This window comes from Pinus tabuliformis, chromosome 1_2, assembly GCF_031772625.1.
Source record: "Pinus tabuliformis cultivar Carrire ecotype Pingquan chromosome 1_2, CPIR1, whole genome shotgun sequence".
Taxonomy (NCBI): domain Eukaryota; kingdom Viridiplantae; phylum Streptophyta; class Pinopsida; order Pinales; family Pinaceae; genus Pinus; species Pinus tabuliformis.
The window spans coordinates 234,747,154-234,808,101 of NC_142298.1; the positions used below are offsets into that span (position 1 = coordinate 234,747,154).

A 60,948-nucleotide genomic window follows, 5' to 3' on the forward strand; every position below is an offset into this window, starting at 1 on the left:
TATATGCATTAAATAAAAGAAACCATAATATAACAAAAGAATAATATATTAAAGGTGTATTCTTACAATGTTGATCTAAGAAAAAATTGTTCATCACAATCTAACTAATTTTATAATATCTTTCGCTTGTGAGTTTGTTTATTTTCATAGCAAAGGTTCCATTAGGGCATGAATTTGAATGTAACTAGAATCTCAAAAATATTTTGTTTATATTTATTTTGTCTCACTCACTTGGTTAATAATGGGTTCTTGCAAAATTAAATATATCATGAAGTTCATAGATCAAATAAATCTTCTATAGATAAGGGTGAAAAAACATATCACACGTTGATATCTCACCATGTCTTTAAGAATATCGAGATCTATTTTTTGATCATAGAAATAGAGGAAATCAAGCATACATAGAAGGAGATTTTTCTAAAACTAAGGGAAATCAATGCAAATGGGAAGTTGGTTCTAATAGAGTAACCCTTGGGGGTGTAGATATGCAACAAAAAATTCTAAAAAAAAAATCATAACAATTTTGAGTAGGACAAGGAGAAACCCATAAGTCCATCATTCAATCTCAATGTCAAATTGGAAATTATGAACTAAATCATAATCTACTTTATCAAAATTAAGTATTGGGTTAGTTGTCATTGTAGGCATGAATCCTCCCCTTTTGTTCAAGATTAAGAGTTAAGAGTAAACTAGAGAGAGAGAGAGAGAGAGAGAGAATTACCATGTATCTAGATAATGATACAATGAACTTATGTTGCATGAGTTTATGGAATGAGGGAATGTTGGAAACATGGATACGAGTGTGCTACAAAATTTAGAGGAAATGTCAAATTAAGGAGCAACAATAGAGAGAGAGAGAGAGAGAGAGAGAGAGAGAATTACCATGTATCGAGATAATGATACATTTTAAAATATTATTTTGGTAAGATTGGAGGCTAATATGTTAATATAGTTTATTAGACTCTACTATGTTAATATACTAAATTTTATTTTCAATATTAGGAAACATGTATTAAAATTTCTAAAATTAAAACCTTATTAATTTGTGGTAATAATTATATAGATATATTTAACCACATACTGAAACTTCAATATCCATAAATATTGTTTACAAAATACATATATAAAATGTTACATAGAAAACTTAGAACATCTTTGTAAATTTGAATAATTGTTGTGGTTCGAATTGGAAAAGGATCTAAATAATACTACTCTAGTAATATGAAAATAGAATGAAAATGAATGATGTGGTTGGTCAATAACAACAACACAGTGGAATCTTAATTGCCTGCCAAATATATTAGCAATGTTGTAATTTCAACATAAAAAATTTAACTTGGTTAAAAATAAAATAAATAAGAGGTGCAAATCTCTCGATAATTAAAAAAATTATAATTATAATTTTTACTATAAAATTATAAAGTTAAATTGAACTCTAAAATTACCATGATTTACAACCCCGTGGTATTGCATTGCCCATGATATTTGTTATGGTGAAGTGCTTAAGGAAATCCATTATGGAATGCAAGAGTACCAACTTATCCATCTTAACTCTAAACTTCATCCTTCTCGGCTCTCGATAGATCTAGATTAATGATGGATCTAGGCTGGTTTATTATATTTTCACATAGATTTATTAAAATTTCATGTTTAGTCCTTGCAAAGAGACAAACATGCATACATTAAAAATTATTTATATTGACAACTTTAAAGTGACTATTTTAAAGTTTGTTTACTTAAATAATTTTGAAACAAGATTATATATATATATATATATATATATATATATATATATATATATGAGAATTTGTATTAATAAAAATATCTGCCCGAACAAGCAACAAGTACATCTGAAATGAAAGGACCTAAACATGAATCTAAAATGAAAGGACCTAAAAATCATTCTCGACCCGAAGAAAAAAACGGTGGAAGGGAGAGCAAAGATCCAGTACTAGACCTTCTAAAGCTTGCACCTACTCTTCTTAAGAACATAAGTATATTAATGCAAATTACTTTCACAAGATGATGCAAAAGCAAAATATATCTAAGATTTGAGAGAAATCGATCCATTGCTAGACCCACGATAGACAAGACCGTTCTTGGCACCAAATTTCAGGGTTTTCTTGCTTCGATATTTCCTACTTCCTATTAAAGAAGGGGAAGAACATATAATATTTTTAACACATCTAAATATGAAGGAGAAGAAGAGGGGGGTTTTGTCTCCTCCTAATCCTCCATTCCAACTTATTCTTCTTTCTTTTCTATAAGACGTATTTTTTAGTATATTTTCATGAAGACTTTTCCTCAACAGATGAATTAATATTCTTTGGAGACACTTGATTTGGGATTGACTGATCAACTTGAGCCTCATCACCCATAACTTTTGCCTCTGGGGACTTCAAAACTTCATATCTATTATTGGAGGGAGGATGTTGATGAGATTCAGGCTTGCTAGCATGCGACCTCTTAGTCAAATGATTTTTTTTGTTTCTTTATAATTGGTTTGAATGGTCCATGCTCATCCTTACTATGAGAAGATGATGAACGATTAGAAGAAAGCTCAGAAGTTGGAGCTATAGGATAATATTTTGTAAATTTTCCATATTCATGACAAAAATTGCATTTAAAGGGAACCTGTTCATAATCCAGGGTCTGAAGATGGGACCAACCATTCAAGTTAAGTTGAATCACCTTGAGAAGGCCTTTTGAAAAAATAATTTCAATGCAAATTCTAGCATAAGAGAAGTTATTCTCCTTGGCCTTAGAACTAGAAAATAATCAACCCAATTTATCTTCTATTTCATTGAAAATACCTTCACCCCAATAAACAAGGGGAATATATGGTAATCTAATCCACATTATTCTAGAAGAAATTTTCATCATGGGATTAAAATCCAAAGACTAGTGGGTAAGAAACATTTCTCTAGTGCCCATAAAATAAGGTCCAGATCTATGGATCTAATCCCTCTCCTCCTTGTTTTAAAAAACAAATGCATAATAATTGTTTCCACAATAAAAAAATACTAATAAACTCGTGATTTACCAAATTAACAGAGGTCCATTCTAAAGCATATTTATAGCTAGGCCAAATGCCATTGAACTTACCAATCAAACCTCTTTCCTTCTACATTCTTCTTCACAGAGGAGGAAAACCCTAAATCAAGAGAGGGAATTGACACTGCCTTTTTAACAAATTTTCTTGGGAGACCCATTGAACAAGAAATGATCTCAACCACTCAAGAACTAGAGAAATGCCACTATACCATAGTTAGGCAATAGGAAAAACCTCAATGAGTTGTGAACACATGGAATAGGAAAAGAACATTCAAGCTAATAACAAACTAAGCTAAGTAAAAACCAAGACAAACTCTTCAATGACAAAAACTCTAGATCTACCATGAAGACAGAAAAAATATGGGCTCAGCCACAAATAAAACCCAAGATCTACAACAAAATGATCAACACATGGGGAGGAACAACAACTATGAAACCTAGCTGCTCACTCCCACAACATCTTCAACTTCATTCAAATATTTAGCTCAAAATATTTTCCTTTATGTGTATTTGTTTCTTCTTATAATAACATTTTGAATAAATACAATAAAAATATTTATAATAAACAAATATTTGTAATAATTTAATAAAAATATTTACATTTTGATTTAGTAAATATAAAAATTATTTTTTTAACAAACTTCCATTTGTTTGGACTTGAAGTTTTCAAAACCATTCCCAATAAATTAATTAACTACATTTCCATTTTTAAACTCCCAAACACATGAAAATGAAGAGAATAAATCTAAAATATGTCCAAAAGAGTTCATGCACCACCATAAAATAAACATATTACTTAGGTTATTTGAAAACAATTACTTAAAAGCTATATGTTATTCCTTTTTTACCAAACAAGTAATGAAATTTTTTCCCAAGGAAAAGTTATAATTTCCATTATGAATGAAAATTACATGTTGTAGTATCATGTCAAAAAAACATCCCAAAACTCATCAGTTGACTAATGCTTATCATTAAGAGCATAAATCTATCTAAGTATAGTCAGTTGTAAAAAAAAAACGTCTTAAAATAGTTATGAAATAAATACATCAATGATAATATAACCAAATATATGAAGAGTGAAATCATACATATGTTCACTATAGCAAAGAGACTGAAGAGTGGATCTTGGTTGAGAGGTGCCATCTCATGTGTAACTGTAAGCAAAAAACAAAAATGTTGTAACCACCCTCCTCCCATATTTACTCAAGTTAACCGGCCTACAAGGGTAAACATGTGACGAAGAGTTACTATGATATGATTCAACCTCACAGATCACCTTAAGGAAGTGGAATAGACAAACCATAACCTTACTGACTTCCCTCGGGTGCTATAGGACCCCCAAGGGATAAACCGCCCTTCTAGGTGCCCGGACCTTGAACTAACTTTACTTTTCACTGACCTGAACTCCCATTTGCATGCACAAGTTTGCATGCATGTGACTAAAAGCCTCCAATCGCATGCACAAGCTTGCAAGGGAGTGATTGCAGTCTCAATTTCACAATTTTGTGCCTACTACCGTGAAATTTGTGCCACCTTTTCAGGGCTAGACTCCAGGTCGCTGCCCAAAACTTAATGAAACTTTCCAAAACAATGAAAGACATAAGGACAAAGCCTTCATTACAAAACTTAGATAAGAACTTGACCTAGGCAAGGCCTAACCATGACAAAAAATTTGTCAAACACATCATGAATATGTAATCTACAAGTCATAATTACACATTTGAACATAGGGATCTCATGATATGAGAATCATTAAGAAGGTTTGGTGCCCTCTCACAATAGCTGCATTATCATCTATTAGGCCATACATTCATTAATCATTCATTTACTTATCAAAACATGATGAGAGCCATGACTAAAGTCTTTCATAAAACCATGCTTATAACCAGCATATAACAAAATAATAACAATGATAAAACAACCATCAAAGCCACATCCTAACAAGTATAAATACTCACACAATACAAGAGGATATTAACTTTTATTAACATATGTAAAAGCCAACCAAGTCAGGGAATTCCATGTACCACCCAACCATAGATTGGACTGAACCAAATCTTTCTTTCAGCCAATCACCCCTGTGCCATATTCCAAGCATGAATGTGGGACTCACAACAATACCGACCATGTTTCTTAGGCTTTATCGCATATCCTGCCAGAATCGATTAAGTATTTTTAGGCCCAAAGCAAGCACCTATACAACCAATTTTTACCGTATATCCCGCCATATACCAGTCAATGATTCCTAGGCCCAAACAAGAAACATACACTATCAGGCTTTACCACAACCCCACCATTACCGATCTAGGGATCACTAGGCCCTAAACAAGTATGGATTCCTTCAGATCTCTACACCTAATCCATGAGGAATTGTCTATCTCCACCCTCATGCTTTACCGTATATCCCGCCATTTATCAGTCAAGGATTCCTAGGCCCAACGAGGGTATACACAAACAAGCTTTATTGCAATCCCACCTTACCACTCTAGGGATTCCTAGGCCTTGTGATTTTTATTGAGACCACCTCACTCAGTTTTGAAACCATCCAAAAAGCTAGCTCAACCAAGTAAAAGAACCTCATCACACCATGGCTATCCAGAAATGGAAAGGTAAGGCTGAAACCACTGCCACACTTGGAAAAACCCATGCCAATGACAAAAAGAGAACCAAAACTCTTCCTTGTCCTTCCTTTGGTTTCCTTTCTCCAATGCGAGAGTGCTCCAAGAAATGCTCTAAGTGTAAGAGAGAGAATGGAGAGAGAGATCCCCCTAAAAACTGTCTAAAGGCCATGAATTGATCCTCAAAAGCCTTTTTATTATTGAGGCCTCTAATTTGTTCATTTTCCTTCTCATGCAAATATGTGACCTTTCACCTTCTTTTTCTCCCAATTTCCTTTATTTTCATAAATAAATGTCAATTAATGCCTCTTTTCCTTTTCAAATTCCTTTACCATGGCCTTTGTTAATTTCCCCTTAGCCATAATAAACCAAATGAACACGCGCTAGGATGTTTTGCCCAAAATTCAACTTGGAATACATGTCCCATGACCTTGGTCCTATTTTGCCTTTATGAACTTTATTACATGGATTTTTAACTCGGGGTTGTTACAGACCTCTCCCCCTTAGGGGAACACAGTCCTTCGTGTTCAATTATACCTACAACCAAAAAAACCACTGAAAACCAAAACATACTTCCCATGGAGCTTTATAACTCAGCTCGTTGCAGTATTTACAATGACCACCTGCTAAAACCATGACAATCATATGAGTCCTGATTCATATCGTTTATTGAAGCTTTATAACACAACTAATTACGATATTTACAATAACAACCACATGTACACTCATGCACATTTTCTTCAACTAGCAAATAATCATACTGTCTATGGAGCTTTATAAATCCAGCTTGATAAATATTTACATTAATATACACATATACACATATGCACATTTTCTCTGACCAACAAATAAAAGGATATGATGTCTGCATCCACAACAAGGGAATCCAGAGGCTCACACCTCCACCCTTAAAAGTAGTGCTAGGATTCACCTCCTTCCCATGAAATCCATAATCCACTACCAAAGTCAACCTGCATCCAATATCCAATGTTATGATCCTACTCCACTTGTTCTCTTAGTGAACAGTTACCGGCTCATTATTCCAAGGCACACTCCCAATGTTCTTCTGATTCCATCTGGCAATGCTAATGACCAAAGAAATCCACCCCCTGACTTCCCTTCTATGCTACATAGTCCCTCGAGTAATCCAGTCACCCCTTTCTATGTAGTCACTCACCTTCCAAGTTCCCCGACATCCCCTTTCTCGGACAATCCATCCCTTGGCAAGGTTTCTTCACATCGGAAGGTCCAAAAACAAGGCATATCCTTGCCTCAAAACAATCATACCGCTCATAGCATGGTCATGGAAATCAATGGACACTATTGGGTACCAGTGTCCCACAATGGCCCTGCCCATGAATGCTTTACCAACACATTGTTGCATGTTCCAATTCCTTTTGTTGTTGCTACTAATTCTCTAGCACTGAATCCAACCACCCCAAACTGAGCATTTCCATGCTTTCCTATACCAAGCACATAATTTCCATTAGATTAAAATAAATTCAAATAAATTCAAATCATACCTCATTGGTAGCTTGTCAATAAAGTACACCTACAATTTTGTTTACTTCCTGTCACAACAAGTCAAACTAGCTCTTTGATCAAATCATCATGTATATGAATATTGCATCCAGTTCACTCAAAACACAACCATCATAAATCAAAATCATAGATCACATGCATAGTTAAAACTGAAATAAAATATTGATATTATCCTTTAATCGATTCTTTGCTTCTGCCTTTGCTCTTTTCGTACACATACCAGATCAGTTGCGACGCATGGAAAGCACCCAATTCCTTTGCTTCTCTTCAATCACATACACATACACATAATGTACATCACACACATACACCCACACACGACATACAACACTGTGAAATACATACACCTACACCCCATATACATCACGACACATACACCTACACCTGGTGTATAACAGAACACAATACATACACCTACACTCATTATACAACACAATACAATGCATGCGCATACACTAGGTGTACAACACAATACATACACCTACACCTAGTGTACAACAAAACACAATACATACACCTGCACCCAGTGTACAACATAATACATATACTTATATAGAGTATAACACAACGAATACACGTCACAATACAATGACTACACAATGCACATAACACAAAACCCCATGTACACAACACAACATGTACTACATGTACACAACACCACCTGCACAACGTGTACACAACACCACATGGAAACAACACCACTTTCACAATGTGTACACAATACCACCTACACAACATGTACATAGCACCATGCACACACAACACCACATGTACAACATGTACATAACACCGCATACACACAACACCTCATGTACAACATGTACATAACACCACATGGACAACGTGTACACAACACCACTTGCACAACGTGTACACAACACCACATGTACACAACACAACTTACACACGTGTACACACCATCACATGTACATAACACCACTTGCACAATGTGTACACAAAACCACATGTATACAACACCACTTGCACATCGTGTACATAGCACCATGCGTACACAGGACCACATGTACACAACACTGCGCACACACAACACCTCATGTACAACATGTACATAGCACCACATGTACACAACACCGCGTGTACAACATGTACTCAACACCATGTACAACATGTACACTGCACCACATGTACACAACACCGCATATTGTTATAGACATATTTGGGCACTGCAACTCCAATCACATATGTCCATAAACCAAGGGCTTCTAAGTCCCTAAAAGTGTTGTTTCATACCCTAAAGGAGCAAGGTCAGCTGATTACATCATCTCCCAGACGTTCTCAATGAAAAACCACTCAGAAGTGGTCAAAGCAGGACCATACAGACTGCCTAGTGCTAAGGGTGCGATGCATCTCACCTGCCACATGCAAAAAGTGCAATGCATACTGGAAAGCCCTTCTGTAGGGTGCGAGGAGCGAGAGCAGACAAATGGCACAAGCAGTTTGCTAGGTGGAGACCCTTAGAATCTTCTAGAAGCTGCTCATTTGACACTTGCCTCCCTGAATTCACCCAAGGATGAGTAAAAGATCATGAAATCTCCAAGTGGAACCAAGAACTATCAGAGAGATGACACTAATCAAAATCCCAAAAGCTGACTCACCCCCCTGCAAATATCTATATATGGATCCCTCATCCCAGAGATCCAGAGGTTGGAATTTGGTAATTTGCAAAGAAGTGTTGTTGGTTTCTCTTTGAAGACATTGTTGGGTGATCTTGTTTTGTATGAGGTGAAGAGGGCTTTCAAGCTGGGAGGATGGCGCTGGGTCAGACCAAGTGGTTGTAATCCTCTCTTCTACTACTTTTATCAATAAAGCTATTTGAGTTTTCCTCCATATTCTTGCGTATCTCTGAATGTTACGTTGATATATGCATTTGTATGGTCAATATATATCTAATCCTATATTGTTTACAGTGATAGATCTCTATGCTTTGATGGATTATGTTGCTATGATTCTACAGGTGTTCTTTGAAACGGGACAAGTAAGGAAGCAGTGGCGAGATTTTGTCAAAGGGGAAAGGAAACAAGCAAGGAGCCAAGCGAAATACTGAGGTTGGTACTCTCTACTTCTTTCTCATCTATCTCTCGTAAAGGAAAATACAAGTAACTTTAGTTTGTTTGTTTCTAAGATAGCTACCTATCTTAGTGGGACTAGCAGTTCTAAATAGACACTAGTTTTCCCGGTAACAAAATGGCGACTCCACTGGGGAGCGATTATTTTGATTGCTTGTCTCTATTTTTTTTATTCATAAACCACAGACGGAGCCTGAAGTTAAGCCAGCTAGCCTTCAAACTGCATTTGCTATGCAAGTGCAAAGTAGATCAACGCTGCTTCAGTCAATCTCTGGGTTTGTTTATGAACTGAACAATTGACTTGCAAACATCCTAAGTGCCCTAGAGGTAGCTCAAGTAACCTCATTAGATCAGCCCCTATACTTTGTATTTACTGACTATCATTAGCTCGGCCTAAATCCCTAAACTAAGTTGCAAACTGTGACCAAAAACCAAGTTAAAGTCTCGTCCCTGGACCATCGCACCTTCTCTTCTTGGCAATCTAGATGCATTGCACCTCTCGTGTGCAGTAGGTGAGATGCATTCTTGTTTCCTTGTGTTACAGGTGCAATGATCAGATAAGACTGTTTCTGCCTCCAGATTTTGGTTTTTTCTTCATTGTCTTCAGCTTTATTCAGGAGTTTTGTTGTTTGTGATCAATAGACCACTGTTGAAACCCCCTTCCTTTTTATCATCCAGCCTCCATTGTACAAAGATTTGTGAATTTTTTTATGTATTCTTCACCATTCACAGTTCTCATTTACAAAATAGTAGCTTAATCGAACTGTCATCTTTTGATTTGAAAGTGTCGCAAGTGTCGTTTTCAGTCAAGGAAAAGAATCCCTCTCTTTTTGATAGTCGATTACACTGTTACTCTTGTATTCGATCTAAATTAATAGTATTTCAAGTGTCGAAAGCAGTTTTCAATTCAAAATCGCAAAGTGTCGTCTTGTCTCCTTTTCGTTTTTTTGAAAATAAAATCGTTAGTATTGTCACTTTGAAAGAAGATATAATTCAGATTTGTACTTAGCATTCTTTTTGTCATTCACACATTAAGAAAGCGGAAAACAAATACATGCATGTGCATTTGCATTTAGGTTGCTTGTTGATTTTGATTTAGGACAGTGCATCTAGTGTGTGCTCTTTGCTCTATGTTGAAAGGATTTCGTTTCTCTTTCCTTAGTAGCTAGGATTTTCATTGCAAAAAGAAGAGTAAACGACTGTTTATCATCTTAGATTGCATATTTAGGAGTTGTATATCTACATCATGCGGTGAACCTTAAAGGCAAACTTCTTAAGAAAGATCAACTGTAAAATAAATTCAATGAACATAAAAATGCTTTGGAACCTAACGCACAACATCTAGAAGTCTAGGCTAGAGACGTATTCCGGCGTCGTAAAGCCTGGTAACTGTCGCTTTCATCGTAGGTTGGGTGATTCCTCCTCTTTGAGACGACAAGTGCCAGTACGGACTTGTACTCCCACGTACCGTTGAGTATATATTGGGAGACCACAATAGGCTATATCATTTATCCTTAGGAAGCCGTGTCTGCCACCCTATCGATCACAATGCACTGAACACAGCATTCGGGAAGATTGACTGCCGTACCATAAAAAGTATTCTGCAGTTTTGCGATTGGTTTGGTAATCCCTCTGTCTAGATTTCCAGAGTAGTCCCTTTTGTTCCTTTTTAGACTCCTTAAAGGAAAATGCCCATCTGAGCACTTGTCACTTCAGGCTCATTAAAAATCGAAGGCGACTAGAGTCATCTTTAGCTTTTTCTCGACTCTTAAAAAATGAAAAGGCAAGTTGTGTCAAAGCATCTAAAATTTATTTTAATCGGAATAACGTCACTGTTCCCTCGTTGATCTTAGGTTGAGAAAATGGAGTCCACCAACCAAGGATTTCCCCTTGGGGGAAATCCTAGTCCTTTCTCCTCTTGGGGAGATGTTGGTGCACCTCATATGGCCACATTGTCCCTTCCAAGACTGACAATTGGCCTGCCAGTATGGCTTTTCTCGACCTCTGTCGTTCAAAGCACCGTGATTCCTGAGCAATCAAATCAGCAACTGGATGATACGAGAGTTACCCCCCAACCTTCTACTTCGTTTGTTTCTCCCTCTCCTTCTTCCTCTTCGCTTGGTGAAGATGGTAAAACTAAAAACCAAGTAAATGAGAAGAAGAAGAAAGGGAAGGAGAAGAAGAAGAAGAAGGAGCCAACGACAAAGAGGGGCAACAGTACATCGTCTAGCGAAAATCCACACACAGCACCGTCCAAACCTAAATCTCCATGTGTCATTTTCAAAGGAGACCATTATCATCGAGATTGTCCTTGCATCCCACAGATCTTAAGGGACTGGTCTCCCCGCTTGCACAATCCGGTGTCATCAACCTATGACGATCATGTTGAGAGTACACCGTCAACTAGTGAAAACAAAGTCACCGGGTAGAAAGGAAAATCTAAATTTCCTTGCAAATTGTGTGAAGGTGATCATGCCCTCCACCATTGTCCCTTCTTGGATGAAGATAAAAGAGTCTTGGATAACCGTCCTGCATCACCGCAGCGACTCCCTCCTGGATACAAGAAACTCTTGCCAAGTCCATTGCTAGTTGAAAATCCGACTGACGCACCTTTGTTGTCGATTGAAGCACCTATCATTGAAGATGAACCCTCTGAGTCCAGATCGGACCAAAGTCAACAGGTCGAGACGGCAATCGACCCCATATTGTCTTCAGAGGATTTACCTTCAAATGATACAATCACCAAAGAGAATGAGAACGACATCGTTCAAATTCTTTTCATAAACACAGACTCCGATGAACATGGGGGCAATCTACCCGTTCCTTTACCACGGGAAGGAAGTTCATCAAAGATGTATCCGACCGTTTATTTGGTCCCACCTCCAAGCAACCTAGTGGTCTCCTTCGATTAGAATCTACTAGGAAAACGCCGTTTACCATCTAATGTACCATTCCGAATAATAGTGCAAACTTACAGAATGGTCATGGTTGGTACCATCATAGATGAAGGGCTTCTGTGAGTATCCTTTCCTCAACTACTTGGAAAGCGCTTGGCTCGCCATCGCTTTTGGCTGAGATGCGAAATCTGACAGGCTTCGACAAAGGAACCAGTCGACCGTTACCAAATTTTCTTATAACTTTGAGAAGGAAAACCGTTTATCTGAACGTAATGGTAGTCCAAGGACCTTTATATTACAATCTACTCCTTGGACGTGACTACATTTATAGCATGGGAGTTATTGTTTCCTCACTCTTTCGAGTGATGTTTTTTCCTCATGAAGGAAGAGTGGTCCAGCTCGTAGACTAGCTTTCATTCACTGGTTCACACATAGCTAATAGTCAAATGCCATCCTTAACAGGTCTTTTTTCACATGGAATGTCTCATCAATCTCCAGTCCATCCACCTGATGAACGCGAGTGATTCAGTGGTTGTGACTGAAACCCAAGGGCATGCACCCTGGTCTGCTTCGGCATAAAAACTTCAGGTATAGGGTAGGTTTCTGTGGAGGATATATGACTAGTCTGACACACCCATCCGTTTAGGAAAATGGGATTAGACCAGAATAAGATACCTCTGTCAGAAGGTATGCCTTTCCCGACAGAACAAATGTTTTGTCTGCAAATTGAAGGGTAACCTGGGAAACTCTACTTCGCTATACCTGGGGGCATGCAAACCTTTTTGCGTGAAAGTGAAAAGCAACCATTTATTTTCCTAGTTTGTAGATTCTTAACCCTTTAAACTTGTAGGATTGGTTGTTCCTAGCTTACATAATAAAAGGAGTCGGAGCATAATTTCGAATGGTACAAGCTCCCTAAAAAATGAACCTATTGATGAGACATCCTTATTATACGACTGGCACGAGTAGTTTTACGCAAAGTTCAAGCTCGTTAAAAATTAAACCTAGCAATGAGCATATGTTCCACCAGAGTTTAAGCTCATTAAAAATGAACCCACCTCCGGTAAATAACCATTGTGAATGCATTATCATCAACTTTTAAGGCTTGGCTGTGTTCTTACTATCACCTCCACTCTATTTTAGCCGATCATACGCCTCCATTTGATTGTTTACCCCTTTTGAGGAACAACTACGATGAGTGATTCTGTTAGCCATCTTCTTAACACTATCATGATCAGAAAGTTCCAACCCTCACCTAGAACCAGGTGCTACCCGAAATATCACTCGTTCCTCAAAAACGAGTCTCCTTTAAGCTCTTTTCATTTGACTCGTAAAAAATGAAAAGATTGCCGAGCAATTGGCCTCTCCAGCTTGTTAAAGTGATTGGAAGTTCCATCCCTCCTCTAGATTTTAATCTTTTTGAACCTGAGGGATTATTACCCAAAAAAATCGAGCGTTTTTCTTGTTCGGCTCGTTAAAACTATCGAAAAGTCATCCATTTCACATTGTTTTATACTTTTTCGGACATAAGGGATTATAATATGAAAAAGGAATATTGGAGTTTCCTTTCCGTCTCTTTTCAAACTCTCTAAAATTGAAAAGGACCGAGTTATCCTTGTCATTAAACTCGTTAAAACAATAGCGACAAACTTGTCCATTCAGACAAGAGAGAGTTTCACTGTCGCTAGGCTCATTAAAACATAGCGACAGGTTTGCCCAAAGGGCAATTTATAGAACAAGCATATGTTTTTTGTGGGGAAAAATGCCTAGGACGATCCTATCCACCTAAGGTGTGACAGTGCCTTAACAACAAACAGAGACAGCTATTCTAGTATTCTTCCTTTATGAATTAAGAATGAAGAGAGATAGATGGACTAACCGATGTCTTCCGTTTGTCCCTCGATCCGGTCTCTCTTCTCTTTGTGAGTTCCCAGCTACTTGCCTTCTCGCTCGCCCAACTTCAAGAGGTTTATGCAAGATCACAAGAAGAGAACACTACACAAGACATGGATTCATATTCATAACTAGTTCAGGATTAGAAATAAACTAAACATACTAATGCAATCATACATCAAGAATACATCAGTATATAGGAGAAACCAAGATAGCTTTATTGATGAATAACAAGGTTCAGGAAGAGATACAACCCAGAGGGCTCCAATCCAGCATCTCCTTCCCAACAAATGGAATTCCTATCTTCACCCCCTTCAAAGCATTAAGCACCCAATGATTCCAATCTCAAACCAACAGCAATTCTTTGCAATAACAAAATTCCCGCCTCTAGATCTCATGGAGGATAGATCCATATATAGATGTTTGGAGAGACGATGAGTCAGCTTGAGATCTGACTAGTGTCCTCTCCCTCTGTCAGTTCTTGATTCCACTTGGAGGTTCTTGCTTCCACTTGGAGATTTGGAACCTCTTACTCATCACCAGTCGAATTCCTTGAGGCAAGTGTCATTGAGGAAGATTTTGGAAGCTTCTTGGGTTTTGACGCCTCGTGGAATGAACTTGCCACATGTCAACTCTCGCTCAGCGCAGGTAGCCAGTGTTGCCTTTGACATTCAGCGCAGGTAGCCAGTGTTGGCTTTGACATTCAGCGCTGACAGCTAGTGGAGCCACTGAATTGATCCTGAATTGACTTGTTTTTGAGCAGTTTCTGGTGGAGAACTTCTGTGAATTGTTGTGGTTTGTTAGCCTTGTTCCTCTAGGGGTAGGAACAACATGTTTAGGGACTTTGGATCCCTTAGATTATGGACATTTCATGCTCAATGTTGTAAGGCACAAAAATGTCTATAACAGTTGCCCCCTAAAGTATGAGGCCGTTTATCGGGTGAAATGCTTTATCAGGGGGATCCGAAGTTCATCCAATGCTGGGAGGAGACCTGTAATAAGATACAATACAATACATTATTTTTCATACTGCTTTCATGATCTAGCTGAGGCGGGCATTCCCATGCTCAGCTTTATAAATTCATTTTTCTGTACATAGAACAGACAATCGTCTGGTGGTAGACTGATAATTTTGATGAAATTATCATCCTTTGGGGTAGGATGATTATCTGTTGCAATGATGTACATGTCAATGTCTTTATCTTTCCTGAATATATATTGCAGCCCGGATGGATGAAACTAGATCCGGGGTCTTCAAACTCGTTCGATCTTCACTCTAAGTACAAGTCGATCCATGTGAGAAATGTTCTGAAGTCGAACATGGAAAGACATCGCTTGATTACCGGTCAATGAGGTAAATCGTTAACAAGCGCGAGAGGAATCACCGATAATGATAATGACCCTCAAGGTACTGCAGTACAATTCACGTGGTGTGAATAAAGGACTTGGCGTCGAACATCACGCAAAATCTTTCGGTCGAAGGTCATTGATGTATACCTGTCGCCGGAAGTGAGAAACTTGCCATTGAGGCATGCAAGCTTCAAAGTACTGAAGGGGTTGTTCCTAGATCAACTTCTTGGATAATGAGCTGATGTCGACAAGAAGCGATCCATCAAAAGAGGGCCTTAATGAATCCCACATCAGTGACACGGAACGAAGCTAATGATTTTGATGGAGGTGAAAACGATCTGTGACATATGATTCAGGGTGGCGGTCATGAAAGGATGAAAGGTAATGTACGGCAGTGGATGGGACACGGTTGACTTTTCTGAACGACTTCTCTTGAACATATGGCGACACTGATGCGATGGATCGGTAGCATTACCCCAAATATGGATGGTATGGCGAGACCATGGATGTGACCGATGAATGAAACAACCCAACCCGATTGTGGTACGGAGGAAAAGTGTCATGTTCAAGAGCAACTTGCTACCATCAAAGTTTTCTTGAGTTTCTCCCAATTTTTCCCCAGTCATTGCTGACCAGTACCTCTTTATTTTTTTCAAGCTTGAGGAGGATAACATATGCTTGTTCTATAACCTGCCCTTCGGGCAAGCCCATCGCTATGTTTTAACGAGCCTAGCGATAGTGAAACTCGTTCTCGTCTAAAGACAAGTTTGTCGCTATTTAATGATTTTAACGAGTCTAACGACAAGGATAACTCGGTCCTTTTCATTTTTAAAGAGTCTGAAAAGATACATAAAGTTAACTCCAAAAGTCCTTTTTCGTCATCTAATCCCTTAGGTCCGAAAAAGTATAAAACAATACAGAAGGGATGAGTTTTCGATAGTTTTAACGAGCCGAATAAAACAAGCGCTCGATCTTTTTGCAATAATCCCTCAGGTCCAAAAAGATTAAAATCTAGAGGAGGGATAGCACTTCCGGTCGCTTTAACGAGCTGGAAGGCCAAAACTCGGCAATCTTTTCATATTTTACGAGTCAGATGAAAAGAGCTTAAAGAAGACTCGTCTTTTGAGGAACGAGTGATAAAACGGGTTAGCAGCTAATTCCAGGTACAGGTTGGAATTTTCCAATCACGGCAGCGTCACAAGGATGGCTAGTGAAATCACTCTTCGCAGCTGTTCCTCAAAATGGGTAAACAAACATATGGAGGTGAACGATCGGCCAATGGAAAAGTGGAGGTGACGGTGCAAACACGACCAAGGCTTTAATGGCTGATGATATTACATTCACTGTGGTTATTTACCAGGATAGTTCATTTTTTAACGAGCTTAAACGCGGGTGGAAACATTTGCTCGATCTTATGTTTATTTTTTAACGAGCATGAACTATGCGCTAAAACTGCTCGGATCTTGCGTTTATTTTTTAACGAGCATGAACTTTGTGCTAAAACTGCTCGATAAGTTTGCATGCCCCCAGCATAATAACACAAATCGAGGTGCATGCCCCCCAAGCTTCATTGCATTCAACTCGGTGGTTGGAATGAAGGTTTACCTTTGAGATTTGGAAAGAAGATTGTTTCATTTTTTAATGAGGTTGACACAGTAAAAGAACTATCCTCATGACTCCTTGTTTCATTTTTTAATGAGGTTGACACGAGATTAGAACCGTCCTCGGAGCCCACTGTATTTACAGTATTTCTATTAGGGCGATGATCCACGCTGACAAAATGTTTAGGAATATTCCGAATCCATTAGATATAGAAGATTTCATATTGTAGGTTTCCACTGTGGCCACTTCCGCCAGATTACTTGCAGGCGGTAGGGCAAAAGTACCCATTAAGGCAGGGTCTTTTAGGAGACCTACTCCAATATTTTGAAGCGAATGATTGCTTCCATGGATCATTGGAATGCTTCCCGTAACTTGCAAACTGTCGGGGAGGAAAGTTTGTTGGTCGACGACTGTAATTCCTCCTTGAAAGGGAAATGCAATCTTCCTGAAGTAGGTCGACACAACTGCGGCCATGGCATATATCCAGGGCCTTCCCAGTAGGATGTTGTAATCGAGGTTTCCATCAATTACTTCAACATCAATTGCTACTGTTTTTCCCCCTAGTTCAACTTGCAAGTTATTTAAAATCCCGTATGGAGTGTATGATCGTCCATCAAATGCTTTTAACGTCGTTGACGATCTCGACAAGGGTGGTGAGCCTAAATTCTTCCAGCAACTCATCGACATAATACACGTAGATGCCCCCTCATCAATAATTGTTCGATGAACAGTTTTGTTGAGGGTTTTCACTTGAATAAGGAAAGCTAGTTGAGCTGGTAACTGAGGGTCATATCCTTTATGATCAAAGGCCACAAGATTGGAGTCCATTGGGTCAATTTCACCTATTGTTGATAATAAAGCTTGCTCTTGGGAGAGGCAATTTTGCGGTACCTCAAGCGTCGACATAGCGGACAGCGATTGGGCCAGGTCCTCTATTATATTATAATTCTGTGCTATTTTTGCACGAGGATTAAATGTCGACTTGTACACTACTCCCTTTGGTGACTTTATCATTTGTTCAGGAATGGTGGGTGGCACAACTTTGGTCAAAGTTGTTGTCGAACTACTAGGTTGTTCATTAGCCTTGTTATTCGACACCTGTGGATTCCCATAATCTTTATTCCTTGCCAAAGCATCATTTTGCTGCTTTGAGATAGACAACATAAGCACTTGGGATCGGGAAGCATTTTGACTAGCAACCAGTTTGGTTCTCGGGTTTGGAAACGGATCAGTCAATACTGCTGAGGTTTTTGAACTCTTAAATAGTTTCTTAACTTCAGGTATATGTGGACAATCTCTTGTCCAATGATCCTCATCGCATATATGACACCCCGCAGGGGGTTTCCTTTTTCTCCCTTTCTTTTTATTCTTGCCCCCTGGTTGCTTCAGTTGTTTGCCCTTGTCGATCGACGCGGCATTTACTTCCGAGGCAAGAAGTTCCTCATTTTCATTTTGACTAGAAATCTTACGGGCCTTTTTAGATGTAGCCTTTGTCGATTTCGTCTCTGTTGTGCCAATCACGCCATTACTAGCATGAGAGTCATTGTTTGATTTAGGAGGAGGAGGAATTGAGAATTCCGGTCTAGGGGCGTCAGGTATTTTGTCGTAAAGCGTGCCAGACTGAGTATAGACCAAGTCCAGATATTGTGCACGAGCGATAACTTGCTCTTCCGTTACAACTCCCCCCTTTGCCACATCTTCCGTGATGGTAGGAAGTAATGACTTGATAAACCATTCAGCTAATAGCTGATCGGGGACATACGTTTTTACCATCCTACGACGACGTCGCCACTCATGTATATGATCAGATATGTGGGTGGCCGTCGTCTGTTTGAAGTTGGTAAGGAGTTTTGTTCCCGTTTCATACCTTATCGGTAATTGAAAATGGGTTAAAAAGGTTGTGGCTAAGGTACTGAAGTTGTCGAATGAAGCTCTAGGCAATTCAATGTACCATTTTGCCGCTGGACCTGTTAGCGTCCTCTGAAAGAGGCGAAGTCTTATCGAATCATCATTCAGGGTGTTTGATGAACACCATAGATGGAATGTCATCACATGATTCGACGGATCTTCACCCGGATTTCCATTAACTATAGGAATATCTGACGGAAGTTTATACGGAATCGCTGGCCACCAAGGGGCATAAGCAATTGGATCATTCGTCAGCTGGTTTAGATCTGGTAATTCTAGAGTTGCTACAAAGGGCAACCGTTGATTCAGGTTAGGCGAAGCATACCCAGGATAAGATGGGATCACCTGAGCAATGGGTCTTTGCAAACCAGCATAATGCTGGCAACTTTGACAAGGTTGATGGGCATAACCATTATAGTATGGTTGCCCATTACTTACAAAGGCTTGTTGCTGAGGTCCTTGATATGATTGTTGGAATGGGGGTTGTTGAGTTTGAACCAGCTCTGGTTGTTGAACCATTTGTTGTTGACCAATACTGGATGATTGACCAAGATGAGGAGTCACCGTACTTGTTTGATCCTGAGTCGCTCCAGATAAGGAGGCACTAACCTGAGGTTGTGATTGAGTCGTTGAGACAAGAGACTGTTGTATTGCAACCCGAGGCTGTTGGGGTTGACATACAACAGGTAGCGCTTGTACTTGCAACGCAGTAACCATAGCAGGTATAGTGGGAATATTCGACACAGGGTGGACTGGTTGCATTGAATATACAACCCTTGGTTGCTGAGGCAGTATTGGTATCCAACCGCTGGATGTAATTCCAGTTTGACCTGAACTTTGTTGTAAACTCCCATATGGTTGTTCTACGGGAGGGAACAATGAAAAGGCATACTACCCTCCATATGGTGGCAATCCAGTACTTAAAGGGCAGATTGGCCTTTGAAGACACATTGGATCAATTTGTTGAGTTTCAACATAAGAAATACCAGATGATAATCCGGATGAAGAAATAGGAACTAACCATGTCGTCGAAGCAGTCCCTGATGGGACTCCGGCTTGTTGTTGATAACTTGCCGGGACAGATGGTATACCATCGAACATCGTTGGGGTAGCAGCAGGAGGCTCTGTCGCTGCTGTGTCGGATGACACAGTCCTGGATGTCGATGGTTGTTCAGACATATCTAGTCTATCCAAAAGATTTTCTAGCGATTCTATAAGAACTTACGATGAAAAGGGACTAACTTCGAAGATCAACGAGGGAATGGTGATGATTATTCCGTTTAAAATAAATTTTTAACTACGCTTTAGACACAACTTGCTTTTTCAATTTTAAAGAGTCGAGAAAAAGCTAAAGATGACTCTAGTCTCCTTCGATGTTTTAACGAGCCCGAAGTGACAAATGCTCGGATGGACTTTTTCCGTTATAGAGTCTGAAAAAGGCCAAAAGGAACTGCTCTGGAGTTCTAGGTAGAGGGTGTGCCAAACTTTTCGCAAAACCGCAGAATACTTTTTAGGGTACGGGTGGTCGATCTTCCTGAATGTTGTGTTCAGTGCATTGCGATCAGTAGGGCGGCTGACACGGCTTCCTAAGGATAAAGGTTTTATGCCTATAGGGGTCTCCCAATATATACGCGACGGTACGTGGGAGCACAATCCATACTGGCACTATCGTCCCTTAGGAGGAATCACCCACCATCAACGAGATCGACAATCACCAGGCTTTACGATGCCGGAACATGTCTCTAGCCTAGACCTCTATGTTGTGCGTTATGTTGCAAAGCGTTGTTAAGTTCATTCAATTTATTTTAGGTTGATCTTTTTAGGAGTTTGCCTTTTGAGGTTCACCACGAGATGTATGATACAATTCCTAAATGCAGTCTAAAGATGATAAGCAAGCTTTATATCTTTTCAACTTATGAAAATCCTAGCTACAAAGGGAAAAGAAAGACACCATCTTTTCTCAAAGAGCAATCAGCACACTCTTAATGCACTTTCCCTAAATCAAACATGCAAACTATCAAGATGCAAATGCACAATGCAGGTGTTTGTTTTCCGCTTTCTTAGTATTGATGCCTACAAAGAAAGCTTTTTGTACAACTTTGAATTTGCTTTTAAATGAAAAATACAAACAAGTTTACTTTTTCGAAATCAGAGAGGGTAGAAGAGATTACAACACTTAACGATTTTCGAAATGAATACTTGTTTCGACACTTAAAAGAGACAAACTCAAACCAAAAGCAAAAGTAAATGTATAATCAACTGTAAACAGCCAATGAACTCTCTCCTAAGATCACAATCACCAGATCTGAATCAAGGGCTACAGGATGACTATTTCACTCTTGTAAAGGAAAACTGTAAATGACGCCAAAAACACATAAAAACACTCAGTCTTTTTGTACAAAAGGAGGCGGAATTTAAGCAGAGAAAAGGAGTTATCAGACTGGTACCTATGTTGGTTACAGGCTGCAAAAATCAGAGATCAAAACAAGGCAAAACAGAGCAGAGAACCCCAGCTGCACAAGGCCTAACTGGATCAGCGCAACCTCAACACAGAGGTTTTGACATTCAGCGCAGGTAGCCTTCACGGGACCTGCGTTGAAATGCAGAACCTCTTCACAGGGTCTGCGCTGAAGGAGAAACGAGAGTTTCTCACTGGGTTCTGGGTCACAGATTGCTGATTAATCTACAGTTTCAGGCCAAATAAAAGCAACAAGCAAGGTGCAATCAAAGGGATGCTTTGAGGGAGTACTAAGATCTATCACAAAGGATCATCAAATCATTTGTGAGTCCATTGTTCAGATCATAGACAAGTCTAGTGATTGGATCAAAGCAGCAACTGTCTACTTTGCATCTGGGAATAACAGATGCAGTTTGATTGTTGCTGTCGAGTCTATGAAACAAACAATGATAGAGACACAAATAAAATGACTAAACATATGTCCCCAGTGGAGTCGCCAATTTGTTGTGGGGAAAAATGCCTATGCAGGACGATCCTATCCACCTAAGGTGTGACAGTGCCTTAGCAACAAATAGAGACAGCTATTCTAGTATTCTTCCTTTATGAATTAAGAATGAAGAGAGATAGATGGACTAACCGGTGTCTTCCGTTTGTCCCTCGATCCGGTCTCTCTTCTCTTTGTGAGTTCCCAGCTACTTGCCTTCTCGCTCGCCCAGCTTCAAGAGGTTTATGCAAGATCACAAGAAGAGAACACTACACAAGACATGGATTCATATTCATAACTAGTTCAGGATTAGAAATAAACGAAACATACTAATGCAATCATACATCAAGAATACATCAGTATATAGGAGAAACCAAGATAGCTTTATTGATGAATAACAAGGTTCAGGAAGAGATACAACCCAGAGGGCTCCAATCCATCATCTCCTTCCCAACAAATGGAATTCCTATCTTCACCCCCTTCAAAGCATTAAGCACCCAATGATTCCAATCTCAAACCAACAGCAATTCTTTGCAATAACAAAATTCCCGCCTCTAGATCTCATGGAGGAGAGATCCATATATAGATGTTTGGAGAGAGGATGAGTCAGCTTGAGATCTGACTAGTGTCCTCTCCCTCTGTCAGTTCTTGATTCCACTTGGAGGTTCTTGCTTCCACTTGGAGATTTGGAACCTCTTACTCATCACCAGTCGAATTCCTTGAGGAAAGTGTCATTGAGGAAGATTTTGGAAGCTTCCTGGGTTTTGACACCTCGTGGAATGAACTTGCCACATGTCAACTCTCGCTCAGCGTAGGTAGCCAGTGTTGCCTTTGACATTCAGCGCAGGTAGCCAGTGTTGGCTTTGACATTCAGCGCTGACAGCTAGTGGAGCCACTGAATTGATCCTGAATTGACTTGTTTTTGAGCAGTTTCTGGTGGAGAACTTCTGTGAATTGTTGTGGTTTGTTAGCCTTGTTCCTCTAGGGGTAGGAACAACATTTTTAGGGACTTTGGATCCCTTAGATTATGGACATTTCATGCTCAATGCTGTAAGGCACAAAAATGTCTATAACAATGTTATCCTCCTCAAGCTTGACAAAAATAAAGAGGTACTGGTCAGAAATGACTAGGGAAAATTGGGAAGAAAACTTGAAGAAACTTTATTAGTAGCAGTTCACTCTTGAACATGACACTTTCACTCCATCACCATGATTGAGTCAGGTTGGGTTATTCCATTCACCGGTCATATCACCATTGGTCCACCGTACCATCCAATTTTGGGGTTAACGCTACCAATCCATTTTAGTGTCGCCGATATGTTCAAGAGAAGTCGCTCAGAGAATTCACCTACCTAGCTTGTGTCTCATCAGCTGCAATGCCTTCATGCTTCATTCTTTCATGACTGCCACCCTGAACCTTGTATCATCAAATCATTTTCACCTCTACAAAATCATTTGCTCCATTCTGTGTCGTAGATGTGGGATCCATCAATGCCCTCCTACGACGGGTCACTTCTTGTCGACATCAGCTCATTATCCAAGAAGCGACCTAGGAACAACCCTTTCAGTACTTTGAATCTTGCATGCCTCAATGGCAAGTTTCTCACTTTCAGCGACAGGTTTACATTAATGGCCTTCGACCAAAAGATTTTGCGTGGTGTTCGACAACAACTCATGTATTCACACCACGTGAATTGTACTGCAGTACCTTGAGGGTCATCATCATCATTAGTGATTCCTCTCGCGCCTGTTAACAACTTACATCATTAGCTGGTAATCAGGTGATGTCCTTCCATGTTTGACATCAGAACATCCTTTCACATGGATCGACTCGTACTTTCGGGCAAAGATTGAACGAGTTTTGAAGACCCCGGATCTAGTTTCATCCATTTGGGCTGCGATATATTTAGGAAAATAAAGACATCAAATGTACATCATTGCTGCACAAACAATCATCCAAACTAAGGGATGATGGCTCTACCAGAATCATCAGTCTGCACACAGACGGTTGTCTGTCCTATGTACATGAAAATGAATTTATCAATTTGAGCTTGGGAATGCCCGCCTCAACTAGATCATGAAAATATTATGAAGATAATGTATTGTATTGTATCTTATTACAGGTCACCTTCCAGTTCGAAAAACCTTGGATCCTCATTATAAAGCATTTCACCCGGCATCAAAAGATTTATGACCTCATGCTTTAGGGGGCAACTGTTATAGACATATTTGGGCACTACAACCCCAATAACATATGTCCATAAACCAAGGGCTTATAAGTCCCTAAAAGTGTTGTTTCATACCCTAAAGGAGCAAGGTCAGCTGATTATATCATCTCCCAGAAGTTCTCCATGAAAAACCACTCAGAACTGGTCAAAGCAGGACCATACAGACTGCCCAGTTCTAAGGGTGCGATGCATCTCACCTGCCACATGCAAAAAGTGCAATGCATACTGGAAAGCCCTTTTATAGGGTGCGATGAGTGAGAGCAGACAAATGGCACAAGCAATTTGCTAGGTGGAGACCCTGAGAATCTTCTAGAAGCTGCTCATTTGACACTTGCCTCCCTGAATTCGCCCAAGGATGAGTAAGAGATCATGAAATCTCCAAGTGGAACCAAGAACTATTAGAGAGATGACACTAATCAAAATCCCAGAAGTTGACTCACCCTCCTGCAAATATCTATATATGGATCCCTCATCCCAGAGATCCAGAGGATGGAATTTGGTAATTTGCAAAGAAGTGTTGTTGGTTTCTCTTTGAAGACATTGTTGGGTGATCTTGCTTTGTATGAGGTGAAGAGGGCTTTCAAGCTGGGAGGATGGCGCTGGGTCAGACCAAGTGGTTGTAATCCTCTCTTCTACTACTTTTATCAATAAAGCTATTTGAGTTTTCCTCCATATTCTTGCGTATCTCTGAATGTTGCGTTGATATATGCATTTGCATGGTCAATATATATTTGATCCTATATTGTTTACAATGATAGATCTCTATGATTTGATGGTATTATGTTGTTGTGATTCTACAGGTGTTCTTTGAAACGAGACAAGTAAGGAAGCAATGGCGAGATTCTGTCAAAGGGGAAAGGAAACAAGCAAGGAGCCAAGTGAAAGACTGAGGTTGGTACTCTCTGCTTCTTTCTCATCTATCTCTCGTAAAGGAAAATACAAGTAACTTTAGTTAGTTTGTTTCTAAGATAGCTACCCGTCTTAGTGGGACTAGCAGTTCTGAATAGACACTAGTTTTCCCGGTAACACATATACAACATGCACACAACACCATATATGCAACATGCACACAATATTGGTACTACACATTCTAAGACCACACTGTCCTTACCAATAAACCTAGATTCTAGTGTCTTTCCACTATTCATGCTTATCGTAGGATGTCGTAGATTACACTACTTTCATTCAGCTGTTGTATCCCTCAACATTCCCTGCCATAACATAAACATAGGCATAGTATAATAACATAATATCAAATCATATTCACATGATACTAACCTCATAGATCTGTCAGGGCTACTCTTCCCACTTGATTCCTCACAAACTAGGAACCTCTTCATGCCATTCACTTGCCTAAGCAATCATTCCTCCACAAGAATGATCCATGATAACCCTTCTAGACAACATACATACATACACTAGGTGGAAAACACAATACATACACCTACACCTAGTGTACAACACAACACAATACATACACCCGCACCCGGTGTACAACAAAATACATATACTTATACAGAGTATAACACAACGAATACACGTCACAATACAATGACTACACAATGCACATAACACAATACCCCATGTACACAACACAACATGTACTACATGTACACAATACCACATGTACATAGAACCACCTGAACAACGTGTACACAACACCACTTGCACAATGTGTACACAAAACCGACTGCACAATGTGTACACCACACCACCTACACAACATGTACATAGCACCATTCACACACAACACCATATGTACACAACACCACCTACACAACATGTACATAGCACCATGCACACACAACACCACATGTACAACATGTACATAACACCGCACACACACAACACCTCATGTACAACATGTACATAACACCACATGCACAACGTGGACATAACAACGCATGCACAACGTGTAAACAACACCACATGTACACAACACAACTTGTACAACTTGTACATAACATCGCATGTACATAACACCACCTGCACAACGTGTACTTGAGATAACTGATATGCACTTGAGCATAAGTGGGTGCTAGTTATCTCAAACATTCAAACAACCTGTAAACATACCATGTTAGATCAACTAAATAGACAACATAATGAACTCATACCTCAATGTATCTCAGGGGAGGCTATCACATCTGCACAAGTTAGTCCAAATTAGTACGACACAATATCACAAGTATATCGACTCATACCTAAATATCATAACCATAACCATCTGCACATGCCAATCCAAATTAGCATGATACATATAACATCAAGATCTCAACTGCAATGACCATAATCATCATGCATATGACCATAATGCATATAACAAGAAGTTACTACCATGCATGACTAACTAACACACATGCATATGATCGCATTGATTGACTAGCATCTATCATACATGTAACCACAACAACAATAGAACGACAGGAATGTACATAACCAAAATGTTTATAACAACCATTAAACAACATAACAACCTGCATTACGATCTTCTCTTACCTCGAGGTCTAGTGCTGCAACGTTGCCTAACAATTTGCACTCCTGCTCTATGGCAGACAACATATCAACATCATAACATACTAACAACATAAAAATGACATAAACTGCAGAATGACTATCATAAAGCATGCATAAGAATCACATAGATAACTAAAATGCATGCATGAAAAACACATTCCACCCATCCAGTCCAAGTGTTGAACCATGCTTTGATACCACTCTGTAACACCCTCCTCACACATTTACCCAAGTTAACCAACCTACCGGGGTAAACATGTGACAAATAGTTACTATGATATGATTCAACCTCCTAGATCACCTTAAGGAAGTGAAATCGATAAACCAAAACCTTACTGGCTTCCCTCATGTGCTATAGGACCCCCAAGGACTAAACCGCTCTTATAGGTGTCCAGACATTGAGCTAACTTTACTTTTCACTGATCTGAACTCCTAGTTGCATTCACAAGCATGCATTCATGTGACTGAAAGCCTCCAATTGCATGCATAAGCCTACAAGGGAGTAACTACAGTCTCAATTTCATAGTTTTTTGCATGTTACTGCGAAATTTGTACCACCTTTTCAAGGCTAGACTCTAGGTCACTGCCCAAAACTTGATGAAGCTTTCCAAAACAATGAAAGACACAAGGAAAAATCCTTCCATACAAAACTTAGACAAGAAATTTCCCTAGAAAGGCCTAACCATGACAAACATTCAATCAAACACATCATGAACATGTAATATACAATTCATAATTACACATCTAAACATAGGGATCTCATACTTATCTAAGAATCATTAAGAAGGTATGATTCCCTCTCACAATAGATGCATTATCATCTATTAAGTCATACATTCATTAACCATTCATTTACTAATAAAAAAATGATGAGAGTCATAACTAAAGTCTATCATAAAACCATGCTTATAACCAACATATAACCAGAATAATAACAATGATCGAACAACCATCAAAGCCACATCCTAACAAGTATAAATACTCACGAAATACAAGAGGAAATTAACTCTTATTAACATATGCAAAAGGCAATCAAGTCAGGGACTTCCACGTACCATCCAGCCATAGATTGGGCTGAACCAAATCTTTCTTTCAGCCAATCACTCCCGTGCCATATTCCAATCATGAATGTGGGACTCACAACAGAATTGGCCATTCATCTCAGGCTTTACCGCATATCTTGCCAGAACTGGTCAAGAATTTCTAGGCCTGAAGCAAGCACCTATACAATTAGGCTTTACCGTATATCCCACCATATACCGATCAAGGATTCCTAGGCCCAAACAAGAAACATACACTACCAGGATTTACTGCAATCCCACCATTATCGGTCGAGGGATCACTAAGCCCGAACAAGCATGGCTGCCTCTAGATCTCTACACCTAACCTTGAGGAATTTGTTCATCTCCACCCTTAGGTTTTACCGTATATCCTACCATTTACAGGTTAAGGATTCTTAGGCCCAACAAGGGTATACACAACCAAGCTTTAGCGCAATCCCACCTTTACCGGTCTAGGGATTCCTATGCCTCATGATTTTTCTTGAGACTCACACAGTTTTGAAACCATCTAGCAATCCAGCTCAACCAAAAATAACCCCATCACACCATGACTATCCAGAAATGGCAAGGCAAGGCTAAAAACCACTATCACACCTAGAAAATCCTTTGCCATTCAATAAGAGAACCAAATATACACATGCATATACCATGCATGCCAAAACTAGCAAGGGAATCATACATGTAACTCGATACCTGCAAGTAATCCCACTGTAGCCACTTGATCCAACTCTTCCTTACTTGATTCTTGCTTTCCTTTGCCTTCCTTGTCCTTCCTTTGCTCTCCTTTCTCCAATGCTAGAATACTCCAAGAAATGCTCTAAGTGAGAGAGAGATAGAGAATGGAGAGAGAGTTCCCTCCAAAAACTTTCTAAAGGCCATGAACTGATCCTCAGAAGCCTTTTTATTATTAAGGCCTCTAATTTCTTCATTTTCCTTCTCATACAAATTTGTTACCTTTCACCTTACTTTTCTCCCAATTTCCTTTATTTTCATAAATACATGCTAATTAATGTCTCTTTTCCTCTTCAAATCTCTTTGCCATTGCCTTTGCCAATTCCCCTTAGCCATAATAAACCAAATGAACACTCGCTAGGATGTTTTGCTCAACATTTAGCTTGGAATACATGTCCCATGATCTTGGTCCTATTTTCCCTTTATTAACTTTATTACATGGATTTTTAACCTGAAGCTGTTATAAATGTAATCTATGTAAAAAAGACTAAATGGAAAATCATGACTGTGAATTCCCATCCCGAGGTTGATGGTAATATGTATAATGAGAGCCATATGTGTGTTTCGAAATGTGCTAAATGCCCTTAGCCTACTGTGCTGCTTCCTTGGAAAGTGCATCAGGATGTATGTTCGGTTCTTTGTAAATATGACGATATGCAATGACATCAAAATTCCTTTTCAACAATAATACTTCACCTAACATAAATAACAGTGTGTGCACATGACAATTTGATTGCTGAAAACAAGTAATGAAGTAACACAAGCATGTAACCACTTAAATTTATTTGACACACTCTCAGAGTCTAATTCATTTATATTTATATTTGTGATTGATTTGTTCCTTTAATAAATAAGGTTAATTTAATCCAATCATAAAATTTAAATCTATTATAAATAATAATAATAATAAATTATTTTTCCAAAATTAAAATTAAAACTTTTAGTTTTAATTAATTAACTTAAAATTATTTTTACTAAATTTTTTTTTTTTTTTAATTCTATAAAAATTAAATTAATTATGTCAACGTTTATTTTGAAATAATGATATAAGAATTTTAATTTAATTATCAATAATTATTAAATAAATGGTAGGGATTTAACCTCCACTAAATATTCTAGAATATTCATAGCCGTATACATAAATCAAAAGTTGAGATTCATTTCCAAAATAGTTATGTTCTTTTTTCTCTCCTAATTAAACTGTTTAATTAAAAAAATGTCATATGAAGTAATGATTTTTTGGGCACATGGTATTGATAAGTCATTCTATTGACCTATGTTATGGTAAAAAAGACTATGTAAAGTTAAAAATCTCCATGATAAAGTACAAGTACATTTTAATGGTTAAAATTTTGTTCACTTTCCCAAATATATATATATATATATATATATATATATATATATATATATATATATATATATATATATATATTCTTTTTATAATTAATGATAATAATAATTTAAAATAAACCTCCAATATAGGTGTCTCAAGATGCAAGCGCTTAAAGGTGGCCAATTGAGGTGTCCATCCTCTTCGTTGTTATGATACTTTCTGAGTATCTTTTTGCTTCTCGTTGGCATCAACATAACTATATGATGATGCATTTATGTGTAGGCCTTTGTGCCCTTTTTGCAGTCATGTTTAGCCCTAGTTATCGTGCTTAGAAGAAAGACAACATAGGAGGAAACCCAATATTCTCGACAATCACTATCAAGGGGCAAAATCTTCTAACACAAGAAAATTGTACTATCTTTAAGAAAATGTGTCGGCTCGATAAGTCGTTCTTGCGGACAAGACCGACCTCCCTAGTATCTAATGATATCTAGCGACAAACAAACCAAACAAATTCTATCTTTCTCTAAATACGCAATTTATAAGTAAAGGCAAACAAGTGTTTTAGGCCTACCTCGGGTCCAGTGCAAGTTTGTGGAAGCCATGCTCCGTTGATCCAAATGAGCTCCCTTGTATAGAATCTGCAAACGCAAACAAGCACACACATTAAATAGCACCTGAAAAGCCAATATAATAAAGTATATTTATCATGATGATCAAGGAATTCATGAAGCAAACCATATAAGACAATTTGTTGAGAAAAATGAATCTGATTGTATTAAATTTAATCAAGCTCCTCCCAGGGTCCAACAAGAATCTCCTCTACTTTGACAAGTTTCACTCTCTTCCCAATGAAGCCAAAAGGTATGTAATCTCTCCTCTCAAGCTTAACTAGGAAGTCTCAATTCCAACAACGTTTACCCTAAAAAATGTTCAGCTTCTAACCTCCCCAGCAACTAGCCCAATGCCTTAATTTATAGTGCAATGGAGGGAAGTTATTAGGTCCACCTTCAAAGGGATAAGCTCCTCTCATCAAGGGATTAGCTCCTTTAATTATGGGATGCATGTACCACCTAGGAGCGAACCATCCACGTCAAGAATCCTTCTAGAAGCATCCAAAATTAACCCAAAGTGAGTTTTTAAGAATAAACTTGTGCCTTTTTTACTTTCACAGGGGTCCGCACCCACTCCTTTAGAGACAGAGTGGGCAGGTCCGCAGGTAACATGACCAAGGGGTGCGGGACCGCAGGTAACAGTAAGAGAAAGTGCAGAACCAGAGCTTTATTGATTTTCAAAGACTTTCTCTCATTTTTAAAGCTTGGCATGAAGAGCTGAGGTTTGAGACTTGCTAAGGAGGACAGTATGAATGATGATAGACCCATACTGACTGCAAATAGTCATGGTGACAATATTTTGTGTAACACAATGTTAGAGAGATTAATTTGGAAGGAGAACACTGGTTTCCAAAGCTTCAACAATCACGAGTTAACAAATATAATTCAAAGTGCACTTGAGAAGTGCAAAAGAGTAAAAATAGGAAATCAAAATCAAATTGTTTTCCTATAAATGCTTGGTTTGATGAGGAACGAAAAATGACAAGGAGAACCTTGAAAAAGGCAGGCAAGGAGAAGATGAATGTAAAGTTATATAACTAGATACTAAAAAGGAAAAAAGATGATTTCATGCAAACAAGGTGAGAAGAGTTAATATATCTAGGCAAGAATAACCCTAAGCTTTTATGGCGTGAACTTCAACCAAGGAAGAAGTAATTCGAAAATAATATTACAACCAACCAATGGTTCGAATATGCAAGACAACTTTATGAGAAAGAATCAGAGGTTGAACCTCCCCCTAGGATCAACACAACTACACAACTCTTCATGTTACAAGAGGTGGAGATTGGAATTAAGAAGCTGAAAACATGAAAGACAAAAGACTTGGTTGAACTTCAAGAAGAGTATCTAAAATGGGGAATGAACACTCTTGCACCACATATTATGGAAATATTCAATAACATCATTTAGCAAGGATTCCCAAGAGACTGCATAACTAGCCTAGCAATACCCTTTTTCAAAAGTGGAGACATTAATAATCCTTCCAATTATAGAATGATTATGATCAATCCATTGTTTGCAAAGTTTTTCAATAACATGGTAAAAAATAGAATCAGTAAGTGAGAAGAAGTAAAAGAAAAGAGGGCAAAAGGACAAATGGATTTTAGGATGAAGCATTCCACAATGGATCATGGTATCACACTGAGACACATTATTGAAAAGGTTTGGGGGGACAAAGAAGAAGTATTTTGCTACTTTGTTGACTTCAAAAAGGCATTTGACATAGTCCCTAGAGATAAGTTGTGGTGTAGAATGGAAGAACTTGAAATTCCTTTGAATTATAGAGCCGCTATCCATAGCTTTTATGAAGATGTGAAACTCAAAATTAGAACCTCAACGAGTATTTCAGAAAGCTTTAGAAGTGACATTGGAGTCAAGCAAGGTTGCCCTCTATCCCCTACTCTTTTTGGTTTATATATTGATAAACTGGAAGAGTGGCTAAATATGCAAGGTGGAGATGGTGTTCGGTTGAGGGAGTTTGTGATAAAACTTCTTTTATATGTTGATGATCTTGTATTGATTGCTAAATCAACCCATGTATTATAGATGCACCTATATGCCCTTAGGCATTTTTGTAGAGCAGAGGGGATGCAAGTCAATACTAACAAGACCAAATGATTTTCTCCAATAAAAGGAAGGAGAGCCAACATACATTCTTCTTTGAAGGCAACATTCTTGAAGAAGTAAATGAGTACAAGTACCTCAGGATTGATTTCAACAACAAAATTAATTGGGAAGACTGCAGAAATAAGAGAATTTTAGGAGGATGACAAACATTATATTCTCTTCAAAACATATGTAGAGAGGCAAAGTTATGGGATTGGAAAATGATTAAAGTGCTTTTTGGAGTCCTAGTCTATCTAGTGATGCTATATGGGTGTGAATTGTGGGCTAGCAGCACCCCGTTTTAAAATGGAAACAAATTGAGAAAATCCAAAAACGCTTGATCATGAGTAAGTTCAAAATAAAAAGTTTGGTACCTCATGAGACAATGTTGAGTGAAACAGGAGCAACTCCCATCGAAGTGATTGCTATGGTGCAACTCATAAGATATCTAAAAAAAATTGAACAAATGAGAGTAGGTAGATCACCTAACATTATCTTCAATGAAGGCATGAGTGAAAGAAATAAAACATGGATGAGACAAAACTACACATGGATGCAAAAATGGAATATCTACCTCAATGCCTTCCCACAAATAGCAAGGAGTTAAAGAATTTTGTTATGGAGAAGTTTCATAAATGGGTATGGGCAAAAGAGTTGGGTAGAAAGAAGAATTACTATATTGAGGAATTCAACCCTAGGTGTGGTCTCCAACAAAAAGAGTACAATGGGGCTAACATTTTATGGAGGGCAAAGATTCTTATTGCTCAATTAAAAACCAACTCACATCAACTTAGGTGTGAAACAAGACGAAGGAAAGGGCTTAAAGAAGCTTGGGAAGAACGAGTGTGTACATTTTGCACGTCTGGGTAGTGGAATCAGAAAAAACATTTCATTTTGGAATGTAATGTGTTCAAAGACATGAGAGAAAGGTATGGAAATATGTTAGCATCCGTTTCTTGGCATTGCCTTTTCAACAAGGGTTTTGTTAGAAGGTTGGGCCAACTCATCATCAATTTGAATAAGAAAATGATTGAATTGCAAAAGGCAAAAACACAAGAACTGGTGGTCTCATAAACTATTTTTAATCTTGCTGAAGTTAAAATATCATTTCATATCATTTCAGATCTGTAGGACTCAAGATTGACACTAGTAATTTAGCAATTTTTTACTATGTCTTTGAGATTACAAAACTTTTCTTTTGTAACTAATTTTTTTTTAATATAGATGTATTTTTATTTTTATTTTTTAAATAATTGAAAATTTAATAACTTAAAAAATTTAATAAAAATAAAAATAAAAAGTTAATTAGGTTTTATGATTTTTTAAATTTGAGGATGAAATAAATATTTTGATGCTTATTTACAAGTGATATAAATTTTTATTTACTAGTAATATAAATTTGTACCAGTGAATAATTAAATTTAACTTTCATATTATTGACGGAAAAGGATAAATGCTTAAATTATTAGAAATTCTACGGCATTGGACGGGGTAGTCGCTAGCGCGGCCAGCACTAAATACACAATCCATCCTTGCGCCCTTATCCCGAGCTGTTTACGCTCGTAAAACTTGCCAGTAAAAAGCCCCGTTGCCGGTAAGCGAGGCGAATATGCTCTGATTTGGCCATCGCCGGCTGAAGTGTGTCACAGTACAAATCTGTACCGTGAAAGAAGAAAGAAACTGAGAAAAGAGATGAGGTAAACCACGAGCGCGAGTAATTAGGGTTATTAGAGTGAGCCATAAAAATAAATAAATAAATATAATAATATGGTGGGCTATATAAAAGTAAGTAAAGTATATTGCGAGATAATGCGGTAGCTCACGGATCGAGCCTTGCAGCGTATTCCTTCAAGGGGAGTTTTGGGTCTTCTGGTCGCAGAGCTTTAGCTGGCCGTGGATGTTATTTCGATTTCTTCTTTTGCCGAATCAGAATTCAAAAGGTGAGTTCTTATTCTCTGTTTTCGACCATCTGCATCATATAATCGATGGACTAATCACACATCGCTTAGGGAAATAAGGGTTTTCCTTTGTGCACAGCGTCTAAATGGCGTTTTTTTGATTGATATTGGGTTAGTACTATTAGTTACAGGGTCCATATCTATGAGAAGAACAATCATCAAACAGTAGCGATAGGGTTTGTTCCAGGTCAAGAAGAGATCAATGAATACGTAGTTGTAGGGTTTGAATCTAGAATGAAGAATTAGTTACTGTTCGGCTTTACGCGACGGTCGGGATTTGTTTATGTATACCATGTTTGATATTGGGGACTAACGAATCGGCAAGTGTGCTGTGGTCGTAGCTATAATCTACTTGAATGCTGACATTCTTTCGTGCCGATACTGCTGCTTATAACCAAGTATTCGGAGTGGAGAGGGGTCCTTAGCTGTCGGGTTTGAATTAGAATAAGAAAGCTCAAAGGATTCGTTATATGATTTCTGAGACGTGATGATTTAGAATATGGATTGCTTGTTTGGATCACGTGAAAGCCTTAGCAAATCTTTTAGCATGCCATGGAAATTATTGAAATACATTGATCCTCTTTGTGATCTGTGAATAACATTTATTGATTTCATTTCTTGTGTTATTGTCCTCCGTTGGACAGAAAGGTTGATGTTTTTAATGATGATCTTTGTTTAGTTTGACAGATCTGTATTCATCAGTATAACCAGGCAGATAAAATATGTCCCTGGAGGTCACACAAATCCTTCTTGATGCACAATCTGTTGATGGCACTGTTCGGAAGCATGCAGAAGAGAATCTGAGGCAGTTCCAAGATCATAATCTGCCGGCCTTTCTCATATCCCTATCTGGTGAACTAGCAAATAATGAAAAACGTGTTGAGAGCCGTAAACTTGCGGGCTTGATTTTGAAGAACACTTTAGATGCCAAGGAGCCCCTCCGAAAGGCTGAGTTAGTAAAGAGATGGATCTCCCTGGATGGAGCCGTGAAGAATCAGATCAAGGGGTTCTTACTGCAAACTCTTTCTTCACCTGTTCCAGATGCTCGATCTACTTCAGCACAGGTTATAGCAAAGATTGCTGGTATTGAGTTACCTCAAGGTCAGTGGCCAGAGCTCATCAGGACATTATTACTCAACATGGGTGGCCCACAAATGGAACCACCTGCGCATCTCAAACAGGCCACTCTAGAAACTCTTGGATATCTTTGTGAGGAGGTTGCTGCAGATAGTCTTGCTCAGGATCAGGTGAATTCCATTCTTACAGCTGTTGTGCAGGGAATGAATTCAACCGAGATTAACAATGAGGTTAGGCTTGCTGCTACTCGAGCATTGTATAATTCTTTGAATTTTGCTCAGACGAATTTTGATAATGATATAGAGAGGGATTATATTATGAGAGTAGTGTGTGAAGCAACCCTGTCCCCAAAAGTAAGGATTCGACAAGCTGCTTTTGAATGCCTGGTGTTGATATCTTCTACATATTATGAGAAGCTTGTCCCTTACATGCAAGACATATTTTCTATTACAGCAAAGGCTATCAAAACAGATGAAGAGACAGTTTCTCTTCAAGCTATCGAGTTTTGGAGTTCTATATGTGACGAAGAAATTGATATACTAGAGGAATATGCAGGAGACCTAAGTGGTGATTCAGATGTGCCTTGCTTTTATTTTATTAAGCAAGCACTTCCTGCTCTTGTGCCAATGTTATTAGAGACATTGTTGAAACAAGAAGAGGACCAAGATCAGGATGAGGGGGCATGGAATCTCTCTATGGATGGAGGAACTTGCTTGCGTCTTGTTGCGAGAACTGTGGGAGATGACGTTGTCCCCCTTGTTATGCCATTTGTAGAAGAAAACATATCAAAGCCAGATTGGAGATGTCGAGAGGCAGCTACTTATGCCTTTGGATCAATTCTGGAGGGTCCATCGCCTGATAAGCTTACTCCTCTTGTCAATGTTGCTCTCAACTTTATTCTCAATGCTATGAAGGATGAGAATAGTCATGTTAAGGACACAACTGCATGGACCCTAGGGAGAATATTTGAATTTTTACACGGTTCAACAATGGAGACACCCATAATCACACAGTCAAATTTACCACATATCCTATCAGTGCTACTTGAAAGCTTGAAGGATGCACCGAATGTTGCTGAAAAAGTTTGTGGTGCGTTGTATTTCCTGGCCCAAGGCTATGAAGATGCAGGGGCAAATTCCTCTCCACTATCTCCGTTTTTTAAGAACATTGTTGAGGCTCTTCTTGATGCAGCACATAGGGAGGATGCAAGTGAATCTAGGTTGTGGACTGCAGCATACGAGACATTGAATGAGGTTGTTCGATGTTCAACTAAAGACACAGCTGCTATTGTTATGCAACTTGTTCCTGTCATCATGCTTAAGCTTAATGAAACTTTGGAGATGCAGAAACTATCATCAGAAGGCAAAGAAAAACAGAATGATTTGCAAGCACTTCTATGTGGTTGCTTGCAAGTGATCATTCAAAAATTGTGTGCTTCTGAGTCAACTAAGTATGGTATTCTACAATATGTTGATCAAATGATGAATCTTTTCTTGAGGGTATTTGCCTGTCGGAGTGCCACTGTTCATGAGGAAGCAATGTTGGCAATAGGAGCTCTTGCATATGCAACAGGTGTGGAATTTAGAAAATACATGCAAGAATTCTACCGATATTTAGAGATGGGTCTCCAAAACTTTGAAGAATACCAGGTTTGTGCTATTACTGTTGGTGTGGTCGGTGATATATGTAGGGCATTGGATGACAATGTTCTGCCTTTCTGTGATGGTATTATGACCTAGCTTCTTAAAGATCTGTCGATCAATCAGTTGCACCGATCCATTAAGCCTCCAATATTCTCATGCTTTGGAGATATTGCGTTGGCTATTGGACCCCAATTTGAGAAATACTTGATATATGCAATGCCTATGCTTCAGAGTGCAGCAGAGCTATCAGTGCAATCTGCAGGTGCTGATGATGAAATGATTGAATACAGTAATCATCTACGTAATGGAATTCTAGAAGCTTATTCAGGGATTTTCCAAGGTTTCAAAAATTCACAGAAGGCTGAGTTGTTGATGCCTTATGCAGGTCACATTTTGCAATTCCTCGAGAGTATTTATCAAGAAAAAGACATGTAAGAATCAAGTTCTGTTTCATCTAGATGTTTTTTGTATTTAGTAGTTTTTGATGAGCTGTCATTTTTGTAATTATCATTGGTTTAAGTTTTTTCAATATTCTATTCTGTATCAGAATTACAGATAAGGTCTTCAGTGCTAGTTATGTTTACCTAAGCTTCATTCTCATAATTTTGATAGAAATTTATATTTTCATACATGTTAACGCAGGGATGAGCAAGTAACAAAGGCTGCAGTTGGGGTCCTAGGTGACTTGGCTGATACATTGGGTTCAAATTCTGCACCGTTGCTGCGACAGTATGCCTTTTACAATGATTTTATTGATGAATGCTTGTCATCTGATGATCAACTGATTAAGGAGACTGCAGAATGGGTTCAGATGACTATGCATCGAGTTGTTTCAAGTTGATTGTGTCCAGAAAGTTTGGAAATGCATGCAGTTGTTTGGGTGCGTCGAGTTAAAGGAGTTTGGGATTGCATACTTATCATTGTGTCAATGATGATTCCAGAATCCACATGAACCTTGCCAACATATTTACAGGTCCTCAGGGATTTTAAGGTACCACCTTGAGAGTCAGGGTTTTGGTTGAGAGGATCTGGGAATTTGATTCCTGCCTCTGCTAACTTTTCATCTTTTCCATTGCTTGGCAGCAAGATTATGAAAGTCTTGCCCAAGTCCTGCTTGTTAGCGGGCCTCAAAGAGAGCTTAAACTGCATTCATGGTTATGAAAGCAGCTCTCAGTGCTGTTGTTCTATCAACAGCTAAAACATCATCTTTGGTTGCTTTTGTTGTGCTTACAAAAGCATCAAAGGTTGGTTTGAAATAAGCAATGGCAATGTCAAGATTGCATAACAAGAAAAAAATTACCATTGCTTCTGCCACTTTGTATGCCAACCATGCCATACCTTGCTACGTGCCAAACTGGCCAGAGTGATTAATAGCCCTTCTTCTATTACATCTGAAAGAAAGCACATTTGCTTTCTTAGGCTCAATGCTGATGCATTAGCCAAGTTCATCAAATATTAGCATCTGCATTTCCACCTTCTTATCTTCCATGTTTTCCTCCTTATTAATTGGATAGGTTAAATATCCTTTATCCATTGCATTTATGTTTAGGACTGCTTCAAAGCAAGCATGCATATGCAGAATAAATTTCTGCAATGCATTACTAATTTGAGTTGAATCATTCTTTCCTTCTCGTAGAAATCTTCTATTTGCTCCCGTGCTTATGTCTATCTTCGCTGTACTCTCATGTGCATGTTTGTCGTTTAATGTTGGCCAATGCTATAGGTATTCTTGTGGATGGGATGACTCTGCTATTTTTTGGTTGGAAGTCTGTGGATGTATGGATGTTCAATTCATGCATCTTGTTTGACTATTGCATGGAATGATAATCCCAAGCGTGTCATCAATCTACCCGCCTAGTCTGTGTCTGATTGATTCAAATGAATATAGTAGTTATTAGTTTTTCTATTCATTGACCTTCAGGTGGTCAATTTTAAGGGTTGATAAGGCAGTGGTCTTTATCTATTCTGCTTTATCATGGTGAAGGTCCATCCTGTACTGAATAAGAAATTTTGCTTTGTATAGTGAGATTTGTGCAACTGCTTCATGCTTAATATGAGCTCTTTCAATTGATATAGAATTATTGCCGCTGGAAATTTAAGGACAGTGCTTTTGCTGCAAAATATCTATCTATGCATTCACTTCAACTTACTCTCTGATATTGTTTTAATCCACATCAAATGTATGCAAAGCTTCTTGAATGTAGTGCCCTTTCAGTATATCCAAGTATGCATTTCAAAGGAATCTGGTCGAGGTATCTTAATTTTAAGTTGTGAGCTAACTATGAGCTTTTATCATCTTTGGTGGTTCGATAGGGGAGTACTAATGCAAAGGGGTAACTATGGTTGAGTCATTGCACCTTTTTTCTCTTTTCCACTATCAAATTCTCCCCTGCTGATCTCAAAGATATCTGTTTTAAGATTAAATTGAGAGCATTACTTCACATTTTAATTCTGGCTATAAGCTAGTCCTGCACCCCTACACTTTGAAGCCATGTTCCGAAAAGAAAATTTTGGCCAAGCCATTTCGTTCACTCTGTCGTCATTTCCTAGTTGTGCTCACCCTCTGGTCCTAATAAGATCTATTTTCCAAATGTCTAAATAGCAATTTTGGTACCGAGTTTTCCAATTTTTTGTAACCTCCACTGTTTAATGCCATTGTAACTTTTATATGTTTGCTTGTTTCTGGCATATCCTTTTTGCCTCTTGCAGATGTCTGTTCCCGACAGAGTTGTGATGCTAGAAGGGCATGCGTTTCAAGACCAATGGTGTTTTGACATTATTTACAAATTGACACACAGATGATCAAAACTTTGTATAGGTTCATTTTGTTCTATAGTGGATCTATAGCATCAAGGTGAAAGATTCATAACTGAAACATTGTAAAGTGGACCCTTTGATTTGCTATTTGTTCCATGGTGGATCTATAGCATCATGGAAGAAGTTTCATAATTTAAATCATCCACAGAAAAATCAAGAATTCGATACAAGGCACTTACATATTCTTAGGTCCACTGACATGCAATAAATAAGAGAGCATATATGATACATACACTTACATTTTGATCCCTATTTCTTGTGGGAACTTGCTTACAGATAAGTTTAACGTGCACCCTACCAGGGTTGAACTATATTTAGTTTAGTCTAGCTGTAGTTGCACCACTTGGTCCTTATTTGAGAACGTTGAGTTGTCCTCTAAACTGCATTATGGCAGTTGACATGTCACTAATGTGAAGGTAAACAGCTTCAGCCCCCAGACTATGAAGTTTTGTATCTCGAGGAAGGACTGGAGTATTAGGATATGCAAATTTCATGTTCTTGGAGAGTGGGATGAAGCATATCTGATGGTTAAAGACGCGATCTAATTGAAGGCCATTGTTAAAAATATGCAATGTACACAATGAAAAAATACACATTATTATTATCTACAGCTTTGGTACGCCTATAGTCCATACTATTTCTTTTAATTCTAAGGCTACATAAATTTTGTAAATCAGTTCCCGAGACGCGTTCCATAAAAATATATAATTGTAGATGTTTTTCTAGATTCTGAAGCTATTAAGAATTTACCGTTTAGCATTGATGCATTTGTTCTAGCTGTCTTACTCAGTAGGGACAGCCCATGATAAATCGTTATTAAAGTTTATGAAGCTAAAGTTTTCTAGTCATATTTCTCTAATAAATGGTTTAGTTTGACTTTTTAATCTTGTATGGTGCTTGACATTCCAGCTCTGAGTACTATTTTTTAAATGTCAATGCAAAGTATTGTTACTTCTTGGAACAGATAATAAAAATTGGTTTCCAATGTGTAAATTCAGCTCTAAGAAATGATAAGGTTTAGTTCAACTCGTCTATCTTGTATGGTGCTTAACATTCCAGCTGACAGGATTATTTTTTGAATGCCAAGGTTGGGATTGTTTTTTTTTCCTCTTACTATGGGGAATAACTCTGAATAATAACTGTCAGAATAATCTGAACAATACCCAAGATGAAACAATGCTCTCTGAAAATTAATAAAAATGAGTTACCAATATGTAAAGTTACCCCTGAAATAATAAAAGGTTAAAGTTTACTCTTTTTTTAATAATGTAATTTCATTTTTAATAACATAGTAAAATCATATTTTTAATATTATATCTAGAAATGTTAACGTTGTTAACTAGTTTAATTATAGAACAGTAAGTGATATTAAACACTATCCTGTGGCAATACATTCATATCTCACAAGGAACATTACCAAGCCTATTTTTTTAATATTATCATTTTTTTAGTTTTATTCTTTATATATTTCAATAATTCGTTCTACCTTAAATATCTTATCACTACATTTCATTTTATCTATAATTGCTTTGCCTTTTCCTCAGCAAGAATAGGTATTATATTTCAAAATTTGATTTTGTATCAGCATAGCCCAGTTCTATGTTGAAACATAATTATGTTTTTATTAAGCGTTTATGTTGTCACACGGCCCATAGCATAGTGCGAGTGACCTCACTATTATATAAAATCATCTTTCTCTAAAGAGTTGGATGATAAGGGTCCACTAGTATGGTTTGTCATAATTTGAAATAAAGTTAAGGCCTATCCAAACGAGAAATGGGTTAGTTTGTCTTTGTGTGTTTGAATATAAAGTAATCCCTAGAGTGGCGTCTATTCATACAAGGGTAAGTTAAGTTTTCCCTAAAGAGGGGTCTGTCTATCCATACAAGGGTTGTTGCATTAGGAAAACGGGTTAGTTTGTCTGTGTTTGAATATAATTTTTCCGGAATGATAAAAGCTTACTAGTATGTTAATAATGTGAAATAATGTTAAGTTTATACAAGGGTTGTTGCATTAGGAAAACGGGTTAGTTTGTCTGTGTTTGAATATAATTTTTCCGGAATGATAAAAGATTACTAGTATGTTAATAATGTGAAATAATGTTAAGTTTACTTGTATAAGGGTGGTTTTATCAGAAAAACTGGTTAGAAAAAGACAAGTTTAAGTTTTCACTGTTTAGATGTCCATTAATACACTCGTTTGTTTTGAAAATGAGATAAACCTTAGTCATTAATAATTTTGTTTTGATATATGATTGGTTGACCTTGTAATTCACTGGGTTGGCATGCACATTTTGATATAGAAAGTCCTTATTTGATTGATTTGAGAGGAAAACAAGTGTATGTCAAATATAAAAAAAAGAAAGATGAAAAATGATTTTGTATTTTTATAATGTAAAATTGTCTCTTTATTTAATGTGATTTTTATGCGTGTTTTTGACCGCCATCGTTACATTAATCTAGACATAAAAGATAAATGTGATTTTTATGCGTGTATTTGACAGCTATCGTTACATTAATCTAGACATAAAAGACAATACTGTTGAAAGTATGTATAGAATAATTTGGACATGAAAGGCAATCATAGTGAAAGTACACTTAGTAAAATGTATTTTTGTATGTTGGTAGTCAAATAGTCATAGTAATGTTCAATTGTGTTGAGTGAGAAATTGTAATAGCCGTTTTCATTAGTATTGTGTTCCTACATTTCAATGAGTAGTTACATAATTATATCCAATCAAATGACACTTCACTCTGAACTAATTTATTATGAAAATTTGTTTCTTTATTTAATGTGACTTCCATGCTTTTATTTAATAACTATGGATATGTTAATCCTATCAAATTACACTTCACTATGAACTAATTTATTACCAAAAATTGTTTCTTTATTTAATGTGACTTCTATGCTTTTATTTAATAACTATGGATATGTTAATCTAGACATAAAAGGAAATCATGGTGAAAGTATGGATAGGATGATTTGGACATAAAAGACAAGCATGGTGAAAGTATGGATAGGATGATCTCGACATAAAAGACTAACATGGTGAAAGTATACTTATTTGGATGTTGGTAGTCAACTTAGCCATAGTTATGTCCAATGATAAATTGTAATAGCCCACTTCATTCATATTGTGTTGTTATGAGGGGGGAGAAAATATTATTTTTCAACTAATAATTAGCATAAATATTTTCAATCAAGTCACACTTACCATGCATGATCCGTGAGTACTTGGCCTATGGTTCATCCCTCTTGTCAACATGGATTACTAATGCAGAAGTATGGTTCATCCCTCTTGTCAACATGGATTATTAATGCAGAATTATAATGTAAGGCATATACAAATTTTTATTATGTCAAGTTTAGATTTTTAGGTCTTGGTTCAAATTTGACTTAATGCTTGTTTATTTGCTAGAAGTGCCAAGGCAATGTTTCATGAATGATAGATGCATTCCATTTTGTAAGTTAGCAATTGTGTCCCTATGAATTTGTCTCTTCAATTCAAAGATGCCAACATGAACAATTCATTGAAGGGCACTGCAATGTAAGTGTTCAATGCCAACCCTTTGGTTCTCTTAAGTAGGCTATGCATTCTATTATATAAATGGGAATACACAATACTCAAACAAGTTGCATTTGTGTATCGTTTTTTGATCAACATGGGCAAGTCAATTATAATTTCAAAATATGATTTGTGTTGCTTTGTAGGTGATTTCATATGAATGTCTAAAATAGATAGGCTTGAAGAGTGGATGAATGATATTTTGAACAGAGTGTACATTTTAAAATATACCATATGCTTGCTAGTCATTGAGTAAGCAAATAATGAAGAATGATGTAAAGACATCTAATTTTTGCAATCAACGATCAGACAATTGATAAATAGTGTTGTATATGGTTCATTAATCCCATGATTAGGGCATTGTTTAATCGGATGTAGGTACCAAAATGCACAGGCTTATGGGACATATGCTTGTATTCATACAATGTATAATGACAAGGACAAAATCAAACAAGAACAGAGTGCTCAAGTCAATAAAATAAAAGCAAATAGAGATGGATTATTGTGGTTTTGAAAATAAATTCAATAAGAGGTCATTACAATTTTCTTTTTGAAATGAATTGCCTCAGCGGATGCCGTGTCCTATTGTTGACCGTGGATTTGTGGTGTTAGACTATTGAGGTGTTAGACTATTGAAAGAAGTTTGGTCGTTGATCCTCACACGGTCCTTTTGTCTCCCAACCCAATGGCCTCTCTGTCTTCAGAGTTATTGTTCGGGCTCGAACAGTTATAGTGGTGGGAGTGCTCGCACATCCAAATACGATCCAGATTCAGCTTCAGATCTGATCTCCGTAGAGTTCGGGTGGTGGCAGATTAAGCATTTCTTGCTGTCGAGCCTCGCATGGACACTGGAGGCCTTTCATACGATGGTCATGTTTTTCATGATTTTCGCCGACTATGAACCCCATTGGCATTGCAATGGAGGGAAAACCCTAGAGGATATCCTTTCCATGAAGCCAAGGTTCGAATCCTGCAGCCCGACGGGATCTATATGCTCCATGGATCGGGCCTCATGGGACTGGGACGGAGGCCCCAGGGTTTCGACGGTCTCCGAATGGGATCTCGTCTGCGGCCAGAAATACAAAGTTGGGTTTCTGCAGTCTGCGTTCTTTGTCGGGTGTTTGCTCGGTAATTGATATTTTCAGCCCCTGTGCGCTTTTATATCTGACGGCTGATCGCCATTAAGATTTTCTTTCAGTTTCTGATTTATTTTTTGATACAGGTGCAGGGATATTTGGGCATCTATCGGATTCTTCGCTGGGGCGTAAGGGTGTCCTGAAGTTGGTCTGCATTTGCAATGCCATTTTTGGTTTCTTGACGGCAATGTCGCCGAATTTTTGGGTTTATTTAATTCTCCGTCTATTGACGGGAATTAGCAGCGGTGGCCTGGGGTTGTCGTCATTCGTCTTGGCGACGGAAGCCGTCGGACCGTCCAAGAGAGGACCGGTTGGCATGTCGACTTTCTACTTCTTTTCTCTCGGCATAGCAGTGCTGCCGGCTCTGTCCTACTTTTCCGGCAACTGGAGATATCTGTACGTCGCGAGTTCGATTCCCTCGGCCTTGTATTGCATCTTCGTTCTGCCGTTCGTTTCGGAGTCCCCGCGGTGGTACCTGGTGAAGGGCAGGCTGCAAGAAGCCATGGGCATCATGAGATCGATTGCGGCCAAGAACGGTAAATCGCTGCTGGCGGGAGTTTCTTTGGCCCTGGCAGGCGACGAACAGGATGCGGCGGACTCTGACGAGTCATCGGGAAGCCTCGTGGACGTTTTCCAGTCGCCTGTGACGCGGACCCGAATGGTTTTAATGGCGTTCATTTGGTTGGCCTGTGGAGTGGGCTACTATGGTTTGAGCCTAAACGTTGTAAATCTAAGTACCAGTTTATATCTGAGCGTTTTCCTCAACGGAATCGCAGAAATGCCCGCCTTTGCCCTGACGACGGTCATGTTAGAAAAATTCGGACGGCGAGCGATGCTGGTCTCCACGATGCTGCTGAGCGGAGTGGCTTCTGTGTTGGGAGGCCTGATGTCGGCCCTACTCCATGTTCACAGTTCGAATCCCAACTCCACAATGGGCATGCCAAGCTGGGTTGCCGGGCGCATGCGGGGATTTCTGAGCGGCGTGCAGTTAGCATGTGGCGTGGTAGCAATATTCGGCATGGCGGGGACTTATAATTTGATATATATATACACATGTGAGCTGTTTCCAACAGTAGTGAGGAACGCAGCGCTCGGGCTGGCGAGCGAAGCGGGACAAATCGGCGCCATAATCGCTCCGCTGGTGGTGGTGATGGTAACTGTAAATCCTTCCCTGCCGTTTGCAATTATCGGCGTTTCGGGTATTGTGGGAGGGTTTCTGGCTTTCAAGCTTCCCGAGACTTTGCATCGCCCTCTGTATGAAACCATGGCAGCTTTGGAGCATGCAGAGCCCACTACCTGTGTTTAATTTAATTGTTTCAAAACACAGGAGAAACGATTTGATTCGTTGTTGAATCAAATCGTTTGTTTAGTCGGATCAAAGTACTTTTAGTTGGTAGAGATTCACTGAGGAGGGTAATTACATAAGAAAAGAGTTGAAAAGAGTTTTATTAGTGTTATTTTTTAGATTTTTGGTGTTGGAATTTGTTCGAAAATTTTGATTTGTGTTATTTAAACTGGTTTTTTGAGTGTCTATATAAAATTCAGTATTCTAAAAATTTTTAGGTTGTTTCTATTGTGCAAAAATTACCAATCAAAACTTGTAATTTGAATAAATTCTTAACAGATTTGACTATTGTTGGTTTGAGAGTGTTGGAGGACGGAAAGTCGACGGGAGGACCTCTACCGATGGCCAGCAAAGGATTCGATCCCTCGCCGTTCACTCGCATCCGCAAGGGAGCGCCGGAAAAAAAGCAGAGACAGCAATCGACGCTTTGTTCTCAGGACGCGGAGGTTCTCGTTTGGCATGCAAACATCACCGTGTCACATGATTTCTCCTGCAATAACAACCATCTTCTCGTTGATCCTCAAGGCCTCCCTGACGAAGCCTCTGTTGAAATATACGATCTCTGGCAGGAAAAAGAAAATGAAAAGACCCAGAACGCGCGGAGCAATGGCACAAAGGGAAGAAGAGAAGAAACCTGGGTCACGGCAGGTTTGGGATCTGTAGTTTTTCATACTGTTTTGGTCGGTGCATCCAAAGAAGGGGGACTGCATGATGCAGATCTGCCCCCACTCACAATGGATTGGGCCAAACACTGCAGATCCGGGCCGGATCTATCCGATCTGAACAATATTCGAGAACAGACAGAACCCAGGCAGCAGATCGGTGTCAAGGTGCATAGATCGAGCAGAAGGTATGCAGACCTCGACATGCAAATGGAAGAACGACCCATCAAGAGGTCAGATCTGGACGATTATTTACAGCCAGAGCACATGGAAATCAGCAGCGACACCGGATTAGGCAGATCAGGAACTCTGCCAAAACCCAGGCTTCAGGTAAAAACAACTCGTTTTCAGATTTTTATTAAAACCCCTGAGGGGAAATCCTGTTTAATGTGGGTACATGCAGAAAGCACCATCATGCAGCTGAAACAACAAATTTGGGTATTGACCGGATACCCTGTTCAGATCCAACATTTGGTCAGTGGTAGGTGGTCCCTCCAGGACAGTAGAACTTTGGAAAGCTATGAGATTAGTCCAGAAACAACCATAGTTTTAAACCTTAGGCTGAGAGGAGGGGCTCTACCTCAGGGACAGCCAAGCTCCTCAGGAGGAGACAAGGGGAAAAAGACAGCACCTCAGCATCAACCCAAGGGAGGTTCCTCCTACAAAAACATTCTTCAGGGTAACAGAGATTCAGGGTCCTCTCCAGATCTAGGCGGATATACACCCAGGCCATACATAGTAGATCAGCTAGAGCAAACCTCAGCCCTCAACTTTGATTCTACAGGGATTGATGATTTTGTTAAGTCCTATGAAACGCAGGCCCTAATCTGTCGTTTCAACAGCTTTTGGCCAAAACCAATGGATCTATTTCACTGGATCTTCACCAGTTGGACCATGGAATGCGATATACATCTATGCTCCAAGGGGTTTTTTATAGTAAGATTTGCATCCAAGGAAGTCAGAGATACAGTCATCAGTGCTGGGCCTTGGTTTTGGGGAACATCGGGGCTGTTTATGACCCCATGGTTCCCAGATTTCGATCCAAACAAAATGACCGTATCCAAAGTGCCGGTCTGGGTCTGCCTATACAACCTTCCCCTTCACTTTTGGAGGGAACGAGTACTGGAAGGCATTGGGAACAACATAGGGAAATATATCAAAACAGATCTGGAAAGGATTGATGAAAGGGTCTACACTTTCGCACGTATTTGTGTGGAAGTAGATCTAAGTAAAGGGCTGCCGGACAACATAAGGCTGATCTACAAACAACAAAATTGGCTGCAAGCACTAGACTATGAAAACACCGCTTTCAGATGTAGGCTCTGTAGGCAGACAGGACACTTGCAAAGCACATGTCCAGAAGCCAAGAAAGTAAACAGTAAGAAGAAGCAGAAAGGGAAGCAGAGGAAAGGATGGCAATTTCCCCCCCCAGACTCAGAGGACGAAGAATCAGAAGCAGAGGAGGAAGAGACCCCCGCAGAGAATGCCGAGGCTTCTCAAGAAACGGAGACTCAGAAGGGAACCACATCAGACAACAAGGCTTCACAGCTACACTCAAATCAGGCAGAGAAGGCAAGCGAGGATCTGAATATGGGAGGGATCAAAAGGCATCACCACTCAGACACTTCAGACACAGACAAGGAAACAACCTCACAGAAAGCAGAAACATAGTTAGTCATAGCTTCGATTGAGCCCACTCAAGGATAGTGGCGCAAGGTTGAAAAGAAAAAGGGGAGAAAAACTTGAAGGGTGAGTCCTTTACTCACTTCCGGATTCTAGTTTTTCTGCCTCTTTCTCCCTTCTTCTCTCTTTCTCTTTTTCTTCTTCTTATGCAAGTTAGTTCTGTAATGTTGCATGGGGTGCGAAAGCACTTGAGCCCAATGGGCATCTTACGAAAATGCTTCAATGCATCTGCTAGTGTAACTTTTCATTTTTTAAATAAAAAGTTACCGATTTTTTCCTTGGAAAAAAAAAATTCTTAACAGATTTAGAGCAACTAAACTAAAAAAATCATAAACAAAACTTACAAAAAAATCTCACAAAAACAACTCCGATTTAAAAGTTTATTAGTATCTTATCATATCATTGGTTTTAATTATTCAACACAGGTGTCAATCAATTTGCCTTCGACGAAATCAAACAAAATCACAATTTATTAATGAAATAAAATATTTACAACCCCACGACGATAAGGTTATGTGACTTGGCTTGGGAGAAATCAAACAAAATCACACTTTATTAATAAAAAATAAGAAAATAAAATATCTAAATGAAATAAAATATTTACAAATATTTACAACCCCACGACGATAAGGTTATGTGACTTGGCTTGGGAGAAATCAAACAAAATCACATTTTATTAATAAAAAATAAGAAAATAAAATATCTATAACTCCATGAGGATATGTTTACATGATGTATTGTCAGGTGAGTTCCTTGTTACGTCGTAAGGCGTTTCCCTTTGAAATGAATTGCCCAAGCCGATGCCGTGTCCTATTGTTGACCGTGGATTTGTGGTGTTAGACGATTGAACGAAGTTTGGTCATTGATCCTCCCACTGTCCTTTTGTCTCCCAACCCAATGGCCTCTCTGTCTTCAAAGTTATTGTTCGGGCTCAAACACTTATAGTGGTGCGAGTGCTCGCACATCCAAATACGATCCAGATTCAGCTTCAGATCTGATCTCCGTAGAACCGAGTTTTCGGATTTTGAATCTGCCATTGATTCAGAGAAATACTCTCCAGGGTTTAATCTATTGATTTCGAGGGTTTCATCTGTCAATTTCCAGAGGCTTTTGGCTCTGCGATTTTTTTTTGTTTTTTGTTTTTCAAATTTTTACAGCCATGTCGCTTCGACCCAATTCTCGGACCGAGGTCCGGAAGAAGAATTACAAGCCGTCAGTCGATGCAGACGAAGCTCGCTGCAAAAGAGAGGACAATCTGATAGAAATCAGGAAAAGTAAGAGGGAAGATAATTTGCAGAAGAAGAGAAGAGAAGGGATGCAGGCGGCGCAACAGTTCCTTCAGCAGGGGCACTCTACTACTGTCGACAAGAAGGTATGTTGAATTCATCCATTTTTGGCCGATAACCCACCTCAAAATTAGGCTATTCAGGTTACAGGGTTGGACATATGTTTTGTGTTTTTTCCTTCTCTTAAAATTTAAAAATATCGATTTAGATGGCACCCAAAAGAGTGAAATTTTCTCTCAGGAGGTTTTCAAATAACTTAAAATTCAAGAGGGGGATCCCGAAATTATGATTTTTAATTGCAAATCAGGATCATATGAAACTTTGGGTTTGACATATCTCCTGTCAATGTTTATGTTTTACAGTCACAAAAAATTCAAAAAACAAAACAAATGATGGAACCCAACAGAGAGAAATTTCAATCAGAAAACTTTCAAGGATCTTAAAATTCAACAGGGGTAACCCTTGAAGTTTGTTTTTTAAAAGGGGTTAGCTCCCAAATAGAGTTTTTGTTACCAGTGATCACTTCAAACTTCTGTCCATGTTTATGTTTTTCATTTACAAAATGCTGAAAATAAAAACAATTTCGGCGGATCCCAAAAGAGCAAATCTTCATTTACGAGGTTTCAGAAACTTAAATTCTATGTAGCTCGGGACCCGTTCCTGCTGTTAAAACCTGCGTTCTTGTATTTCGGGCACTTCGGTACTCTGCGGAAACCTACCAAACGAGCGAGAACTCTATCGGGGATTCGGAAATCTTTCTAACTGTACCTACGCGGTTCCCTGCCAAGTTTAGGGATTTTTTTGGGATTTTGGAGGGAACTCCTAGCTGCTTCAATGCCGAACCCTTATTTGTAACGTTAAAAAATGGAAAAAACAATAACGATTACTTCTCCATTTGATTAATGATTTGGCACATATTGGCATATGTAGGTTTGACGTATTGTAGTTCTAATGGTGTTTTTATTCAGAGATGTACTTGATGCAACGGATTCTGTGCAGTGTGGTTAAAGGCTTGGAAACACTGCATAACATCTTGAAATCTCTAGGTCAAGATCAAGGCTAAGTGGATGGAATGGGGAGATTTTCCTCCCATCAATGGTTAATGTGATGTTAATGAAGCAACTGCTTTCAGAGGTAATTTTGGACTTAAGAAAATATTGAGATCTGGCAAGTTGAAAAATCATACTAAAAAATCATGTTATCTTACCATGAATCATGACTCATGAGTTTTGTAAGGGGACTGGACTTTTCTGCTATTGCAAAGACTGTAACATTCTTCCTCCAGAAAATGATCATATAAACAGTGTGAGAATAAAGATGATCATGCCAAGACCGATGGATGAAAAATGAGACATCCCGTTTAGGCCAGGTGATAAGAAAAGACCTGAGAATAGCATCTGGTCCTGACACCATAAAAAACCTCTGTGAGATCGATGATGTTTATGATCAAATAATTTTTGCAGCATTCAAGACTGAAATGATCGAAACATTTGAAAATGATAGAAGTAATAGAACTCAGCTCATACTGAATCCCCAACCACTAAAGAGAGGGAAGATATGGGAGAAACTGACAGTCGTGCTTCGGATAGGGGTTGGAAAATTAAATTATGGAAAGGCAGGTAAAAAATGATATTTATGCAGTAAACTATATATGTATATGTAATCCACTTCCCCTGGAAAGGCAAGTGCAATAAAAAAAGCAACTTAGAACCAATAAAAATTGATATTTATGCAGTAAATTAGTTCTATTTCATGAGTCCCCAACTGGCCAACCCATGAAATGTTTGGGGGTGTGCTCTGGTCGTTCTAAACACCCCTCCTCCCATCTCCCCAGTTTAGCTGTCCTGGAAACTTGTACACATAGTTCAAATTCAATTGGGATGCCCAGAAAGTTTGTTTTCCAATCCAAAAAATGGACTTATGCAAATGGGGAGATGTGCTTCCTTTAAATTCCAGAAGGATTACATTTGGGCTAGACTATGTCAGGGATTGCAAGTAGCCTAGTTTTGGGGTCTTCTAAGATGAACCATGCATCACAATCACTTTTGTTTTGCCAAGCTGCGGCAACAGGGAGTTGCTCTTTCCATAAAAATAAGACAGTGCTTAAATTTTTTCCCAACCGTTTATTGGTGCTGTGGAAGACTAGATCTTTGGTGCGTCCCCTTTGCATTCACCATTGAACAATGATCTCATTGGTTGTTCATCTGAAATTTCTATTTTTTGAAATTGCTTACTTTATAACATGTTTTTAAAGGCAACATAACATGTTGCAACTTGCATGACAAGTAATGTCCAACTGTGGGACATGCAAGGACAATGGGTTTAAATTTCTATTTACAATTGTGCATCAATTACATATAAATAATGATTTGACTTAAGCCCAAATATGCTATAGCCAAAATATAACAAGGGAGTCTTACTAAGATTATGTTGGATATGTTACAGTTGGAGAGTCTTCCTGCAATGGTAGCAGGGGTCTGGTCTGATGATCCTACCATGCAGTTAGAAGCATCAACTCAATTCAGGAAGCTTCTCTCTATTGGTAATAGTCTTGAGTATATGTATCTTTATTACCATTTTATTTTGTCTTCAGGAAATGGCCATCTGAAAAAATATATGTGACAAAAGGCAGTCCTCCAATTGAGGAATTTCTCGCTGCGGGTGTGGTCCCTCGACTTGTAGAGTTTCTTGCAAGGGATGATTTCCCTCAGCTTCAAGTATGATCTGTTTTTCAGTTGAGATTCTAAGTATTGAATTGACATTATATTGTGGTAATCTAATATCGTTTTAATTTGGTCATATTATAGTTTGAGGCAGCCCGGGCTTTAACAAATATTGCGTTCGGAACCTCAGAGCATACCAGAGTTGTGATTGATCATGGAGTTGTGCCCAAGTTTGTGCAACTTCTTAGTGTTGCCAGTGATGATGTCAGAGAACAGGTTGCATTTTGGACCTTTCCATCCATTTATGTTACTTAGAAATATTTTTGAAATTTGCCATCTCTATGTTCAATGTGCTTTCTTTACAGGTCTAAGGGTTCTTTTGAACTAATTGAGATAGTAATGTTCGTTTCATTGTAAGGACCATGTATTACAAAACGTAATGTCGGTGATGTACATTTATTAAGCTCCATGGTGTGGTTTGCCTCTCACAATTTTAATCTGTTTGATGGACAATAGGTTTTAGGTTTTGAAGATCTATTGAGGAGTGGTATTTGCAGTCTCTGCTCTAGCCAGGTAACGGACTATTCAATCGACATGGGTGTTTAGAGGGGAAAAAAGTTATGGCTGAACTGGAGCATTTGCTGCTAGAAGCAGCTGGTCGAACATCTACCAATGATGGAAAGCAAAACCGAAATCCTGCGAAATGGAGACTGGAAGATTCTGATTCAGATGATGGCAGTGACTAGAAATACATTGATGACGATGATTCAGATGATGCTGGGATAGCAAATAGGAAGGCTTCTGGGTCAAGAATGCCCCTGAAAAAGAGATTTGATTCTGGTGACAAGGATGATGATGACAGGGGTTGCTGTGATGATTCCGATAGCGAATTATCCATAGGAAGTGATTTATACATAGATGATGAAGATAGGGAGCAGCTTTGAAGATATTAGAAGCATAACAATAAGGAGATCAAAACTTGCCAAGTGGTTTATGGAACCATTCTTTGAGAATATTATTGTGGGCTGCTTTGTAAGAATTGGGATAGGAATGTCCAGGTCAGGACAAAGTACTTACCGTCTTTGCATGGTAAAAAATGTTGATGCGACAGACCCTGATAAACAATACAAGTTTGAGAACCACACCACATACAAGTATTTGAATTGTTTCTGGGGTAGCGAGCGCAGTGCAACAAGATGGCAGATGGTCAGGGTTTGATTCACCTCCACTTGAGAAAGAGTTTTCAGATTGGGAACGGGAAGTAGAACGCAGTGGTGGTCGGATGATTAGTCGAGCAGAAGTTGAGGAAAAAATAAATGCACTAAAAAAGATAAATCAATTTGTGTATTCTGCAGAAACTGTAAAACAAATGTTGCAGGAAAGAAGTTGGCTTCCAAAAGGCCATCGAATGTGGCTGCTAAAAAGGACAGGGTTAGAAGAGAGATGGAGCTGGCGGAGAGCAGGCATGATTATTCAGAAGTTGAGAGAATTAAAGTGAGATTGAAGGAACTAGAAGTCCTTTCTCTTCAGAGCAAAAGCAAGGATGCAAAAGCCTTGATGCTAGTAGATGAATAAGAAAAACAAGGCTGAAAATTTCAAGAACGCTTCTGAGATCAAGCCTCTAAACCTTAATCTTAAAGCAGGTGAAGCAGGGTCTGATCCTTTCACTCGGCATTGGACTCAATCTCAAAATTATTATGATACAAAGGCGAAGGTTGCTGAAGACAACACTGATGCGAACAAAGAGGCAGATGCAGCCAAAGTAGAGGAAGCCATAGCAATAGAAACTGCTGAGGATGATGGAAAGCTTGTCGACACTAATGCTCCTGTATTAGAAGATGCAAGGGTGTATTCTTTGCATGATTTTGAACTTTCAATTTCACTTGCAGGACTGTAGAAGTATGGGGGTGCTCAAGGGACCCCTTTAGCTTTTATGGCTAGAAAGCAGAAGATTGAGTCAACTTGTGGAGTGCAAGTTCCTAGCAATGATGGAAGGAGGCATATTCTGACATTAACTGTGAATGATTACAAGCGTAGAAGAGGCTTGATGTTAAAATAAATAATGATATTTTCTCTGCTTGTTGGTTTCCCCATTTAATTTTTATATGAAAGATTCGGAAATTTCCTTTTGGGATTGCTAGAAACATATGCAGAAAATCCTTAAAGTGAACATTTTTGTAAATTGTTTCAAATTCTATATGTAGTGTGCCATTATAGACACTTTAAAACACAACTGCAATAACCTAGTCAACCAAGGATTGTCTTTTAACAGTAGCAACATCATGGATTGTTGGCAGGCATGAAATCAACAATGTGTTAGAAATATAGGCTGTATTTTCTTGACATCTAAATTTCAAGGGTGTTTTTATGTCTCAACCATTCCGCTAAAAAATGGTATATAATGTTCCAAAAGGATTCATTTCCTCTAAGTAACGCTATTCCACTTCAAGTTATCATGCAGTTGGTGAAACATGGCATTTTATGTTGTTTGAGATTGATGTTGAGTGATGCCTTTTTCTAAATTATTGTTGAAATATGTAGTGTTTTTCAGATTCATGTAATAAATGCTATGTTTTATTAATTTCTGTTGTTGTAGTATAGTTTGCTTAAATGCTTTTAGAATTGTGGTTGTTTTGTTGTGCTTAGTTGTTTATTCTTGCTTTCGATTGGTTGCAATTCTATATAATAAGCAACTATCTTTTACATGGTAAAAAAGTTTGGCTGGATCGAGGAAAACATTCGAAAATCTGGAAGAACTATGGTATAGCCAAATAATTCGGTTCAGTTGGGATTCGTATAGTCAATCTGTTGTTTGTCCAAAACTGAACCAAACCAAATCCAATTTTAACCCAAAAAAATCATCTTCCCAAGAAACCCTAAAGAATTCTTAAGAAAATGCATTTTAACTTTCAAGCCACCAATGAATATGTTATTTGCCCATTTCTTCTCCCTGTCCCGCCAATGCCTGTCACTACTCCCTCGTTTAGGAGATAGCCATGGGAGATTTCAGGAGACTATGCTGCTGCTGATGCCTAGAGAGGTTTGTCTATTCTGTTCATGTGTGAAGTCTCGAGGAGACTGCATTTGTAGTTGGGACACTGTTGCCTGCACCTTAAAGGCCTGCTTAGACCTTCATAAACAAAGTTACACTCAAATGAAGCATGCCAACCGAGCCAACATACTAAATAAGTAGCTTCCACTAGGTATTTAGTCATATATTCTCTGTTTGCTATGTGCTTATTTAATTTTTATTTTTCAACTTGAAAGGGTGTACCTAATGTCTGTGCATATCCTTCTTACTTCCAGAACACCTAGAACAGGGTACATGACTTGCATTATCAAAAGTAGAATCACAACACACGCAAACAAATACATACGCCCACCAAGCACAAGAAAATAGAGTGATGGCTATCAATTTTTTAAAATCAACCTTATAATTTTTTTTCCAGTGGAAAAAACGGTAACTTTTTATTAAGAAAAATGAAAAGTTACACTTGCAGATGCATTGAAGCATTTCCATAATCTGCCCATTGGGCTCGAGTGCTTCCGCACCCCACGCAACGTTAAAGAACTAACGTGCAGATTGAAGAGAAAAAAGAGGGCAAGAAAAAACTGAGTTTCGACTTTACACATCAAGTTTTTCTTCCCTTTTTCTTTTCGACCTTGCGCCATTCTCCTTGGGTGGGCTCGATCGAAGCTATAGCTAACTGGGTTTCTGCTTTCTGAGAACCTCCTTCCTTGTCTGAATCTGGAGTATCTGACTGATGGTGCCGTTTGATCCCTCCCATACTTTGATCCTCGTTTGCCTTTTCTACCTAAAATCAACCTTATAATAATCTCAACAATAATTCTAATATTCTTTGGAGAAGACTGCTACTTTTTGCTGGGTTTCGTACAGTTTATTGTGTATGATAAGGAAATACATTTCTTGAAGGGATTGCATCAGAAGGCTCAACGGACCTTTGAGCATTTTTGTAGGGGTTTATGTTATCCAATCATTAAAATTTTTGATAAAATTAGTCTGGACTATCCACATACCTATTTTTTTTCAATAAATTTGAAGAAGTGCATGTTTTTGCTTTAATAATATGTATACTCCTGAATTTTCTGAACTGTAGTTTTGTGGGCCAATTGTTTTCTGTATTGTATGGTATCCACATTTGAATTCAGATTCTATCTTGATAACTATCATTTCTTAGTATGTTTTTATGAATATATTGCATTGTAAGTGTTCTTTCTCTTCTTACATTGGACAAGAGAATACGGTTGTCATTGACAATGTGAAGTTGTTGAAGATGCAAAAATTCCCTTGCTTTAAATGAGCCAACTTGACCTTCAATAGAAACGTTGCTGAACACAATGAGCAGTTTCATGTTTCTTTAGAGAGCATCTCGAAAGGCTTGTGTAATTCCTGCATTGTTTTGGTTGATGCCTTGCTGAAGAATCATTGAGACTCATCATGGTTTTGTGGTCCAATCAGAACCTATTCAATGCTCACCTTCATTGACTATATTAGTCGGACACAAACCCTGTCAAAACTCTCAAGCCAGTAGGGCTCGGGCACAATGTTAGTTCCTCAATACTGTGATCAAAGTCTATCTTCAACATTACAATTGTCTTCACGCATCCTTTTTCTAAATAAATCTATATTACATGCGCTTGAAGAACTAGCTTTGAAGTCTCTATTCTCCGGCAATGTTCAGGTCTAAGTTCATGTAGGCAATTCTATGTTGAAATTATACTTGCATACCAGAATCTTATATTGGCGGAAGACCGTTACTCAAATGTCTGCCAAAAAGAGCACCCATTCTGACACACCACCTATGCAAAGGAAGAAGCCTCACAAGTGTTTGGGCTCCTTTTCTCTATCATGGCTGGGGAAGTAGCCAAGAGTAAATATCTCTGCAGGCATGAAGTCCAATAAAAATAATGTATAAGACATATTTGACAACCAACAATTGCATCTAAAATGCAAAATATGTTCCCGGCCTTTCAGAAAATGTGGAGTCCAGCAGAATGTGAGGCCAGCACTATCATCGAAATTCAAACCAGATATGAATCTTTCAGTCTTACGGTATTATGGGACAATAACATCACTGATATATGAACTATATATCAAGCTTTCAATCCTAAAATATAAGTGTTGGATGCTTCAATGCAAAGCCTAGAAGCCTTCTTTCAAATGTAACAACTGGATGATGCACAAAAGTTGATGCTAATAGAAGTCTGTATGGAGCGACCAACCGTTAACATGGTGGTGGGCTCTTGTACGCGAAGCCTTCTTTCAAATATAACAACTGAATGATGCACAAAAGTTGATGCTAAAAGAAGTCAGTATGGAGCGACCAACCCTTAACATGGCGGTGGGCTCTTGTACGAGACTTAGTCAACTCAAATTCACCTCCTACACAAACTTTGATATGCTTCAAGCAAGAAATGCAAGATAGGTTATACCTGAAGGGGAAAGCAGAGGAAATCATGAAGCAATGGATTCACGTAAGGCAAGTACCTGGTCAAAGGCATCAAACAATATTTTTTATGGCTTCAAGTCCATGGTGATGAACTTGGAAGTTCCTCGACTCACTTCTCAGAGGACTCTCAACCAAAATATCCAAAGAAAAATGGACCTGCTTAGTATAAATGCTTTGGAGAATGCTTTACAAGTAGCTTTCGAGTTTGAGGCCAAAGCTTCAGAAGAAAATGTACTAAGCCTCCACCAACTAAAGCAAGGTTCTCGAAGCCTTATCTTTTAGAACTGTTTCTGTTAGTAACTGAGCGCAGCCTTTAAATCAGGGAAATGATTACACAATAGATAAAATTGGCCAACACTTATCAAAAATTCCATCCAGCCAGATAGTCGATGCTCAATCCTACTTTATATTTTCTAAGCACAACCAATAACTCCACGAGGATAACATGATCTCTATTTAGCAAATACACCCGCTACCCGCTCAAATGGCTGGTACCTATAATCATAGCCCTGTATGGATAAAAACTGATGACTACGAGTTACATTGGCTCTATACATTGATGACAGTTTCTTTAGCTTTGCCAACAATCATTGTACTCTAGTATAGACTAAATGGACACTGGAATTTCCATTATCCAGAAGATGGAATCTTACCCAAGGCATTCACAAAAGTTGTTTCCAACCCACAACTGGTTGAAAATAATCTCCATCATCATAATAAACTTTATGCCCATAATATGCACAAATAGTAACACATGATACATCTCCCAAACCAACAGAGTCCAACTAAAGTCTAATCCGAGATCCTCCATTCTCAACACTTTATACATAAAAAAACTTGTCTATAATCGGCCTCTCTTTGCACTTTTTGGGGCAATTGCTAGTTATATTAAGTTACTTGAAAAATCGGTCTCCTACAATGTATTTTAGGTATCAGAGGAGGGAAACGGTTATTTCCATTGATTGAGGAATCATTTAGGCAATTTCAGTCTTGTAGAAAAGATTTGTGTTGGTTCAGCCCGGGCTCGAAACTTTTTCGTTGTCATCTAATTAATGAATGCATTAGGTTGACCATAACAAAATATCCATTTTCAGAATACACATTATTGTCCACCCTTTCTTTCAACAATGCCCATTTACATGTCGCTATTCTTCCCCACTCTATGCCTTACCACTCTATGCCTTACGGCGTTTCCTTTACAACATAAGGTGCAAATGCTAGTTATAATTGCCAATGATCAAACCAATAGACAATAATGCTATATCATGTGGTAATCACCATAACCAAGCAATGAGTTTTATAACTTTGAACAAAACCATTGACTAAACATGGGAATCAAACACATTTGTGATTGGGATTAATTAAAAATAGAACTAAAATGAGCAGACATCGGAACCAAGATCACAAAGTAATAATACACCATAGTTGTAAATATTACCTTAGATAATGTTATGAAACCAACTCACAAAATAGAAGAAAATATAGATCAACGACTTAAAAATTATCATCTTCAAGGGGGAAATCTCTTTTACATTACATAAATGAACAATTTTTGGATGATACAAATGATAAGACCTCCTTGGTATATATAGGGGTCTAAGGGGTCACAATATAATCAAAACCTACATATCAATAATAATGTAAGGGCACAACAATAACAATAGTGGGTTTATATGAGGCACAACAATAACAACATGGGGGATACATTGGCACAACAATGACAATAATAGACTACACTAAAAATAACAATAAGATGAATATATTAGTATTAAAGAGACCTAACATGCCCTTCTCCTTCAAAAAAGTGTTGTCCTCAACACTTGAGTAGTTTTAGATGCTTTTGCATAAAATTCTCATCCTCCCATGTGGAGTCTTTAGCAGGTAAGTTCTTCTACTTAATGAGATACTTTGAAATTAATCATTCTGTAGTTGTTGGGTTCTTGTTTCCGTTACTACTTTAGGCTTAAATATGATTTTTCCTTCTTTGTCAAGTTTTGGCAACATTGTTTGAATTGAGATCTTGTCATCGATAACCTTCTTTAAGCATGAAACATGGAAAACTAGGTGTACTCGGGAAGATGCAGGTAGCTCCAATTTGTATGTCATAGTACCAATATTCTGCAACACCTTGTAAGGACCATAGTTCTTGGGTGATAATTTATCATCTTTCTTAGATTGCTTGAGGGACATTTGTTTGTATGGTTGTAGCCGTACAAATACCCAATCACCTACAACAAAACTTTTCTCACTGTGATGCTAATCTGCCTATTATTTCACTCGATTTTGCGCTAGAGTGAGGATATCTTTTAAGAGTTGTAGAACTTGTTTTTGATGCTCGATGTGATTTTCCACTGCTTGAACTTTAGAATTTTCTCTTAAAGATGATGTGATGGATGGTGAATGATATCCATAAAGTGACATAAATGGGGTCATTTTCGCTGCCGTATGGAAGGAAGTGTTATACCACCATTCAGCTAGAGGTAACCACTTGACTCATTGTGCTTGTTTATCAGATACAAAGCAACAAAGATATCCTTCCAAACATTTGTTCACTATCTCAATTTGCCCATCAGATTGACGATGATAAAATGAGCTATGAGCTAATTTAATACCAAGACAAGAAAATAATTCCATCCAAAAATTTCTAGTGAAAATGGGATCTTTGTCACTTACAATAATCTTTGGGTTTCCATGTAGCTTTTGAATTGTTTCCATAAATGCAGTAGCAATTGTACTAGCTTTAAAATGATGAGATAATGCACAAAAGTGTGCATACTTGCTAAGTCTATCAACTACTACTGCGATGACACTCTTTCCTTCAGACTTGGGTAACCTATGATAAAATCCACTGAGACCTCCTCCCAACGCTGACTTGGAATGACTAACTTGTGGTCTTAATTGTCTCAACTTTATTTTGTTGGCAAACCAAACATTTTTCCACAAACTTCTGAATATCAGATTTAAGGCCATCCCAAAAAAATTCCTTCTTGACCCTGTGGTAAATTTTTTAATAATCCCGAGTGCCCTCCTAGGTGGAGGTGTGCAATTCCAAAAGAATCTTTTGCTTGAGTTGAGATTTCTTACAAAGATATAAATGATCTTTGTACGATAATAAATCATTTTTCCAGCTAATTGTATTAGATGTATTGGGATCTTGT

The 60,948-nt window shown here is 38.4% G+C and overlaps 1 protein-coding gene and 1 pseudogene across 1 annotated transcript; both read left to right on the forward strand.

The window, feature by feature from the left end:
* The first annotated feature begins 34,234 nt into the window (after positions 1-34,234).
* Positions 34,235-39,266, forward strand: LOC149205251 (importin subunit beta-1-like). Its single transcript, XM_089394964.1, is given in 3 exon segments — positions 34,235-34,424; positions 35,130-37,593; positions 37,805-39,266. Coding segments are annotated over 2 exon segments (2,628 nt in total). The 5' UTR covers positions 34,235-34,424; positions 35,130-35,164; the 3' UTR covers positions 38,004-39,266.
* A 5,276-nt stretch (positions 39,267-44,542) lies between these two features.
* Positions 44,543-46,062, forward strand: LOC149205252 (organic cation/carnitine transporter 4 pseudogene; annotated as a pseudogene).
* The last annotated feature ends 14,886 nt before the right edge of the window (positions 46,063-60,948 follow it).